Source organism: Nelumbo lutea, chromosome 5 (assembly GCF_056320005.1).
Source record: "Nelumbo lutea isolate HS-2025 chromosome 5, American lotus-T2T, whole genome shotgun sequence".
Lineage (NCBI taxonomy): Eukaryota > Viridiplantae > Streptophyta > Magnoliopsida > Proteales > Nelumbonaceae > Nelumbo > Nelumbo lutea.
Window position 1 is genome coordinate 44,014,299 of NC_142688.1, and position 72,089 is coordinate 44,086,387.

The 72,089-nt window shown below is 38.2% G+C and overlaps 1 protein-coding gene across 2 annotated transcripts; it reads right to left on the minus strand.

Annotated features, from left to right (window-relative positions):
- Positions 1-13,698: 13,698 nt before the first annotated feature.
- EMB3103 (Pentatricopeptide repeat (PPR) superfamily protein) lies at positions 13,699-44,135 on the minus strand. 2 transcript variants are annotated; one of them, XM_088942364.1, is made up of 10 exons: positions 43,582-44,135; positions 42,144-42,228; positions 35,619-35,882; positions 35,154-35,456; positions 32,049-32,153; positions 25,529-25,628; positions 24,442-24,761; positions 15,461-15,637; positions 15,190-15,318; positions 13,699-14,229 (listed from the first exon to the last, which is right to left on the minus strand). In XM_088942364.1, exons 1-10 carry the CDS (start codon positions 43,857-43,859, stop codon positions 14,023-14,025), a joined length of 1,968 nt encoding a protein of 655 aa, XP_088798490.1. In that variant the 5' UTR covers positions 43,860-44,135; the 3' UTR covers positions 13,699-14,022. The 2 variants fall into 2 exon arrangements, with proteins under 2 accessions (XP_088798490.1, XP_088798489.1); XM_088942363.1 differs by having other exon boundaries at positions 13,699-14,241.
- Positions 44,136-72,089: the final 27,954 nt, after the last annotated feature.

The following is a 72,089-nucleotide window of genomic DNA, read 5'->3' on the forward strand; positions in this document are numbered from 1 at the left end:
AAAGGCAAAGCTTTGGTTGCTGGCGGGTGTTTGCTCTGATTCTGGAAAGGGCGGTACTGGTGTATCGCCGCCGTCATCTTCAGTGAACACCTGAAGGGGGGAAAAGGGCTTTTGGTTTTGGGTTTGGCAAAACAAAACCCTAAGACTTTCGAAGGTTAGGATTTAGTAATAGATGTTAGAATATATTTGTCATTTTATTTTTATTTTAAAATAAAAATAAATAAAAAAACAAAACTTATAAAATACCAAACTGCTAACCGTTGCCTGGGTTGAACAGGTCGACTGTTCGGCCATCCAGGTTGACAGTTTTTGACTTTTTCAACATTTTTTACGAAAAGACGGTTCAAGCCTTCAAGAAAAACTCAGAACCGTTTGAATGACCGATTTCTAGTCCAAACGATCCATCCATCCAGATCAACGACAGTTTAAAAACGTTGCATTCAACTTCTTGGATGATAACCACATGTATACAAAGACTCGACATGGTGAACCTACTGTTAAGCCTGATTGATAGGAGGAAGTTGAAATGGCAACGCTGTTTGATAATGGATTCCATTCCTCAATAATGCTGAGGCTATTGGAAGAATGGAAGGGCTTTGCTTGCCTAGGGGTGTCCACTTGAGAGGAATATGTCATGGTTGAGCTGCATTATTTGGATAAGAAAACCATACGCAGGTGGCATTCTATTTCAACTAATCAACTCAACTGAGCTTTAATGGGTTCGCTACATGCACCACGTCCTGCCATTTTGCTCTATCAAGAACCATGTTGATGGCATTCTATTTCTTCAATGCTCCCAAAATTGCAAACTGGGCCTGCCATATTTAAGAGTTAGCAGGCGACATACATATAAATGATTACTGATGGAAATCTTATTTTTTTTTCAATAGAAAATAATTAAAAAAAAACTAGTTCACTCTTTTTTTGGCATATGAAGGTATTAAATTAAACGACAACCAAATGTAAAAAGTTCTTGACATCTGGAACTCCCTCAGGGTAGAGGTTATATATACTAGAGTCCAGATTTAAAGTTTTGGTTTTTTTTTTTTTCTTTGCCATATTTCCATAACAAAAAAGAACAATAGGAGAACTCCTAAGAAAGAGCCTCGGTCAAACTCAAAAGCCATAGGCATGACCAAGGGAGAGACACCCAAGGACTTCAAAACTGAACTGTACAATGAATCAGTCAGGGGTTCAGTTTTCAGGTCGAATGGTTCTATCATTCGAATCAAATGGACAGTTCGTTCTGATAAAAAATTTAAAAAATAAAAAAATGGCCAAACCGTTGGATGGTTCAAACGATTCAACTGTTCAGATCAGTGGCTTACTGACCAAATCAATGATTTTTGTCAAAATAAGGTTTTGGGGTTAAACAGAACCAGTTCCCAGTTTTTCCAGTCTGATCCGATTTTGAAAACCATGGAGACACCTTTGCCTGCAATGCTTGAACCACCTGCAGGGAATTAATGCAAACATGAACATGTGATGCATCCAATTGTTTCACAAACTGGATTCTTTTAAAAGCCGCTTCTAGTAGAAGCCTGGCTCACCATTTTGCCACTAATTACACCTACACGGTCCAAAGTTAATGCACTGGTTGGACATTTCCTAGAACTGATTAAGAACATCCTTCAGATTCTCAATTTCCTCTCAATGAGCTCTCAAAAAAGCATCATATCATCTACAAAGAAGAGATGGGTGATACTGGGAGCTCCTGTAGCCATATGGATTCCTTGGATTCTATTTTCTGTTTTAGCTTTGAGGAATTGCCTTGAAAGGCCTTCCATGGCTAGGATGAAACTGTAAGGAGAGAGGGGGTCTCCTTGCCTTAGACCTCTAGAAGGACTAAAATGCCCTTCCATAGACCCATTTATTAGAACTAAGAAGGAAACTATAGAGATGCACTCTTTTATTAAATGGAAGAAGTCTACAGAGAACCCTAGGCTATGCATAACTTTAAGCAGGTAAGACCACTTCAGCGTATCATAGGCTTTGGACATGTCTAACTTTAAGTCTACGAATTCAGTGCCCCTTTTGTGAGAGTTAAGGAAGTGGAACCTTTCTTGAGAGACCACAATTTTATAAACCATCTGTCTCCTTGGCACAAAGGCTGCCTGAGAAGGAGATATACATTTGTCCAATAGTGGCCTAAGCCTATCGGCAATGACTTAAGCCAATACTTTGTACAAGACGCTGCATAAACTAATTGGATGGTAGCCTTGAACCTTAGAATAGTCCACTTTCTTTGGTATAAGACAAATAAAGGAGTGGTTCACATTTTTTTATTGGTGAAGAATTCTTGGACAAAAGCTACTATCTCAGTTCCCATTAGATCCTACAATTCCTTAAAAACTAAGGTTGGCATACCATCAGGACCTAGGGGTTTGAAGCTACCTACACTAAAAAGGGGTTTCTTAACTTCCCCTTGAGAGGGGATAGCTAGAGCCCTTGATTGTCTCCCTCAGTGATTGGAATCCAGGTGCTAGGAAGATTAGACTGGTCTTGGATATTCTGAGAAGAGAAGAGATTGGAGAAATAGTCAATAAATACTTTGGTTATGTAGTTATGTTCTGACTCCCAAAACTCTCATTCAAATTTTATTTCTTCAATGAAGTTCCTTTTTTGTGTAAAGACTATACTTTTATGGAAGTAAGCAGTATTCTTATCACCCAAATGAAGTCAGAGTTGTGGACATCTGTCTCCAACAGCTTTCATTTTGGGAATTTAGGAAATCTCTTTGGGAATAAAGGTCATTCAACTTTTGCTCATCCTCGAGACTAACTTGCTCAGTACAAAGAATTTGCTCATCCACCTTTCTGAGTTAGGTTTGGGGATCTATGAACACTGTTTTCCTCCATTTGATCAAATATATTTTTATCCTATCCATTTTGAGGGCAAGCTTATAAGCAGCATATCCACTTATTTGCATGTTCCAACCCTCCTCAATGACCTGCTTACATAACTAAGATCGATTCACATTTGGGGAGGCTATTGCTCTATCCAACATCCAGCTTAAGCACCTACCACCATTTTGCTTATTCGACCATGAAAACCCCCCTCCTTTAATTCCTATCTCTAAGAGATTAAGGCTAGTGATGGAGGGCATTTTGGTCCTCCCACACAAGTAGTGACACATGGACGTTATCCACAACATAATGCCAAGTCAGTGGACCAGCTTGACAGGTCAACTAGGAGCACCTCGCACAGACCGACCTTGACCTTGGCAAGGTGAGCTAGTGGTCTACTAAATCCACGACTGACCTGACCAGGGAGACAACCGTGCTAAGGTGAGATCAGGCAACTAGCGAGGCGAGCTCACCTAACTGTTTACAAACTCCGCCCTCAAGGGTGCCAATGTCGTGGCCATTGGAGCAGCTCGCCAAACCATATGCCGCAATCCAAGCAAACGAGCCCCAACCGCCATGGAAATCTCGTAATTGACACCCAACACACCTCATTTTACGGAAACAGTACCACCGAAAGCTCAGGAACATTACCAGAGTCTCCCTGAGCCCCCCAAAAACTATAAAAGGAATAAGAATTCGCCTAGGGAGGTATGTGCACTGATATACTCAGGCTCTCTCACACTCTCAAGATATTTCCACACCGTCTTTCTGACTTAAGCATTGGAGTGTCCTCCCCAGGTAAAAACTACACAAGCACTCTCACCCTTCTTTCCTTGCAGCTTACTTTAGCTCGAACATCCAGACATCAGCTCAACCACACAACTCGGCCCAGCCATATTGACGCATAGACAAAGTCTGAGTCACAGTACACGAGGGAGTGTCCAGATCGTGCATCAACAACTAGTAATAAAATTCCTATACTATCTCGAAGTTCCTCTGTGCTCTCAAATCTAGGACCTCCACTGAAGATCTTTCATTGAAGTCTCCTATTAAGACATAGGGGAGATTAACAATCTCCATCTAGGACCTCAAAATAGACCAAAATCTATTACATTGGGATTTAACATAAGGGCCATACACAAAGCCAATAAGCTAATCTTGCAAGGGAGGAGACGAAAAGACGTTAAGGAAAACATAAATGACACTTGCCAAAAAATATGCTTGGTAGCCACCCCTTCCAAAGAACTTCTAGACCTCCTGCTCACCCTTTAGGAGGGATCAAATATGAGTTAGAGTACTTCAACATGTTACTAATTCTATCAACTTTATCATTACGGATTTTGATCTCGCTCAAGAAAATGAAATTCGGATTGTGGTTCTTAACCAAATCACTAAGAACTTGAACTGCCTTGGAGCAAACTTCTCCATGGCAATTCCAACTTAAAATTAATATTGGTACTGTTGTGGATATTCTGGGCCAGCCACCACCGTCCTTAACATTAAAAAATTAATCGAATAAAGGAGAAAAAAATACTTATAGGAGGGCCCTGATTGGAATTGGAATAAGGGATTATAGAATTTTCCAAAGCCACTAGACTCTCACTTTCCACATACATTGGACCATCAAGATCAATAACTCTATTAAAAGTAATATACGTTGAAGTCTCTAATCTCTCAAAGATAGAGAGGTCTGGTCTCTCATCCTCTATCTATAACGAGGAAACTAGGTCGATCCTTGGCCTTTTCCACAACCTAGCGTTGAAGTACTTGGGAGACTCAAAGAGAGCAAGTTTGAGAGAGAAGTTTGCATGTGTAAAGCTAGGCTGAACTCTTCAGTGGAAACCCTTACAAGAGAGTGATCAGGGGCTCTCTGACCACTCTTGTTGGTTTCTTGGGACGTAGGAACAAAACCATGTCCTCAATCCCCTTAGTAGATTGGTTCTTATTCAGAGGCGCCTCTCTTGTAGCCAGAAAGGATTTTGAGGGTTTTGCTGCGAAGGGTCTTGTTGCACCTACTGATGTGGGGCCTAATCCATTATGTGAACAAAGTCCTAAAATTGGGGCCGCCTCCAATTTCTGTGCATAGCTAGTAGCTCTACATGTAGACAAGGTTCAAGAAGGTTCATTGTTCTCCGGTTGAAGAATTAGTCTAGCGAACAACTATTAGTTCTAGGTAGAGCCTAAGAGCAACGTCTAAACTAATGACCTACTCAACGACACAAAAAATAATCCCAAGGGAGATCTTTGAATATATAGGTTACCTACTAGTTTTAAGAGGGGCTTCCACTGAAACTTTCGCCTTCACTCTTATGTAGTTTTTTTTTATAAGCAAACGATCCATTAGAAACATCAAGGATACAAAAGGAGACCTTTGTTACAAAAGTAAGAGTGGTTTTTTTGAGGCAGAGGTCTAGAAACAAAAAGTTGAGTCCTATTTACATTTGCCCTTGTTGATATAGCATGTGCAGTGTTGACATCCTTCCTATTTACATACATTGAGTTTAAATCATCAAAACAAGTAAGAATATACTTAATGTGGTCAACAAGTGCCTGTTCATTCCACCTAATGCTTCCATTGGTTCCTTTGAGCTTCAACAAAAAGGAGTGGGCAAGGCTGATTCTTTTGACAATAGGTCTTCCCACGTCCTTCAAGAGGATTTCAAATGGAATGCCATGTAACTGGACACAAACTACACTCCTATTGTGGACATCCAGGGACCTAGGGTTTAAGGATTATCCACTGGCCATTCAGCTGCTAGGAGCCACCATCATCGTCTTCAAAGAGAAAGTGCAGGCGAAGTGTTTTCTTTGGAAGGGAGCTATGAATAATCTGTTTAGTCCCAACCTCTAGAGGTTATAAAGCCCTTGTTCCAGTTCATTGAACTAGTCTATAAGTCGAGGGTATAGGCAACAAATAAAGAACTTCCAGAGGTCGTAGATGTAGGGAGAAGTATGAGCATGGATGTTAACAAGATCAACCCCCGACGGATTCTCAGCTTAAAGCATATTCTAGGAAGCTTCACTCAGGGCATTGAGATCCTTCATAACTAAGAAGCATGGAAGCTAGAAGAAAGCGAGCACTCCGAATTCGGTGCATTTAGATTCAAAGGGATTTTCTCTTTTAGTCCACTAAAATTTTGACACGTCAATCCATGCTCAATTGACCATCACCTGATATCAATATATTTTTTAATAAAAAAATTAATTTTATAATAGAAAATTCTAAAACCATCACATTCTTTCTTCTCACACACAAACCTGCTCTCCCAACCCAACCATTAACCTCTTCATCAACACCTCAACGGTGTTCAAACTACAACTGTGAGAGATTCATCCCTTCATATTCAGATTCCTTAATGTCATGCCCCTTAAATCTAAAGACCTACCACCATTTTCTGTGAGGGAAAATGCTCCAAAATTCACCATGGAAAGGGATCTTTTGCAATTGAAGCCTTCTGAACATGATATACTAAGGCCATCCCATCTTTTTGTCCATTCTCATTGACAATGAGGTAAGAAAGCACGGCTGTAATGGGAAATATAATGTGTAAAATTCAACCAAGACATCTCCATTTGGAAAGAAGACAAAAACTCTGCCCCGTTCATCTCCAACAGCAACATATTTGTAATAACCTTCATAATCCTCAAATAGCAATACGACTGTAGATTTCTATTCAAGCTTCATTGTTGACAAAGATTGAAACCTCTCTGACCAAGATGGGTTGTACTTTGTCATAGAAACCCCTTTACCTCTATTTCTCTCCCAAGTTTTAGCTTCAAATCCCCCCATCTTCGACCTCTTTCAACACCCTACCATCTCCGTTTCCACCATGAGTCTTACCTTCAAAAGCCTTGCCTCACTAAAGACCTACCATTGAAGAACCTCTAGTACTAATTCTATTTTTTTTTATTACAAAACTCCGCCAGGCAGCTATTCCATAACATCACTGCTTTCCATCTTCCTCAGCGAACATTCCTGATATACCCTTTAATATGCTTGATATATTTCTGTTCAGTTGCAGCAGTTTAAACATCGTTGAAGAAGAGGGTAATGGTTGGGTTGGGAGAGCAGAGTTTGTATGCGGGAATAGAGAATGTGAGGGGTTTAAACTTTTTATTAAAAATATTGTTATCAGTCATAAAGTTTCAACCGGTTGCAAGTGATGGCTAGTTAAGTATAGATTAACGTGTCAATATTTCATTGGACTCGAAGAGAAAACCCCTTCGGGTCTAAACGCACTGGATGCAGTGTGAGCAAGAAGAGAAGAAGGATTGGAAGGAAGCATTAACAAGATGGTAGAGAAGCACCTTGAAATTGAAAGTCCAAATTTTACTGACAGTTTGACATAAGGCCAAAAATGGCCACCTCTTTCTCACCAAGTGGCTAAAAGCACCGTAGTCCACTTGCGAGAGGGTCGAGGTGAAGGATTATAGTGCTGAAAGACAACACCCCGACAAGACTTCTATCTAAGCCCCACTCCCTAACACACGAAAACAACCTACTCGTCCAGAAGCTACATAACCCGAAACAGAAGATAGAGAGAGATTAACCAGAGATGTACTGAGAAACTAACAAGAACAAACTAACTAAACTAAACTAGTTAAGATTAGTGGACTTTCCTTTCCAATCCGATTGAGCTTCCTGTCCCTTTGCAAACTACGAACCAGCTACTCAGATTCATGCATCTCATTAGGATTTCACACCATCAAAGATCTTTGCATCCTCCTCTTGGAGTTTGAGGCCTCGATCTCTACGGACGAAAATAAACCACTGATTTACCAATCAGTAAACACTTGTGTTAGTTCATGCTGAAGTTAAAAAATCTGAACTTGGTAGTGTTTAATGGAATAAAGGACACTCAACATCATCAAAAAGATGTGGAATTGGATTCACCAATCTTCACTTAAGTGCTCTTTCTACTAGTTCACTTGAGTTGCTGATATAATTCATGTTGATGCTCAGATTGGACGAGGACAACAAAGAAAATTTGTTCTACTTACTGGACGAATTGGCTAGTGGATGGATTTGAGGACGTGTTGAGGCCGAGGGGTAGAGGAGCCCGAGGTGCATTATGATTGACGACTTGCCTGTTTTCGAGGTTGGGTGAGGCCGAAGTTGGTCTTGCAATAAAGGGGAACATCAGAGGATCTGAGTGCTAACCCAAGGTGGGGACTCCGAAGGTCAAGTTAGTAGGGCATAGCAAAGAGGACGGACGGGGTCACCAGAAAGCTAGAGAGCAAGGGAGTTTGGAGAGATGAGAGTCTGGGGGCCTTTACCTTGGGAGAGTCATGCCCTATTTATACTTGAGGTTGCCTGAAGGCAAATAGATGTGGATGGTCAAGATGCGATCTGGCCCTGGGCAGGTGGTCATCCGGGCCCGCCACGTGTGGTTGCACCATTGGTCCCGTGTTGGGTGCCGACCTCTGCACTGCTAGATGCACTGATTGGCTCTACCCTTGGCCACACGTTGACGTGTCGGAGGCTTGCCTAAAGTGCCTACATCATTTTCCCCCCACTCCCCCACTCCCGAGGCCGTGGTGGAGGTCTTAGCTGAGGACCTCAACTTCAACCGAAGAGAGTGTCATTCTCGCTAGGAGGCGTTGAGTGGCCTTCTATGGAAAGGACCTCAACTATAGCTAGGCTGGAGAGAGCGATCTTTGGGTGTGGAGGTGCAGGTCCTGATTTCGGAGTTGCTGATGATAGCTCGGCATGGGAGCATGGAGATGTCGGCTATGGCTGAGGCCTCGTTGGAGGTAGTCTGGCCTATGGGCGTGTGGATGCCATCCTCGACTTCGAGGGGCTTCTGATAGCTGTCATGCTGATTCTGTTCCTTGGGGAGGTTGCGGAGGGCCAAAGAGCACGGAGGTGTTGATTTTGACTTCAGAGAGCTTGGTATCGTGTTTTCTATAGGTACAAGGTGTGCATGCCCCCAAGTCGTGTGCTTAAGATGAGCTGATGTGTCTGTATGTGGGCCAAGCATCGGCTTTTGGCCAGTCACCACTATGTCAACTGCAGACAATGAGTGGGTGTGCCGTTGCCATGCATGAGATGAATTCCAACATCATGTGTTGTCCGCATGTGTGACGGGTCTCGACGTTGAAGGTCTAGACTGTGCCCGAGGTGGGCATTGGGTCGTGACCGTACGCGAGATGGTAGTGATGTTCCCTTGTATCTAGTGCAGAGGGTTGGTCGTTCAGGTCAACTTGGTGGGGAGTCGAGCTGAGCCCTTAGTGGCGGAGGAAGCTTTGACACGGGCTGACCTCGACTTTGCTTGCCTAGGTAGGAGCATTCTTGTTGTTGGCCCGACACGTCGGCTCATTTTCACGTCGATAAGCATCAGTTAGCTCGTGCTTGCATAAGGGTGTCGCAGAACGCCAGGGACATGTTGCTTGAGTAGGCCAAGTTACTGGAGAGGGTGCTAAGCAAGGGCTAGTTCGGCGAACAGGTGTCAAGAGGGTGCCTCAGCTAGGAGGGGGCCTCAACCAGGTCAGTTGTAGGGTGGCCGAGGTGAATATTTGCTCTGTTGCATAGAGGATTCTTTTGTTGACAATTGCGCTTCCGCTACGGGTTACTTGTCATGCCGACAGCTTGCTGCTTTTGCGTGAGGAGGGTGACAAACGTAAAGCTATCAGCATCTAAGGTGACGCTACCCCGAGATGAGGAAAAGTGTGTGTCCGTCGAGAGGTAGGCAAAGGGGGCTTCTGAGGTGGGGTTGTCGCCCGAGGTGATGAAGTGTTTGTGCCTGCCGAGGAGGTGTGACCGTCTGAGGGTCTGTTTGCCAAGGAGGAGTCTACAGCAGCTGAGGTGTTCGTGTGTATCATGTGCCTTTGTTGCAGTTGCATTTCTTCTATGTAGGGGTCGGTGCCCCCTTCCAAGAGGTTGCAAGTTCCAAAGATTCATCGCTCAATAACCCATCTACTCAAGCACCCAGGTGGGCAAGGCTGAGGTTGAGCTTTGCCGCCGAAAACACGGGGCCCCTATCCTTAGCGAGAAGGAAAGGGAGGCACATGCCACAGCTCTCCTAGCTGCCCTTCCCATGGGGGATAGGGTGTGTAAACCCATGCGCAACCGAGGTTGCGTGGAGCTCGGTCGGTGTTGTGGACCACCTTGGTCTAAGCGAGGTGGTATTGTTCCCTTCAACATGTCTATTCTTCCATAAATTGTGCTAAGCAAAGGGCTAATGCCAGCTCTCGAGCATGGATGATAACTCACTCGCTTGGAGGGTCTCTTTGAAGTCGAGGCTAAGATCAAGGGCTACCTCGTCAGTTGCAACTGAGGTCCGTTAGACTCCCTGTCAAAAGGGGTGAGTAGGCATGTGACCTCCAGAAGGTCGTATGTCTTGGGCCAACATCCGGTTTGGGCATGTAACCAGCCAGTCAATCGTCTGAGGGCATGTGGTCTCCAGAGGATCATATGCCTTGGGTCAATGTTTGATCCGAACGTGTAACCTTGGTGAAGATTGTATACCGTGGCTAGTCGGTCGATTGAGGTGAGGGACCTGGAAACTTGGCATATGACCTCCAAGGATCGTGTGCCTTGGACCGAGGTCTAGTTCGAGCATGTAACCTCGGCGAAGGTTGTATGCTGCAAAAGGTCGCTCAGTCAAGACGAGAACATATACGCTACGGGTTTGAGGCGAGGTAAGAGAAACTTGTTTTATTACAAAATGTTTACATGGTCGGCCAAGGCCGAGCTCTTGTGATTACATGGTCCAGCTGGTGAGCATTCTCGAGGCCGAGGTGTCGATGATGAGCAACTAATTACAACCATTGCTACTAGGGCGAGGTGATGAGGTCAGTGTCAATGTACTGCTTTAGATATCCGCGGCGGATGAGAGACTTGATCTTGTCCTGGAGGTCAAAACAGTCCTCGGTGTCATGGTCGGTGCCGCTACGCAGTTTTTTCTAGGTCAGCCCTCTTTGGGTTCCTCTTTCTCTTCCTAGGCCACTTCATATACTCCTCCCCTCCTACTTGCATGAGTATGTGTGCTCGAGTGGAGTTGAGTGGTGTGTACTAGTCATAGGATGAGGCTGGTGGCTTCTTGTTGTTGTCGTCACCGCAGTTGTTTTCATGTCAGTGGTCACCATGGTCGCGGTCAGTCTCTCAACCTTGGTGATCGCCAACCGAAGCTTCCTCGGCAACAATGTACTTTTGTGCCTTTTTCAAAAATTCCACCTTGGTTCTGGGCGGCGTCTTGACAACAGAACACTTAAGGGCCAAACCAGGGAGGAGGCCTTATTGCTACATGCATGGAGACCAAGGGGTTGATGTCGTGGACTTTGAGTTCTTATTTCTTGAAGAGGTCAATGTAGGACCGTAGGCTCTCACCATGTCACTATCAAACGACAATGAGTGAGACGACGCTCTTCTATCATCGTCGACTACTGATGAAGTGGGTGAGGAAAAGGTTGGCGAATTGGTTCCATGAGCTAATGGAGCAAGGCAGGGGCCCGGAGAACCAGCACTGAGCTTCCCCCTTGAAGGTCACCTAGAAAGCTCGGCACATCAATGCATCGGAATACCCGTATAGGAGCATGAGTGCCCGAAAGTGCTCAAGGTGTTCGTTTGGGTTCGAGGTGCCATCATAAGTCTCCAGTGTAGGAGATTTGAAATGTTGCGGAAGAGGTTTCGAGGTGATGGTGGCGGTGAAGGTGTCCTCCTGGTGGAGGGGTACTGACTTGCCTAGGTGGCATCTCGGCTCTCCTTGACTTACCGAATTTCAACCTTTACCACGCCAAGTTGTGCTTGCAAGTTGGTGATCTACTGGCCGACGGCTACCTCAGCTTCATCTTGGCCTCCTTAGCAGTGGGACAGGCCAGCTACGTCTCGGTTCCTTTTGGTCCGTCGGTTGTCAAGGTAGTCTTGGAGGTCCAAGGTGCGAGGTGGAAGTGGCATTTCTTGTCAACGGTAGTGTCCTTGGCTTCGGTGTCAGTTGCAAGACCGTACTGATTCATTCTCCCGTCAACAAGGAGGTTGGAGGGTTCTTAGTGGCTGACTTACACTTTGAGCACTTCTGTCGGACGTTGAGAGATCAGCCCAGTAAGGTCCGACAAGGTGCTTGGTTGGTGGAGCCTGCAAAGGCTGTATGCGGTGATGCCCTAGGTTTCAGGCGGGGCGGTCGCCCTACAGGCGGCCTCCTGCCAGTCGCCCCATCTCATCCAACCTCTGCGCGAGGTGGTCAAGTCGGTCGAGGACTGTTTGGATTTGGCCCCTGGTGACCAGGTTCTACGCAGTTTTCTTGTTTCTTGCCATTCCTTTGGAACCTAAGTTGTAGTATTGGGGGAAAGGCTTAGTAGTCATTCCAACAAACAGTACCAATTGTTGATGCTCGGATTGGACGAGGATAACACAATAAATTTGATCAGCTTCCTAGACGAACTAGCTAGTGGATGGATCCCAGGGCATGCTAAGGCCAAGGATTAGAGGAGCCCGAGGTGCACTGTAACTGTGAGCCTGCCTGTTTCTGAGGTCGAGAGAGGCTGAAGCCGGTCCTGCAATAAAGGGGAACGTCAAAGGCCCCGGGTGCTAACCCAAGGCAGGGACTCCAACAGTCAAGTTAGTAAGGCATAGAAAAGAGGGTGGATGGGGTCCGAAGAGCTCAAACAGGGTCGCGAGAAAGCTAGAGAGCAAGGGAGTTTGGAGAGATAAGAGTCCGGGGGCCTTTACCTTGGGGGAGTCATGCCTTATTTATACTTGAGGTTCCTGAAGGTGAACGGATGTGAAGGGTCAGGATGCGATCCGGCCTTGGGCAGGCGATCATCCAAGCCTGCTGCGTTTGGCCACGCCATTGGTCCTGCGCTAGGCGCGACCTCTACCCTGCCAAATGCGCTGATTGGCTCCGACCTTGGCCATGCATCCACGTGCTCAGATTCATGCATCTTTTTAGGCTTTCACATCATCAAAGATCATTGCTTCCTCCTCTTGGAGTTTGAGGCCTCGATCTCCACTGAAGTTAAAAAATCTGAACTTGATAGTGTTTAATGGAACAAAGTACACTCAACATCATCAAAAGAGATGTGGAACTGGATTCACTGAACTGAAAACTTGAGTTCAGTGTTCTTTCTACTAGTTCACTTGAGCTGCTGATATAATTCAAAACTCCAAATAATATAATTTTAGGTGCGTTAGGCATGTACAGGTATCATATCATAATCACCCCTATGTGCAACTCTTTTTTTCCCACGTCGTTCTGAATAAAATTCTTTCGCAAGACCGTAGGAAACAGCCAACCAGGTTGGATATCATATCACCCCACATGGACAGCCTATAAACTATGTTTGGTGAAAAATCTGAATACCCAAAATTGGCTGTCAGTTAGTCATTTGAAAGGGTTATTTGCTTCAACCTCATTGAATAGCTCATCGGGACACTTTCTAACCAGTTGAATCAGCTTAGCTAAATCTTCATATCAGCCCTTCCAAACGGATCCTAATTTTCTTTTGTTTTTTTTATTCCTTTCTTCCGGATCATCTATGTCTCACCCCCAAATTTAGTGCTCTGGCTTGATTTTAAGTAGTTTAGTTTGATCAAGCAGAAAAACCCTATATATAAAGGCAAAAAGGAAACCCTTTTCAAAAAACAAAGAAAAAAATAGCCATTGTAAAATCCCAGTAGGCTAAATTGGATTGGTGGACATCTTCCCTGGCCCTGCAAAACTGATTTAACAATTAGTCCAAGGCCATCAGTCCGTGGTCCGTGCCTATGGCGTGTTATTGTTAGCTATAAAATTTATTAAAGAGATAAAGCACATCACAAGAAAGGTGATTAAGATATCATCGACAAGAAAAAAAAAAGCCCTTAAAACACCCCAAAATCATAACCAAAAATAGTTAAATTTATTTGAACAGGGAATTTGAGAATTGAAACAGAATTTTCATTTAGTAAATGCTGAAACTTTCTGAACCACGATCATTTTACATGTACTACACAATTCGATCACTCTGAACCACGTTTAGATGGTAGAACTTGAGACTCAAATGATCACATTATCAAGCACTCTGTACATTGAATCGTCTGTTCAAGTTATAGCAGATCAAGAATGATAGAATCATAAATGCTGAATGCTTAGTTGATTAGATGTGGAACTTAGAAGAAACTATGTCATTATCAAACCCTCCATAATCTACCAAAGCTGGGCACAATTTCTATTCTTTCACTACCAAATTCACTAATTCTTCATGCCTTAGTTCTTGATAATTTTGCCACCTTGTGCTGTTTAGATAGTATCTCCGCAATAAGTTGACGCCCAAATAGATGCGAGTTTTTCAGGATTAGGTTTCTTGAAGATGAATCCGCAACATATCCTTGACCTGGCATCCATTGCAGCAACCTTAAGAGCAGCTCCTTCTTTTCAGGTTGCCCTATATAGCGCAATATAGCTTTCTGGAAGACCTCCTGCGACAATACAGATGACTGAAGTCTAACTTTGAAATGGTAAATGTACACATTTATGTATGCATGTATTATGTAATTGTATGTATATATATATCCTGGAGTGTGCGTTATCTGGAGATTCAGAAAAAAAATAGTTCATGGAAGGCTAAAGAGTGACATGTTTCAATTACAGATTTGCTAATATAACTGTGACTCCTTAACTGAGTAATTGAATCAAACCTCTCTTTGTTCACAGGAAAGAGAGAGAAAACCAATTAACAAGTTTATTCACTGGGGTAAGAAGTTCCAAAATGATGAGGAAACAATGGTTGATGTGGAGAAGATGAGAAACAAACCCAAGAAATTAACTAGTTTGAACAAAACAATTAACAGCTCTCTGTTTGAAGCACTTAGACCACATGAATGGACTTATCAAGCAATGCGCACATCTTAAATCTGGATGTAGAATAGTTTATTTCATTCACTTCCCAATACACACTGCGTTTTCTCTCCCTTATTCTATTATTTTCCCCTTTTTTGGTTGGGTGGGGAAGGTGTAGAGTGGGGTGCAGGATGTACATTAAGCCTTTGCTTCAGTGGAATTCAGAATTCTGCAGTGGGCTGCAGTGTACTTTTCCTTATTTGGGAGAATGACTGTTCGGCCCACTGTCAGAATCCTTAGTCCCACTGTACAGTTGGGGTAGGTGCCAGCTCAGAATTGATGATAATACATGGGCGGGTATTGGTGTTTAGGGTGGGGGTGCTTGACATTTTGAATTGTTGTAGGTCCGCAGTGGAATTCAGAATTCTGCAGAGGGCTGCATTGTACTTTTCCATATTTTTTATTCAAAGCCCTAACTTCTTTGTACTTCTTTGATAATGTTAGATGTAAAGCCACAAGGAAAAAAAAAAAAAAAAAAGAATGTTTCAGTTAAAACTTTGTTACCAAAAAGAAGACCTAAACCATACCTGGTCAATTTTGTGCCCAGAACTGTGCACAGCTTTCACAACATCATTTATCAAGTTAATATTACCCGATTTCATAAATGCCACAGCAAACTTCTTTAAAGTTGCCTGAGGGATGAACCTTGAATTGTCCTGGCAAGGAAACATATGTGAGAAGTGATAATCTATCACTGGCAGGATAATAGCCAAAAGATGACACTAATGTCAAAACAAAATAGAAAAGAAAGACTATGTAACCTAGAGGAGAATTCTCTGCAAAACATGACTTGTGTACCTTTGCTACAACATAGGCATCTTTAAGAAGCCCTCCTGCTACTAAGATGTCCAAAACCTTCCCATGAAGAGCTTTACACATTGTTCTCTTGCTATACCTCAACATGTTGTAAACAGAAAACGCTTCTGATGCAGCACCAACTTTTCCCAAATGTAAAATTAAGGATGAACACAATTCCTGAAAAAGGTAAAAAATGTCAGATTTTCGTAGTTGTTTCTTCTTTTTGATTCTTCTTAGTTGGCAACGAAAACTTTAATATAAAGACAAGAGAAGGAAGATGAGAGGAAAATGTGAAGAAAACCACCACACTACATAAGGATTATAGCACCAAAAGAATCCTACAAATGGGATCCTCAGATAACTCATCTCCCATGTTTTCTAAACCTTGGCACATAAGAAAATGGAATGCTTACAGAATATTCAATGGCTTAGACCTCCAAAATGATGTAAAATTGTCTCCAAGTCCCCATCTTGGAAACTTTTGGATTAGGTATTTCCAATTAAACTCTAGTAAGATAAATTTTATAATTAGAAGAGAAAAAACATATAGAGGAATCCTATTAATCAATCAAAGGGGCCAGACTGAATAAGAATTGCAACGTTGCAAGCAACCCTTGCATTTGTTTATGTATTATAATCTCCAAGGGCATTATCGCAATTCCATTTTTTTACAAGAAATGGTAACTTTCATTGATTAGATTAAAAAAAAAAAAAAAGAGTATAACTGTGACCACCCAAAGAATGGATGGAGAAGCCTCAAAAATAAGCAGTCTTACAAACAAGCACAAAACATGGTCTCCCTTTTGACTCCTTGCTTAGCCAAAGCATCAGTCCATTTGCTGACCTTCTAGTCCATCTAAACTGCACTCCAAGCTCCCTTCTAAGCACATAAGTTCTCTTAGAGGTTGTCTGAAGGACCACGTTCCCAAGATTCCTATTTGCATCTAACCTATGACCAGCTTGGAGTCTCCTTCCACTTCTAACTGTTGCAAACCCCATTGTTTTGCCACTCTGAGACCTTGAAGTAAGGCCTTTATTTCTGCCCGTTAAAAACCTCCCACCCCAATTGGGCCCGAGTAAAGGACCAGCACTCTTCCTCATCTGAAGACACCTCCGATTCCTGAATGACTTGGCTTCCCTATGAAGAGGAAACAACTACAACACTCCAACCTCTAATAAAATCAACATAAGAGAAGTCATTGAAAAGACCCAATGCCTTCAGCCAATGAATGATCTTGATGGCAATGCCCTCAACAAGTGCTTATTGGATTTTTCTTGCCCTTAGAAGATCCTGTTATTTCTTTCTTCACAAACCGATCATAGGACAGCAGCTCTTGTTGTTATCCACATCACCCTACCCCTCTTCTTTGGTTGTTAAAAGGTCGAAAAGGTTCACCACACATGATGGAAGATTCAACATGCAACCAAAGAGAGAGGAGAACCATTCCCAAACAAAAGAAACAAAAGGATAGGAAATTAAGTGATGAGTCACTACCTCACCACTCCTCAAGAAAAGGCTACAAACATGTGAGAAAAGGCACAAATTGACCTTTTTCCTTGAAGCATGTCCATAGTATTGATCTTTTTGAGAATCATTTCCGAGTAGAAAGCCCTAACCTTTGGTGGAACAAGAGTACACCACACTTCATTAGCAAGAAAATAAACTAGCACATTAGCAAATTGGAGTAAAGCATTGAATAACAAAGAGCAACAGAAGAAACCTGAGGACTCTTGCCAAATTCTATTATTCAAGCAAGACTGATCTAAGATAACTGAACTTAAAAGAGAGAACAACCTGTCTCACTTTTGAGTCCCTCAACCCTCTCCTCAGGCACAAATCCCAAGAACCCTCAGAAACACGAAAGGAGGAGATGACCTTGAATTTATTTAAAGAAAGGGAATACATAACTAGGAACCTATCCTTAGGGAGAAAATTCCCAATCCAAATATCCTCCCAAAACAGAATTTTGTTACCCAAGCAAGCATCATACCTGATGAAAGGTCGAAAGGCAGGTAGGACTCCAACAATGGCTTTCCAAGGGGAGAAGTGAGAAGCCCTAGGGTTCATACCAGCATCCCATCCATTTGCTACCATTCCGTGAATACTTACTACTACCATGTGCCACAAACTTCCCTACTCCAAGGGAAATCTCCATAACTACTTCCCTAACAAGGTTAAGTTTATTAACCTAATATTACCAATGCTTAAGCCCACATGTTGCCTTTTCCTAGAAACTACTTCCCACTTCACTAGATGGTCCTTTTCTTGAGTCTCCTAGTTCCCAAAGAAAATCTCCCATAAGCTTTAAAATCTCATTTGCAACCTTAACATGTAGTTTGAAGGTGGACAAGAAACACACTGATAGGTTGGCCAAAGTATACTTGATTAAAGTAATTCTACCCCCTAGTCAGATGTAATTTCTATTCTACCCAACTAACATCTTTGCGAATCTTTCCAAAACTGGGTACCAAAAGCTTCTTGACCTAGGATTTCCCCCAAAGGCAAGCACAAGTAAACCATAGGCCAACCGCTTAGCTCACAACCTAAAGATCTAGCCACAAAGAAACACCTCTTCTTCCTACCTATTTACTCCTGCCACACAACTCTTACTCCAATTGATTTTCAAATTCGAGACCCTCTCAAAATGTATCACTAACAATCTCAAATTATCCATCTCCTCTGGATCCCCTTCATAAAGAAGTATTATGTCATCTGCAAATTGTAAGTGAGTGACAATTACTTCTTGCCTCCTAGCACTCCAACCTCTGATTAAATTCCTTGAGGCAGCCTTGGAAATCAAGACACTTAAAACATCATCTACTACCAAGGTGAAGAGGAAAGGGGATATAGGGTCTCCTTGTATAAGGTCCCTCTTAGACATATCTGAGAACAAATGACTCAAAGCAGAAAAAGACAAATGACCAAACCAAAAGTGACATAACATGACTTTGTCAACAGACCTTGGCAAAACTGACTCCAAGGCAACTCCATGAGGTGGTCTAAGAACTCTATTAGGTGTGTCCAACAAGTATATTCCATTCACCTCATGGCCACTCCCAATCATCCTCTGAGATTGCAGGTCCTGAAAAACACAATGAGTGTGAAAGAAGGTTATGCTACAGTTCATGGATTTAGTTTAACTACTAACAGATAAAAGATTTATATTAAGTTTAAGGACATTAAGGACAGAGGATAAATAAAGGGTGTTAGAGGTCTTGATATCCCCCTTGCTAGAAATGGGAGCAGGAGACCCATCAACAAAGGAGATTTTCTTTCTACCAGAGAGAAGGTGGTATGAACAAAAAAGATTAGACAAGCTGGTCATATGGTCTGATGCACCAGAATCAATGATCCAAGGGATTTTATGATTACCTGAAACTGAAGCATGTTTTGTAGAAGCACAAATACCTAAGTGAGAAAATGTTGATGATGATGATGTGTCGTCTGAAGAGTGAGATGTAGAAACAATAGCTTTCAAGTGATTTTACAACCTTCCATATTTTTCAAAATCTGCCTTCATTGCTGCCAATTGTTCCATGGTTGACTTTTCTTCACTCTCCTTACTTCCTCCCTTAGGTACTGTGGCAACATTAGCTGACTTGAGCTTTCTTGTTTGACTGGTCTTCTTAAAATTGTTGTTATTCTTAAACCGTTCAGGTAGAAGATCAGGATGAAGCTTCCAGCAAGTGTCCTTAGTATGCCTCGGTTTCTTGCAATATTCACATACCTGATCCTTCTTAGTTGGACACATCGGCTTTATTCCATCATGTGCAAAGTGTTCCGTAGGTGGACTCTGTAATTGAACCTGCCACCTACCCTCCTCATTGCTTACCATAGCATATGCCTGGGCAAGAGTAACCTCATCTTTGGCCAAAATATTCTGCCTAATGATATCAAACTCAGGGTTAAGTACTGTAAGAAACTCAAAGACTCTGTTTCTTCCACCAACTTCCTAAAAGTTTCTACATCCTTCGTACTCTACCATACAACTGTCTCCATAACATCAATTTCTTGCCATAGGGATTTCAACATAGAATAGTAGATTGCCACACTCTTCCCCCCCTGTCTTAAGTTCTTCACATCACTTTTCAGCTTGTAGACTCTAGCCATATTCAACTTCTGTGAATAGGTTTCAGTAACACTGTCCCAGATCTCCTTGGACGAGGACATCTAGAGATAGTGTTGACTGATATGAGGCTGCATAGAGTTGACCAACCATCCTATGATCGTATAGTTCTCTTGCATCCATTTCTCAAATTCAAAGCCTGTCTCTTCGGGTTTCACCTTACTACTTGTGAGATACCCTAATTTTCCTCTACTACAGACATAAATCCTTATAGACTGTACCCAAGCAAGATAATTGGTTCCATCTAGTTTAATTCTGGTCACACCAGTCAAAACGGAATCTACCGAGCCAAGCATAAAAATAGGCACCTGCTTAAACTCACTTCCGTATTGCTCCATTAATAAAAAATAAAAAAAAAACCAGAAATTTGATCTTTATAAACTTACTTGAAGTCAAATCAGTACCTAGATGCTTGAAAACTAGGGTTTCACTACGCTCGACTGTCGGGGAGAAAGAGAGAAGATGCAGCCACTCCTACCAGAGCTTCCCAATCTCTTCCAAAACTGAACTGTCCTCTTTTAGAAGTCAAAAGGCACCTCCCAAGCATAGAGCACCACACCCAATGCTTCACTTTTATCTGTAACTTCGAAAATCTCTAATCGGCTAGGGTTTTGGGCAGAAACAATACAGCATTACTTCGTGGCAGTTTCCGGCCAGAATAGAACTCTCCAAACCCTCTACCAACTAGGCAAAAGGTCCTCTGAACTATAGAGAACTTATCCCTCCATACATTCTCTTAATCGAAGGGTGTATGGGAAAAAGAGAAAAAGAAAAAGGAAGAAGAAACCTGCTCTGATACCAAGATGTAAATCAGTCCTGTAAAAGTGATATAAACTTGGTAAAATTTAGAGAGAAGGATGAAAGAAAAATAGAGAACAGCAGCACAAAGGAAGAAGATGGAGAAAAGAAGAGGAAGAAGAGGAAAAGTTTGAATATCTCTTCCCTCCCTTCTCTAATCCTTTTGTTTAACTTCAATCTTATGTTAATTACAAGTATACCCTTAAGTGGGGAGCCAGTTAGGCAGTAACATAAAGAGAACTAACAAAAAAGAAATAACAAGCCCATAAAGATAGGCTCTTTAGCTAACAAATAAATAAATAACATACTACAAGAAAAGATACTAGGGACTGGAAAGTTGAAATTCAAAGGCTAAAGGTGAAGGGATGAGATCTCCATCGTATGGACGCCCAAATCATGCGGAATAGAATGGGCAAATTTCAAAAAATTTCTCTCCATCCTCCTAGGAATCGTATTCCCTATTTTAGAAAAATCATATTTTTCAATGATCAATCTTAAACCAGGAATCGAACCAGATCTGAAAAAGCAGTAGGAGAGGTATATACCTAATATGGAGAAATAGTATCTCCCAATGGAGGCGTTCACGCTCAAGGAAGGAACCAAAGACTGCTCCCACTGAAGATGGCGCAATGCAGGATGGAGCAGAATCAACAGTGTTCTTCCCAAGAACCAGATCCTTCGCAAGAATTAGCAGGACGGCACGTGAGCACAGCTTCCTATCAGTCCCTTCACAGGAAACTGATATCAAGATCTGATCTTGATCACTCCCACTGAGAACAAGAGATCGAACTGGCAGATATGGTGGCAGCAGGAAGGAGGAGACAAGAGAGATTTAGCACAGTAAAGCTGAATTCTCTCTTCTATAATTTCAGCTCTGAAGACAGGATGTAAAGTGTGTCAAAAAGTTGTCGACCCCCCTCCTCCTTTTATAACCTTAAAGGGACCTGCTCCTAATCCCATTAGGAGTTGCTGTTCCAAATCATATTTGGATCAGAATTCCCTTTAAGTGATAAGGGTTAACCCTTATCTTATCTGCAGATTGGATCAGCCTTCTACTAATCTCATTAGGAGGTTTCCAGATCTGAATCACATTTAGATCTAGACTCTCTGAGTGGATAGGGTTAAGCCCAATCCTATCTGCTAATCCAATCTCAGCATTCGCCCCTTATTTAACTGATCAAATCAGCCTAGTTCGAAATGGGCTTTAGGCCCAATAAGGTTATGTGCTCACTTAGCCTTCTAAACTGTTGCCCAGTTGGGCTTCCTTGTATGGCGTGGGACCCAAACATTGATCTACACATCAGCCACAAAGGTTCAGCCCAGCCTTTGTTACAAGGCTTGGCCGAATACACTGTTATGGACAGTGCACCCCCTAATACCCATCACATGGGCTCTATGGGCCCAACACTTATCCTAAGTGGTCCCTGGGCCAAGCCACCTTGTAACACCCAGGAACTGTGGGTAGATGCAAGATTAGCCCATCAAGTATTACCCTCAATGGTCTTACACTTAACCTCTCAGCCCATAATGATCATACACTGCCCGACAAGAGAGGACCTCTCCCTCGGCTGCAAGGAAAGGTGCTGCACTCTCTACTCACACGGATCCCAGGAATTAAAACCTTTTTGCAAATGGTTGGAAACCATATTATATATATACTTTTATATCTCATATAAAATACATTTTGCAAAACAAATCTCAACGATTGAAATCAGTTGCCGACAGTCTTGGTTTCCATCAAAGAGAATGCATCCCCGATCATTACCTTTGTCCGACAAAGGGGCTGATCCTGTCACTATGATCACCCACTTAGATGAATTCTCAGACTGTCCCAACATACCCAGGTTTTGACCCCGCTAAGGATCTCACTGATTGGCATATCAAAGACAGCCCAATCCGACACCTAGTGCAGTATCATAATCGAGTCTAGGGGCCAGGTGTAACTTTCCAGTTTTGCCCATCAATTTCCAAGGTCTAGGGCAATACTGGAAATCTAGTCTGGTTCAAAGATTCAATTAATCCTATACTGCATGTACCTCGGGTCTCACCCTGGTGGCAGAGACAGGTCACCCCAACCGACTTGGCGACACATCAGTGTCAGCCTTGTCAGGATAGGTCTCCCCAGACTGACCCACCGGTTGTGAACGTTCTAAACCAACACAAGTCTCGTAAGTGTCCGGTTTAAGGGTATTACACAGAAACATACAACAGGAACATGAATCAAATATGTACTTTATTCATTTACAATAAATTCATAATGTACATCATTCTGATTGGAGCCAAGGGCATACAACTGTCTAACAAAAGGACCTCTTAGCCCCTCAATTTGAGGTGAAGGATCTAGGTCCCTTATGGTATTTTCTTGGAATTGAGGTGGCCCGCTCATAAAAGGGGATCTTTATTTCTCAAAGGAAATACATCCCATATTTGTTACATGATTCAAGAAAACTAGGGGTTAAGCCAGTTGACTCTCCCATAGATCCAAATCATAGACTAGGTGACTATTGTGGTGAGATTACCAAGGATGTAAAGCAATTCCAAAAATTTATGGGAAGGCTCTTGTATTTTTCCATGACCTGGACAAACATTGCTTATGTCGTGAGTGTTCTTATAGTTCATGCATGCTTCTAAGGCCACACACTTAGAGGTAATTGAGAGAATCATCAAGTATCTAAAGAAGTTTCCAGGAGTTGGTTTACTATTCTAGACGAATGGGCATTTGAAGGTTAAAGTATATACAGATGTTGACTGGGTCGGATCAGTTGATGACAGAAAGTCCACTAGTGGGTATTGTACTTTGGTGGGAGGAAACCTAACCATATGGAGAAGCAAGAAACAAAGTGTTGTGGACCTTGTGGTTAGGTCTAGTGCTGAAGCTGAGTATAGAGAAATGTGTCATTGAGTGGCTGAAGCTATGTGAATAAAGAATCTATTAAGCGAGTTGGGTTTTCCAATTGATAGCTCCATGTTCTTGTATTGTGATAACATGGCTGGCATCAACATTGTACTCCATATGTTAGTTCTAAGGAGCAACTTGCAAACATATTTACAAAGGGCTTACATCACTTGCGGCACAATGACCTATGTGACAAGTTGGGCATGATTGATATTTGTCTCCCAACTTGAGGGGGAGTGCTGAATCTATTAGTTTTCTTTATGTTAGTGTCATAGGGGCATATATGTAATTTTCTCCTCTTTTATTATTAGAGTGGGTTGCCCTAATATAAATACCAAAAAGCTGGCACCGCCAGCTATAGATTTTGATTCCAAAACTTTCTTCTCTTCTCTCTTCTTCCTTCTCCCTTCTCTTCTCTCACTATTCTGATATTTTACTGTGTTTTTACCAAGAAAACACAGCCCATAAATATATGGCAGCTTGAGGCTGCCTGAGGTTAGAAAGATGCCAATGCAACAGATAAAAAAAGATCATTACTCAATATTGATCCCAGATAATATGGGGTCTTGGAAGGGGTGGACTGGGTATGGTCCTAATGTTTGGCCACACTTATTTATTTATTTTGCAAGTGGCTGCTCTCGGACTTGAGCTTGCGCTCTCTCAGCTTCTGGCCTGAGATTTTACAGTTAAACTAAGCAATAACCCCATAAGTTTTAATTTAACAAGTTATCATTGTTAAATTATCTACTTAAGTTTTGAGCATTTCTAGATACAGGAGATAAAATATAGTTCATATGCATAATCCAGAAATGTCTCTATGATAAAATAATGTATTGATTTGATATATCACAACTTATTTAATGTGTTTTTTATTAAATAACACAGGCATAAACTATTTAAGAATATTCATGATGTCTCCACATTTTGTTAATTTACTTTATCCAGACTTTAATAATTTATTGATAATATATTTAATATATCCATCTATCTTTTATTCTTTGAATATTATTAATACGAAAGAATATTCGTCTAGTTTGTGCCTTAAAAATTGCACATCCACCACCGATTTGAAAATAATGTTGTCCAAGGCATTGATTTTGAATTATTAAGATAAAATAGTGTTTAACATTTTATATATGGAGATAAAACAGGACAAATACCTCATCTGGTTGATGACCTTTACTGTACATATCCTCCATTGTCCGATACGCAAGGTGGTAGAGCTTCTCCTTACAGAAATACTTGATTAGGATGTGAAAAGTATTCCAATCAGGAGATATTCTCAATTCATCCATTTTTCGCAATATCTGCATTACACTCTCCATCTCACCTGCTCTGCAGAATGCACGTAGCAAGGTATTTGACATAACCAAGTCATATTTATCATATCTGGCTTCATAGTCCCTTGCAAGCTGTTTGGCTTCCTTAAGTTGTCCAACTCGACAAAATGCTGAAATCATGATGCTATGGGAATAGCCCTCTGCACGCAAAATGATAAAAAATAATTATAGTAACTAGGTAGTCAATAGTCATCACACTCCTAATGTGCATAATCAACACACATCAAGCAGCAAGTGTTGCAATACAAGAAGATGCACTTTATATCAGAAAAAGGAGCATAGTAACTGAAATCATGTTATGCTTATATAGTCTCGCAAACTTAGCAGTTTGACCTGAATTGAATAATTAAAAGCAGTGATAAAAGGCAAATATATAGTGTAAAAGGTAACAAATTATTATTATACAGGAATGCTGCTTAGGCAAAACAGTCAGCTTTCTAGTAGCAGAGGGATTATTCTCTCCCAGAAGTCAGATGAGGAGGGTGTAGCCATATCCAAGGCCACAAGTGAGAGTAGCTGTAAATAAGTCCTTTTGAAATCTAATTTTCAAAACAATCCCTTTTCATATCATGAGAATGTGGATTCGAGCCTGACAGCAACTACTTTGTGCAAAACATGGCATAGGTTGGGTCTGTATCCAGTCCACACGACCAAGACTGGATAGTGGCCTTTTGTTCTCTAGTCTCTACTATATGGATGAAAGAGTGATAAAACATGGCCAGTAAAGGGTTATCATCTTAATCACAAATAACATATTTATTCTAGCCCAGTAGCCCATTGCTGCTGTTAGTAGTTGAGAAGTTTGGAAGTCAAAAAATCCATCAAAGTTTGAAAGTCCAAAATTTAGTAAAAAGTAAAAGGAGGTTATTGATATTTGTCCAGAAAAGCACAAGACAACATATGTTACCTGATTTCACTTCTTTTTTCCTCATTTCGTCAAAAACTAATATAGCTTCATCTATATGTCCAGCCTTTGCAAGGCCATCCATTAATAAACAGTAAGGCATCTACATGTTAATTCATATTTGGTTAGATAAGAACAGATATTACAGGAAAGATACAGTAGAAGAAAAAGGAGGTTTCCCTTAATCAATCTTACAGAAAACAGATATTAGTAATATAAGCTAAGTGTATTATTAGCTTTGGCCATAGACCATTATATTTAAAATGATTCTTATGTGTGACTAACACATCAGAACAAGAAACTCAGTAGGTTGTTCAGCCACCAGGCACCTCAGTCAATATAAAACAATATTACCTAAGAAAACCACTGGTTCAGGATGCATGTGATATAATTTGTGAGTACCATTATAAGAAAAAAGAAACAATTTGGAATACAACATGCATATTCCTCTTTTGTCTATACCAATACTTGTATTAGTGACCAAGAGAGATTTTATAAAGGGAAAATAAGGACCCCTAAAGATAAGGACCCAACCAAGAGAAAACAACACCTGAAAAGAAACAAAGCAAACTAGTATGGACTTGGAAACCAATGATATAGGCATTCCTTTTGAGAAAATATGAGCTAAGCATTTCACTACAATGATTCAATCATTGTAGTAGCAAAAGAATACATGGAGTAAAAATCAGTTTTCTCTCAAATTCTTATCCAGTGACAATTTCATGACTATTTATTGGGTTTTTTCTAATTTAAGTCATTTTTAGATGTTTAGGAGTTTTCCTATCTTATGGGTACAGTAGGAATAAGTGTAAAGGATCAAATAGTTCGTAGAGTTTTTATAAGAAAGTTATTAAACTTCTAAAAAAGTTAAAGTTACAGGTTCATAATTTTTTTACAGCCTAAATTTGAGAGGTGGAAACTAACCAGCAAAAAGGGTGCAATACACAAGATCACTGCATCATCATCATCCAAACCTTAACCCAACTATATAGGGCCGGCATACAAGATTGCAGCATAAAATTCTTTTTTAACTTATTGATAAATTCCGTTGTTCACAGTTAAAAAAAAAAAAAGAAGTTGAAATTGGTTTGATTTTGATTTTACTAGATAGGTTTTCCAGTTACCTATCTAAAGAGATGAAGATCTTGTGAATCCAATTATAGCCATTGTCATGGGATTTGGGTACTTGTATTTTTTTGTATATCTTGGAATTGTTTTTTTTTATTTAGTTGTAGTTGGATTAGTAGTGGTTATTTCAATCATTTTTCAAGTCTAAGGCAATATTTAAGCATCTTTATCGGCTTGTCTTTGTAACAGAATTTATAATTGTTTCTGGTCCATTTTGACACCAAAAAAAGAGTCTATAAAGGGAAGGTGGACAAGATGGTGGACTCAAATGACATAGGGAAGACTGCTGAGCTTAGCAAGAATAACAAGATTTTTTTTAATTGGTCAAGAAAAATAGGATTTTCTTAATAGGAGAAGATGAACAAACTTGTATTTTTTAGAAGGCTTGACAAAGGGACAAGACTAAGAGGGAGGAGAGGTTGGATACATTAGTTTCAAGCAGAGAGTATGAGGTGGAAGATGTGTTTTTTATTTATTTATTTTTTTTATATCTTCTGAAAGGGCTACACAATGGGGGATAACCCATCCCCCAACCCAGGTGCAAGCGGGATTCGATCCCAAGTCTCCGCTACGACCACTAGGAGACTTTACCAACCAGCTGGTTGGCACCTTGCGAGGTGGAAGATGTGCTTCACTATTTGTTATATTGAGAAGGGATGAAAAAAGTTGTAAATCACACCTGCAATAATCTGAATTGAAAGAAAAAGAAATAGGAGAAAAGAAGGAGATTGAAGAGAGAAAGAGAAAGAGAGAAAGAAGTGATGGAGGAAGAAGATGGAAGAGAAGGAAGAAGAGAGAGTAGTTCAAAACCTCTCTTCAGCCCCCAATGATCATGTTTATTCTTTTGTTGTAAAAAAATAAGGAAAGCTGGAAACAAAAGACCCGGTGATCACAACTTAGTTTTCGAAACAAAACTGGAAACAAAAGACTTAATGAAGAAAAAGAAATATGACCCAAACGATAATGACATAATATAATACAACTGACTCTAACACATTTGAACCAAAAGATGCTCTCAGAGGTGATACTTGACTTTGTCCAGGCATGTCTAGCAAGTATATCCCACTCACCTCATGACCACTCTCACTCACTTTCTGAGAGTCCATGTCTAGAAAAACACAATAAAAAGGGGAAAAGGTCACACTACAATTCAAAGATTTTGTCAAATTACTAACTGAAAGCAAATTAGTATCTAATTTTGGAACATGAAGGACTGAGGATAAGGTGAGGGTGTCTGAAGCTCTAATGTTTCCCTTGCTAGAGGTAGGAACAAGAGAGCCATCAACAAGGGTGATCTTATCTCGGCCAGATAAAAGTTGGTAAGAAGAAAATAAATGGGACGAACTAGCTATATGGTCAAAGGCACAGAATCAATTATCCAAGGGATCCTACGATTACTTGAGATAGAAGCATGATTCATAGTAGCACGAATACCCGAATGGGCATATGCAGATGAAGAGGGAGTTGTCTCTAATGAAGTAGGTGCTGCAACAGTAGACTCTAGGTGACTAATTATTCGGTCATACTTCTCACATTCAGCCCCGGCGGCTGCTAGTTACTCTCCCACTGACTTCTCACCACTATGCCCTTGTTCGCTCTGTGGGGAGGTGGTTACATTTGCATTTCCACCCTTCCTGTTCCCATTCCTTTTCCATTGTTTGCATTCTTGAGTCTGGCAGGTATAAGCTTTGGATGCAACTTCCAATAGGTGCTTTAGTATGTTTAGGCTTCTTGTAGTATTCACAAACAACATCTTTCTTCCTAGTGCTGACCTTCGGCTTCATCCCAACATTAGCATAGTGATCCATTTGTGGCTCTACAAACTGAACCTATCTCCTGCTCTCTTCACTACTGACCATAGAATAAGCCTGAGATAAAGTCACCTCATCCTTTGCCAAAACATTATGTCTCGCAATATCATACTTTGGGTTGAGTCCGATAAGAGACTCAAAAACCCAATTTCTTTCCACCAGCTTCCTATGTGTTTCAACATCTTTTATACACCCCCAAACCATAGTCTCCATCAAATTAATCTCCTACCAAAGAGATTTTAGCATGGAGAAGTAAACAGATAAGGGTTTCTCATTCACATCATTCTTCAATTTGTAAGCCCGGGCAACATTCAATTTTTGGGAATAAGCCTCCATGACACTATCCCACACCTCTTTTGTAGTTTCCATCCAAAAGTAGTGTTGGGTAATATGTGGCCGCATAGAATTCACTAACGAACCCACTACAGTGTAATTCTCCTATATCCACCACTCATAGGTAAGGTCATCCTTGCCTGGTTTCTTCTTGCTCCAGGTGATGTAACCCCATTCCCCTCTACTACACACATATATCTTAATAGACTGAGACTAGACTAAATAATTGGTCCCATATAGCTTCATAGTGGTCATTGCTCCAAAAAGATTCTCCATTGACGCCTTATGTCCAAACCCAGAATCTATGGGCATTGAATGAAACAAAGATCAAAATAAGTCTCAACTAAGCTAGAATTGCTATCCCAAGCAAAAAAAAAAAAAAAAAAAAAAAACTCTTCTAACAACCAAATCTAGATTTTCACAAGACCTGCTCGAATGAGAAAATAGGAGAAAGTTTCAATTGCTCCTACCAAAGGTTCCAAAACCCTATACAATTCAAATCGCCCATAATGAAATCAAAAGGCCACCCTTTGATCCCCAAGCGCCAGCTCCAAAGTGTCTCTAGGACCTATAACTAGTTTTCTCCAGTTGTCTAGGGTTTTCAAAAAAAAAAAAAAACTCTAAAAACTTACCTTGGGCTTGGGGATGAAAACTTCACAAAACCTCTCCAATAACCCTCCCAACTAGGCTACATAAGCTACTCTCTAATCAGCCAATCACTTCTCCATACACACCGTGTATAGGCAAAGAGAGAAGAAAGAAAAGAAGGTGAAAACATGCTCTGATACCAAGTTGTAAATCACACCTGCAATAATCTGAATTCAAAGAAAAAAAAAACAAGCGAAAAGAAGGAGATTGATGAGAGAGAGAGAGAGAGAGAAGTGATGGGGGAAGAAGATGGAAGAAAAGGAAGAAGAAGAAAGAGTAGTTGAAAACCTCCCTTCAGCCCCCCAATGATCTCTTTTATTCTTTTGTTGTAAAACATAAGGACAATTACATGAGTGCCCTTAGTAGGGCGTCCATCACAAAAGACAGCAATAAAAAACAATAAAAACAAGAGAAAACAGGCCCATAACTAAGGCCCACTACCTACTAACACAAGTCATAAACATAACTTAAGAAAAACAAAGAAACTAAGGCCCATTTGGCCCATTATCTCAAAAAAAAACAAAAAAAACTCCATTTCCAAGATGAAAGAAAAAAGGAGATTCTGACATGGAGGAAATGCCATCTTCAAACGGAAAAGACAAGAGGCAATTGCTTGACCATAAAATGCATTGGTGGATTTGGGGATGTAGAAGGTTAGAAAGAATGATCGAAACATCCAGACCAGGAAAACAACAACAACAAACATAATAACTAGGGATATGGATGTTAAAATACAATGGGTGCAAAGAATGGCACACAGCATGTCTGATTCTTTGGCAAAACAAGGGGTTAGGAGAGATCATCTATCTGGGCTCAGTTGTAAACTCATAGGTTTTGGAGATAAGCTCTTTTATTTCCAAGTACTTTTGTACTCTTTGTATTTACTGTTATTTTACTTTTAATGAATGTTACAGTTATTGATGAAAAACAGCATAATAACACCAAAAAGAGATGAACCAACATTGATCTTAGATCTGGTGACTTCAGTGTAGACAATATTAAAATAATTTTTTTGATAGATAAAATATCATATTTGCATTAAATCAGAAAGAAATTACATAATCAGTCCCTTGGGAAGGCGCAAGATGTCGCCTCTCCAAACATGAAGCACATAAAATCTTAAAACACAGAATCTAAAGCAAAATGTACATGTGTACTAAAACACAATTACAGCTCAGCCCAAAATAGTGTTTCCTGAGTTGTGCCCTGTTTTGCCAAGCTATCAGCTAAGGCATTAGCTGATCTCCTCACCCACTGTACTGTAACAGTCATATTCCTTGTCAACCATTTGTATTTCTTTAGCTCATTCTTGTAACCCCACACAACATTCTCCGGATTATTTAACCACTCCACCACTACCTTAGAGTCCCCTTCAATCAGCAACTACTCCACACCCAATTCTTTTGCAAGGAGGACCCCTTGCATAGCAGCTAGCAATTCTGGCAAGACAGCTCCCATCCCAGAGGGCCCCGGGTTGCCCTGGCTACTCCCATCAAAATTCAGCTTCATAAAACCTTGAGGAGGGGGGGGGGGGGGGGGGGGGGGAAGCAGTTTGTAGAGACCCTTTCCTTTGAGAATGAATAACTTGCTACCGCAAAATTGATGAAACAGTTCCATAGTCTTTAACCACTGTATTGCCCTATTCAAAATGCAGTCTTTTAAGGCTTGGCTGCTGCTCCCCTTCTCTTGGAAGATTCTTGTGTTCCTTTCTTCCCAAACTGTCCATATCAAAGCAGCTCTCACACACCTCTACATTCTTCTTCCTCTTTTATGGGGCCAAGAGAGAGTAAACGGGTTAAACAACATGCTTACTTCTGCTGGCATCTCCCACCAGCACCCAAACAAGGAGAAAAGCCAAACCCAAAGCTCTGCAGTGACACTACAAGATAAAAATAAATGGTAACAGTCCTCACCATGTGATCTGCAAAGAGTACACCAGTTAGGTGAGATACAAAGAAAGGGTCTTCTCTTTTGTAGGTTATCCATAGTGTTAACTTTTCCATGGTACACTTCCCAACATAAAGCCATAACCTTAGGGAGAACTGGCCCACACAAAAACTTCTTTGAAAGGGAAAACCTGTTGAGAGGGCGAGTTGCAAAGTGACTTATGAAAGGAACCACAGGAAAAAAACTCTTTTGGATGAGGGGCCCAAATCCTCTTATCTGGCTTTGAGGGGTCCAACCAAATCTTTTCAAGGAGACAAAGAAAATTAGACAAACACTGGATTTCCTCATCCCTTAACTTTCGCGTCTATTTAAATGAGATATTAAGCCATGAAAACAAGGCACTAATTGATAATAGAATATCTGAGAATGAACCATTCATATCATCTTCTTCTTTTTTTCTGTTTTTTTTTTTTTTCATTTACGGAGGACCAGGAGATTTTTCCTTTTTTTTCATTAGTTTCAACAGAAAAGACTTGTAAACCCTACAAAGTACAATCTTATGACCTGAATCCAGAAATTTCAGTTTGTTTTGATTTTGACAAAAACATTTCACAAACACTTGGCTCATAAATATAACTCCATAGAAAAGGGAACTACAATAAGAGTGAAAAGCCCAGATTTTTTTTTCTATACTCAAAGAAAGAATTTAAATATACCTCATCCCCAGCATATCCAAGAGCATCCAGTTTAACCAGTAATTCTCTTGATTTTTCAAACAAACCACCTCTTACATAGACCTTTAGTAAGGTAGTCAGAATAACCTGCAGGAACTTGCAGTAATTTGGAGATCAGAGGTGCTATAACCACAAAGCTTGACAAGTGAAAAAACAGCTAATAGTAAAGCATCAAGGACATATAACAAGTAAAAGAAACGGGATCATACAAGGATCCTAGTCCTTCAGTTCAAACATCTGGAAGGCCATCATAAAAAATAGATATATGTTATCACAGTTTACTTCAAACCTAGAAATGGTGAACAGATCTACTTCTGAAAGGATATTCGATATGGGAGAAGGTTATCTGTGTCCCTTATCTCAACATGTTTTCATTCACACAGGATAAGGATGCAACAATAAAAGATTCTTATGATATTGTCAGGAACCAAATTGTCTAGTCTCCAAGATTAAGGAGGAATCTGGCTCATTGGGATGCCAATGATTTACTATCTATGTTGGAGGATATCAATCAAATTACTTCTCCAGCTATCTCTTCTAGATCACAGATGGTGGACTGGTGATAAATCAAGTCTCTTTTAGTTAGATCATTTTATGAGAAGCTGATGGTTTTGAGTAGCAAATATATCCTAGGGGTTTTCAGATTTGGTTATCAAACCGAAAACCGAACCGAAACAGAATAAGCTAATTTGGTTTGGTTACTTCAGTTTTTGGTTTGATTCGGTTTGATGATTTTAGAAATATTGGTTTTTGGTTCAGTTTGAGAAAAAATTAAACCGAATCGAACCAAAAACCAAATTAACCAAAATAAATACATATATTTATATTTTAAGTATAAATATTAATATTAATATTAACATTAATATCACTATTTATATTAATAACAATACATAATATGTATTTTAATTATAAACATTGATATATTTTAATAATAATTATTAATAAAAACATAGCATACATATATATTTTATATAACCAAGTTAACCAATTTAAAACCGAACCGAACTGATATATATTCGGTTCGGTTTGGTTCATGAAAGTGGCCTAACCAAAATGTCAGTTAGGTTCTATTTCCAAACCAAACCAAGCCAACCAAATGAACACCCCTAATATATCCCATGGAAATGGATTTGGAAAGTTAAAAATACCTTCTAAAGTGTCATTGTGGACTGCAATCAAGGATAAATTTCTTACTATTGACAATACGTTGTCTAAACTCTAAAAGAATGGTGATCAATAATAAATGTTGCTTGTGTGGTAACAAAGAGAAGTCAGTTTGACACCTACTGATCCACTATAGGTTTTCTTATAGCATCTGGTTACATCTGTTGCAGTTATTTGGAATGGGTGGCCCCAGGAGATTAATCAATCCTAATATCCACCTGGCCCACAAAAGGCATTAGTAAGCATCACAATATCCTATGGAACCTTGTACCACTTGCATTAAGCTAGCCAGTTTGGTGCAAACACAACAACAGAATATTTGAAGGTAAGTCTGACACCAAAGAATCTGTGAATGATAAAGTGGAAGATATCTAACTCGGTGGGCTAGCATCCTCAAGATGTTTGTGGGAATCAAAAATCATTACTATAGTAATCAATGTGATAAACTAATCAGGATAGACAACTTTGATACTTGAATGGTCTTGTGAACAGAATTGAGCATAGCTGCAATTTTTTTGTTTTCAACATTCGTTTTTTATACTCAGAAGCCATTTTGAGAAGATCTTTTATACTCAGAATCAAATATCATTACTATAGTAATCAATGTGATAATCTAATCAGGATAGACAACTTTTCTCTCTTTGAGGGAACCTCTCCCTCCTATTAATATAAATGCTTCTCAAAAATATCAGGGGAGCTTAACAACCTTCATGATAACGATGCAATGATCCAAACAATTAAGATTTTTTTTTTGGTAAACAACAATTAAGCTATTAAGATTTTGAAATATTTTATTTCTTTCAGAATTTAGACTTGGATTTTCTTATATATTAATACTTTCTTATTTTTTGCAAAAGTGGCACCTCGCTTTGTTCAGGAATGCACTTCACCTTGTACCTCTGGCCTCAGGCTCAAGGAAACCTTGACACTCTTTGATTTTAAAACACCAAATGTAAGCACAACCTCAGCCCACCTGAAGCCTTACACAAGGGGGGAGTCCAAACTGATGTCATGGAAGCTTTAAGGATTTTCACAAAATAAACTCAGCTAGTCAATGTAAAATAGAAAAAAAAAAGTAAATAAATAAGAAACTTAATGGATTTACAGAAATTAATGATCTTTTAATACCCCCTTTTTACCATGGGATTGAAACAGAACCATTATTTTAGTAGAGAGATTGGGCCAATGGGCCTTAGTTTTGTTTATTTATTTTCTCTCTTTATTTCTGCTGTTGTGGGCTGCCTATATGGACCTTAATACCTTTGTGTGTGTATGTATGTGAGTGTGTGTGCCTTGGGTCAGCCGCCTAACTAGGGGCACCCATGTAATGTTCCCTCCTTTTTATTTCAGCATATATAAAGTAATTAAGGGATAGAGAGAGAGAGAGGTTCAATTCAGCTCTCCTCTCCTCCCTTTTCTTCCTCCTTTCTCCTGAACAGCTTCTTCTTCCTTCTTTCTTTCTTTATTTTTCTGTTTTTATAATCAAGATATTGTTGGACTGTATTTCTTCTATCACACACGCACACACACACATATATATGTATGTATATGAATATATACTTGTGCCAGAAGAAACTGGAGAACAATAATAGATAAACAGTTAATGACAATCTATAACTCTTTTTCAAGAATATTCAAGAACAAAAGTAGCTCTACTGATTCAGTTTTTAAGAAAATTGTGGGCAAAATGTGTTCTTGGCTCTCTGTAAACAAGTTGGTTAAGGACAGAAATTATATCTCTTTTTTGTACATGATAACTTTTTTGTAAAACAGGATTGGAGGGTATAATACTGCATGGGCAGTGTTTGTAAATCCCTGTGTACAGAAGCTCATTGTATATGTTTATCTTCTTTTCTCATTAATGACATTAAACTTTACCTGTTCTAAAAAAAAAAAAAAAGACAGTTGAACATGAAAACAAACCTTGTTTGGTACTAACCCTTCAGATCTCATATCTTTGACCAACTCATCAGCCTTCATATAGTTTCCATCCGCTGAATATGCATTAAGCAAAGAGCTATAATGGAAAACATTAGGAGAAAAACCTTCATATTTCATCTGCTCAAAATAGGCCTCTGCTTCTTTGATTCGATTGTTTGTAGCACAAATGGCTATAAGTGTTCCATATATTACATCATCGATGTGCAAACCATTATATTTGATTTCCTGAACTAGCTGCATCGCTTTTGAGAAGCCATGTTTAACTTTAATGCAACCTGCAAGCAGCTAAAGTGACGATAGACAATAGTGATGAAGGTGGACCCAAAAGGAAAAGTATGAGAATAAATCAAAACAGAATTTTCAATTTAGTCCTATAATAATTTTTTCTATTGTAGGTAAAGAGTCATCATACAAAACAAACTGATCAGATTAGTTACTGTAGCTTACAGAACTATATGTTACGGCATCTGGCTGTAGACCACTTTGCTTCATCTGATCGAACAACTTGATGCTACTCTCAAATTTCCCATTCTTGATCAGACAGCCAAGAATTGAATTGCAGACAGAGACATTTATTTTGGTCGATTCATCTTCAATGCTATTGTAGACTTCTAGAGCTTTTACTGGATTATGGCTCTTCCCCATGAACTTGATATAACTGCTGTATGATGCAACATTTACTTTTCCATGCTTCTGCATCCAATCAAAAAGCTGCAGCAACTCCACCCATATATGTCATGACAGTCATTATCAGCAACTACAGAAACTGGAAATAAGGAAATTATACAAAACAAAGAGACAAAAGGCTGGTAAAGAAGCAGTAGTACTGATGCATCAAAAAAGAAAAGAAAATGAAATTTAGAAACGTGAAAAGCTAAGAACATATAGAAATTTTTGGCCCAGAGTGTATCAAAGAAACACGCAAAGGAAAAAAAAAAGGCTGATAAATAAATCCGAATTCTTAAATTATGTGCTCCACTGGAAAGGTTTCAAGTAATATTCTATCTTGATGGGATATATAGGGGCATCACTATAGAAATTTATTCTTCTTTTCAACTTCTTTATCAGTAAGTAGGTATTCTACCAAATTTTAGTTCAGTAGTTAAGTGTTCAAAGTATCTGTTAAAATAATGTTAAAATAATTTGGTTGCTGATGTTAGGGCCTGTTTGGCTAGTTAAAGTATTTTTTATTTCGTTTTTTCTTTCTGTTATGTCTGTTATTGTACTCAGGGGCATAAGGGTCTTTTCCCTTGTTATTTCTGCCGCCCTATATATATTAAAATAAAGGCTGGCACCGCCAGCACTGTTACATTGCAAAATCCTTCTTTCTTTCCTCCTCTCTTCTCTTCTCTTCTTCTCCTCTTCTCCTCTCTTCTCTTCCTCTTATTTCTGGCAGGCCATACTGTCAAGATGGTATCAGAGCAAGAATACTGATTAAAGAGAACAGATCGAACAACCCTACTGAGAAGAACAGATCGAACAGACTAGCAGAACCTGGGCGGAACAGAAATCTGATTCGGGACTGAAAAAGAACAGCTACAACTGGTACAGTTCTCCCTGTTTCTCTCTTCATTACCCTCCTTGGTCATGTGCTGAGTGAAAACCCTATGAGTCTGGGCGGCTGAATGCTGTCGAATCTGTCTACCACCCTTTTTTTTGGATCGTGTGATCCTGTACATGTGTTAAGACAACTGTAGGTCAAGGATGACCTGTCTTCTCAATGGTATGAGTTGACTATAAGTAAGAAGGATCTCTCCTGCTGATCAGTGGCTGTTGGACATTCTGGAATTCTGGTAGGTTGGGACTGTTAAAACTATACAGGTCTAAAATCTGCCAAATATTACCTCTGTTTTGTCCGGAATTTGGTACTGTTTGTACTCAACCTGGTTGTTAAACCCAGTGTGGGTGTGAACTGAGTGGAGCATTGTTTTGTGGAGTAAGGAGGGGTCCTAATTCCGATGTTTGGGACTGATTTACTGTGTGACCATGTCGACTGAGAATTCTGCTACTTCAGAGATTTCAAGGAGCCACAATTGTGAGTGGGGGAATGGATATGAGCTTTCCAATGGCTGTTATTCTCTTTGATGGTCTGAATTACCTCGAGTGGTCTAGGGGAATAAAACTCTACATCACTGCTAGGGAGAAAATAGGATACATCAATGGGAGAGTGAAGGAACCGAAGTATGGAAGTGCTGAGCATGATAGGTGGAACCAAGAGAACAGTATGGTGATGTCTTGGCTCTTGGTTTCAATGCTGCCACAAGTAAGGAAGACTTTTATGTGGGCTGAAACCGCTTGTGAGATATGGGAACAAGCGAAGTCCACCTATTTAGAGCAGAGACACTATGCCAAGATATATCAACTACAAACTGAATCCTCTACTTGCAAGCAGGGGGAGAGAAGTCTCTCAATGTACTATTCTGATTTGACATCAATATGGAAAGAACTTGATCACTATCAGAATGTGAATTTGAAGTGTGATGAAGATGCAAAGGCCTATAAGTCACTTGTATCTCAGCAACGAGTGTTTGCCTTCCTCCTAGGGCTGAATCCGTCATATGAGTCCATCAGGGTGCAGATCTTGGGTAGTAAAGACTTGTCATCAGTTCAGGAGGTGTATGCCTTGGTGCAATCAGAAGAAAGCAGAAGAAGTGTGATGAATGGTGTAGAAGGGGAGTCAGTTGCCCTAACTGTCCGGGGAAATTCAGATACAAATGTCGGAGGTGGTTTTAAAAAGGGTGACACTCAAAAAAAATCAGATGATAAGAGCAAGCTTTGGTGCACTCACTGCCAGAAGACACGACACACGAAAGATACATGTTGGGATCTCCATGGAAAACATAAATGGGCACAGGATTTGGGTAAGAAGTCAGCACCTGATCAGGGCAAGAAACCAGGCCAGCAGAATCAAAAAAGGTATAACTCAGCTAATATGGCATCGACAGAGACTAGTCCTTCAGTAACTCAGGAGAGACATCCCAGTTCTGACCCTAAGGAAGATATTATCAACCCCTTCCGTGAACATTTGGAATTGTATGGTAGGACTCTCCGCCAGATGGATTTTGGGCCTACTCCTTCTACCTCGTTTGCGTCTACATCAGGTAATGCCACAACCTTCCATGTGTCGTCTCATACCACTGACTCTCCTTGGGTTATTGACTCCGGAGCCTCAAATCACAAGACCGGTAAGTCAATTTTGTTTCAGACATATAACCTTCTCTCTGGGAGAGATAAAGTAAGACTGGCTGATAGTTCTTTTTCTACCATAGCTGGCCGAGGCACCATACCTCTCCCACTTGGCCTTACTATTCCTAATGTACTATACGTTGCAAAATTACCTATTAATTTGTTGTCCATTAGTAGTCTGACTCACTCCTTGAACTGCTCAGTCACTTTTTTTCCGTCTTCATGTGTGTTTCAGGATTTGACCTCGGGGTACGTTGCGAAATTACCTATTAATTTGTTGTCCATTAATAATCTGACTCACTCCTTGAACTACTTAGTCACTTTTTTTCCGTCTTCATGTGTGTTTCAGGATTTGACCTCGGGGAAGACGATTGGTAGAGGAAGCATGGTGGATGGTCTCTACGTGTTGGAGAATAATGCTAGTCTGGTGGCGACAGAGTCCACGAGTTCGTCAAGTGAGAGTCAAGCCTATTTATGGCATAGTCGTTTAGGTCATCTTTCTTTTGAGTCGTTAAAAGTTATGTTTTCAAAGTTGTTTGAGTCCTTGTCAGTGAGTCAGTTACAGTGTCAAACTTGTCAGTTGAGTAAGCATTGTAGAAGTTCTTTACCTTTACGAAATAAAAGATCTGAATTTCCATTTCATATTGTTTATCCTGATGTTTGGGGCCCTGTTACTCTATCTACTGTGGCTGGCTATAAGTACTTCGTTACTTTGATTGATGATTATTCTAGATACACTTGGGTTTACCCTATGCGATCACGAGATGAAGTGCCACAAATTGTGAAAGATTTTCAACGCATGGTGTTCACTTAGTTCCAAACGGAAATCCATATCTTTCAGTCGGACAATGTGAAGGAATATTTCTATAGTGATCTCACGAAGTTTTTTGCTTCAAGTGGGTCACTTCAGCGAAGCTCTTGTGCCAGGACACCCCAACAAAATGGTGTGGCTGAACGGAAGAACCGTCACTTTCTCGAAGTCGCTCGTGGTTTGTTGATTCATATAAATGTGCCAAAACAGTTCTTGATGGATGCAGTCTTGTGTACGACATATATCATCAATCACATGCCCTCTCAGCTACTAGAGTATAAGGCCCCACATCAGCTCTTGTTCCCTACAGCCATGTTGTCCACCATTCCGATGCGTGTTTTTGGGTGTCATTGTTTTGTCCATAACATGTCCCCTACTCGTGGTAAGCTTGATCACCGGGCTATTCCTTGTGTTTTTCTTGGTTATCCTTTATCTCAAAAGGGGTATCGTTGCTATGACCCCATTGCTCGCAAGTACTATGTTTCCATTGATGTCTCATTCTTTGAGAATCAACATTTTTTCTCGGTTTCTCCTCAGGGGGAAAGTAGGGTTGAGGAGAAATAGGCGACAACTCAAATTCAACTACCTCCTTTACCCAATCCTCCTCCATTCCGGGTTTTTCATCATCGCCATAAGAGCCAGCAGAGTTCAAGAGCCGTGGAGCCGGACACTATGCAACCAACATCATCGGATTCACCCGAGGCAAATCCGTCTCATCAGCCAGGTACACTTGCTCCCATTGATATATCTGCTCCTTTAAATGTTGATTCACCTGTCCCCAATGATCTTAATATTCCTATTGCTAAGAGGAAGGGTGTTAGGTCTTGTACCACTAATCATCATATCTCTAATTTTGTATCCTATGAGCATGTTTCACCTTTGTACCGTTCCTTTCTCTCTTCCGTGGATAGTGTCCCCGTTCCTAAGACTGTGGCAGAAATTGTCAAAACCTAAATGGACAAATGCAATGCAGGAAGAAATTGATGCTTTACACAAAAATGGCACATGGGAGTTGGTAGACCTTCCTAAAGGGAAGGAACCAGTGGGGTGCAAGTGGGTGTTCATAGTGAAATACAAAGCTGATGGAACTGTTGAAAGGTACAAGGCTAGACTGGTAGCAAAAGGCTTCACACAGGTATATGGAGTGAACTATGCAGAGGCTTTTGCTCCGGTAGCCAAGATGAACTCTATCAGGATTCTTCTTTCCTTGGCAGCAAATCTTGACTGGGATCTTCACCAATTAGACATCAAAAATGCTTTCTTGAATGGTGACCTGGAAGAAGAAGTATACATGACCCAACCCACAGGGTTCTGTGCCAAAGGCAGTGAATAAAAGGTGTGCAGGTTAAAAAAATCTCTATATGGGTTGAAACAATCACCTCGGACTTGGTTTAGTAAGTTTCATTTAGCAGTTCAACAGATGGGGTTCAAACAATGTCAGTCGGATCATACTCTATTTGTGAAAAGAGGTGAAGGCAAAATTGCAGCTCTTATTGTGTATGTGGATGACATAGTGATCACAGGAGATTGGGAGGCTGAAATCCGGAGACTGAAAAAATTCTTAGCCACTAAATTTGAGGTGAAGGATCTAGGCCCCTTACAATACTTTCTTGGAATTCAAGTTGCCCGCTCTCACAAGGGCATCTTTATTTCCCAACAGAAGTATGTACTAGATCTACTAGAGGATACAGGCAAGTTGGGGGTAAAGCCATTTGATTCACCTATTGAACCTAATCACCATCTGGGAGACAGTTAGGGAGAGTTTTTGAAAGATGTAAAGATGTTCCAGAGACTCGTGAGGAGACTTTTGTATTTGTCTATGACCAGGCCTGATATTGCCTATGCAGTGGGTGTCCTTAGTCAATTCATGCACAGCCCTTGGACAACTCACTTTGAGGCTGCAGAGAGGATCTTGAGATATCTCAAGAAGTTTTCTGGAGCTGGTTTGTTGTTCCAAAAACACAGTCACTTAAAAGTGGAAGTATATACTGATGTAAATTGGGCAAGAGCAGTCAATGACCGAAAATCTACCAGTGGGTATTGTGCCTTTGTAGGAGGAAACCTTGTCACATGGAGAAGAAAAAAACAAAGTGTGGTGGCTAGATCCAGTGCTGAAGCGATAGCTCATGGGGTTGCGGAAATCATGTGGATAAGAATTCTGTTAGGTGAACTGGGTTTCGCAGTAAGCAATCCTATGTCACTCTACTGTGACAATAAAGCTGCCATCAATATTGCTACTAATCCAGTTCTGCATGATAGGATGAAACACATTGAAGTGGACAAGCATTTTATTAGAGAGAAACTTGAAAGTGGAGAAGTGTGTACACCATATGTCAGCTCAGAAGAACAACTTGCAGATATCTTCACCAAAGGTCTCCATCATGTGCGGCACAAAGATTTGTGTGACAAGTTGGGCATGATTGACATCTATGCTCCAACTTGAGGGGGAGTGTTAAAATAATGTTAAAATAATTTAGTTGCTGATGTTAGGGCCTGTTTGGCTAAATAAAGTGTTTTTTATTTCGTTTTTTCTTTCTGCCATGTCTGTTATTGTACTCAGGGGCACAAGGGCCTTTTCCCTTGTTATTTCTGCCGCCCTATATATATTAAAATAAAGGTTGGCGCCGCCAGCACTATTACATTGCAAAACCCTTCTTTCTTCCCTCCTCTCTTCTCTTCTCTTCTTCTCCTCTTCTCTTTTCTTCTCTTCCTCTTATTTCTGGCCGGCCATACTGTCAAGAGTATCCAATCCAAATTGTCAACAATGACTTCGTCCACGAAAAACTATAGTTCCATATAAGAGATTTTAGTTTTCAACATTGCAACGAGATAGGTAACTTTCTAAAAATTTCTCCAAACAATAAAATACCAATATACCAAATTGACAAATGAAGCATGGATTCAATAATTAGAAGCATCAATATTTAGTATGCTGGTCTATCAACAAAAGTAAGGCAGCTTTGAAGAACAGGCACCTGAGAGACATACTGCCATCTGTCTAGATTTCCAAAATAACGCAAAATAACATTCAAATCCTGCACTTGCAATATCTCTCCTGACCTGTAGTCCAATGAAGTGTCTCAATTCTCTGATGCTTAAAACAGTTAGAGACTATCATATATAAAGAATAATCACAAGTAAAACAGAAGATAGGAAATTAATTTTCAAATATTCAAATAAGTTGAATAAGAATTACTATATATCAAGAAACTGATTATAAGGTACACAAATAGAAAATGCAGTTAAACATATTGAGACATCTAATAACTTCTAACATGTGGTCCAAATAAAATTTACAGTCAAAAGCACAACAAGTTGCTTGGAACCTGCATCAATTATACTGAAACATGTCTGTAGGTGCCAGATTACTTAAGAGTTTTTTTCTTCCCCATGGTTCTCAATGTTTGCTTTCTTTATTGATCAATTCCTTGGAAACTTGCTGATATTTCTCACGAGGTATCACACTTAAAGGCAGTCACGAAACTTGCTGAATTCCTAGGATTACATAATTTCAACAGAATATTGCCAATGTCTCTGCTAAAATAAGTCAATATTTTTGCAAAATATTTCAAGAAACTAGGAAATTACATGGTAAACTAGTTTACTTTTGGTGGAAACAGGATATATGTTAACCTAAATCACAATAATAAGGATATTATTTTGAATGCCGATGGGATACAGCTATAAACCTGGTTCCTTGTCACGCTCCATTTGTATTGTCATTTTGTACTATTTTGGCTGTTAGACGTAAGCAAATTAACAATTTTTTAAGTTATACAAAAGAAGAATCTACTTCCCTAAACCCTAGAACTGGAAAACTATATGCCATCTCAAAATTCACCACTGCACTTCCCATTTTCAAAATATTGAAATTCCCACTTCAATCAAGGTTGAGAAACTATTTCAAAACAAAATTAAAAAAAAAAAGGTATTTGGAACACAAACTTACCTTCCTAACCTAAATATAAAAAATTACTCATGCAACCAAAATGTATATTTCCCTCTTCCTATATAAAGAAAAAGAAGAGGAAAAGGTAAAAGAAACAAAGACAAAATGGATGTCACCGGGTATAATGATTAAGAACGCAGGGTATAAAAAGATTAAGAAACCATCGAGTAACCATCTTCTCAAGCATCTCTATCTTATCCACCGGATATAAAGATTAAGAACGCAGGTGATGAAGCAAGTTATGAAAGCATAAATTAGCAAGTGAAATTGAAATCCTTGTCGTGCACACGAAATGTTTGTAAAATTTACCAATCCGTTCAGTCTATGTAGATTAGTCGACGAAGAAACAATTAGTGAAATAACTAAATAGAACTGTAATGTTGAGTTTGGCAAAACTATGTTCCGAAAATTATAAAAAACCCAAAATATAATAGATATGTTGGTTCAAATTAAATGGAGAGAACCTTGCTAGTGCAGAATCCAAATCGGTGCAGTTCTGTACATCAACTACCGCAGCTCGTCTATCCGAGTAGAGTGTCGAGTTGGTCTTTCTGACTGTTGTGGAAGCAGGGGAGACGTGAGCAGGTTGCATATCCAACTCACTGAGAGTAGCGCTAGCACAGACGAGTTGACGATTTTTCTTGGCATTGTCATAGTTGCTGGTGGTGGCATGAGAGTTGATTATGGGCGACAGGCGAATGTGGTAATGCTGAAACCCAACGCCCACTGCAGAAATCTCCATACCTCTCTCTCTCTCTCTCTGTGTTATCGATTACCCGCCAATATCTACTGTTTGGGTGAGCGAGGATGGTGAATTATGATGGCAGGACTTGGGATATTTGTGGAGGAACGACAGACCGACAGTAAAAAGTCTCGAAGACGAGGAAAACTTTATCAGATTGAAGTGGATAGAAGGAAAAGGCCAAAAGCCCAAAAGGGATGAAACAAACGGAGCCGGTGAAGATAAAAATCGGTTACTCTTCCGGTTTCATGTCAAAACCGGAAGAATGGTGAAACCGGTGACCCAATAATCTTATCAAGCCTGTTATTTGACGGACTTTATGGGTTTTAACAACTAAATAGTCTAAATTGCTAAACCAGTGAATCGGTGGGCCTACTTTTCCGTTTTATGCCAAACCCCGGGTCTGACAAATTGGTATGAACCGGCGATCTGGCAAACAGGGATTACTGTTCAAATGGTCAGCATCGGTTTAATATAAATCCCGTGAAACTCCAATACATTAGGGCCGGCAATTTTGATCCAACCCATTTTACCCACCCTATCTACCCACTTGAAAACTCACCAATACCACCGAGTGGTGGCCAGTTGGTACATCAACAGGATAGTCTCAGCGGATATGTGGATTTGAATCATGTTATTATCATCTAGTTATTAATATATCCGAGAAGTACGGATACATACGATGCAGAATTCTGAAATCTAACCCCTCCCCCTACAGTCCTCTCTCCCCCTATAAATCATATCCTATTTATAAATTTGGCATCAATTCACATTCAAGATGCATTTCCCCTATTTTTTGAGACTATAAAATTCTGGTCTGGGCTGATTGGTCATTCTAAAAAAGAAAAAAAAAAATCCATCGATACCCACCCATTTGAATTTTGGAATGGGTAAGTACCCGTAAGGGTCAGGGTGAGGGTATCATTGGATCGTGACCTTTTTTTTCTATAAAAGGTTGTGAGGACTTAAATTGAGTTAGCTTTAAACTTTAACCATATGCTTTGGATAAGAAGATCAATATGGGCAGATAAAAGTGAGTGAGAGTTGGTGTGGGTTGGGTTATAATACTAACAAGTATAAATGTCTATGGGTGGTTGTTACTCAACCTGCCACGGATTCCATACATGTATAAGCTAAGCTGATTGAAAATTATATTGTATCTACATTGAATTTGGTCCAAATACAATATAAATCTGATGGGTAATATTTGATTTGAATCCATATACACGATTCAAATTTGGATATTGGTATATCGACCGGATCCAATCCGCTGCAGCCCTGTTACCCAGATGATCAGATCTTATTGGGCCAGACCCGATATTAATAATGGGGATAGTTTAGTGTGTATTGGTTATAATGCTCTCTATGGTTTAGGTCAGTGAATCCCTACTAGTACCAACCTCATATCCAATCCCTAACCCATTGACACTCCTTATTAGTGTGGATTCGAGTCAAGTCAAGCTGAAGATTTGGCTATTTGAAGTCGGATTACAAAAATGGTGTTAAGTTTGAGCTCAATTAGAGCTAGAGACTTGATTTCGAGTTCGGCTTGGTTCAAAAGCTTGCAAGTTCGAGCTCGGCTCGGTTCAAGCTCAACTGCAAGCCAAGCTTTTCTAAAAAAAGATTATAGATATAAAAATATTGTTTTTATTTTACATAAAAAATTAAGAATTATAAAATTTATTTACTATTATACATAAAAAACAAAATTATTATATATAATAAAAATTATTTATTATATGTATGTGCGCATGTATGTATGTATGTATGTATGTATGCATGCATGCATGTATAATAAAAATTATTTATTTATTATACTAGGCTCACGATCCTCATGAACCAAGCTTCACTAGGCTCGATTAACAAACGATAATATATATCGGGCTTGAACTTAGCTCGAATCTTAATTTAAACTGGATCGAGCCAAATTTTTCACGAGCCAAGCTCAAATAGCTCATGAAAAACTCCGCCTTAGCCACTTTATGGGCATCCATTCTTTAGGAGATAAGAAAATTTTCCTTTTTTTCAATTTTTTACTCAATTGTAATGAGATAATTGGTCCATTTCTAGATGATCTATAAAATTGAATATGCTGTACACAGGACTTATACTTAGGAGTTGGTAATGTTGACCCCAACCTACTACACCCACCCAACCTACCCGCTTACAAATCCATATCCACCCATTCTTGAATAGGGTCAGTATAGATTGAAAGGGTCAAGGTCGATTGGGTTGAGGGTCAAAACAATCAAATGATTGTTTCAAACAAATATGTATAAGAATGACAGAAATAGAGACCGAGTAGTTGGCACTTGGCAGTCTTTCCCTGTTTCCTGCATCAGTCGTCTCTCTTTCCTTCTCATCATTTTTGTCTTTTATAGTTCAATGCAATGGCGGCCAAGAATTGATGCAACAATGTTCGTCGCCACCAAAAGAGCTTGTCGATCTTGTCTTCTTATCTTCTTATTCCATTCTCTCTGTTGTTTGTTGTAGCTTGGATCTGAACAAGATAGTCCACATCGATCGAGTGTTCTGTTTTCATGGGGCATTTGCTGTTTCAAGGGTTTTGTTGTCGATGAAGAACTTTGGTAAGGCAATTCTTGGATCGATTGAGTTTAGCCATTATCAGTGGCATATGCAATACCTGTTCAATTTTCTGCAATTGAACAAGTATGAAAATATTTAATGTTAAATTTTCTTTTTAATTTGTTCTGATTGTTCGAGTGTAGGCTTTTTTGTTTATCAATTTCTTGCACTCTTTAGATTTTTTGAATTTTTCCTGTAAACACTTTTTATATTTTTTGAAAATTTCCTGTAATTGTTTTATGCATTTTCATGTTTTTCTATAATTTCTAGTGTTTTAATAATTTTTATTGTTTTTTGCAATTCATACATTTTCTTGTATTTTTTGTTACTTATTTACAACTTTTTTGCGTTTTTCTATAATTTTTGTTGTTTTTTACAATTTCTTCATTTTTTTAATTTCTATTTTTCAATTTTTATATTTTTCTGAAATTAAACATTTTTTGAAGTGTTTGTATTTTTTTCTACAATTTTCTGTCACTACAAGAAAAGTGATTTTTAGCAGCATAAAGATAGGTAAAAACGCCACTAAAGGCTATTGTGGCGTTTACAAATTATGCCACCGATAGCTGAGTGGGTAAAAGTTTTAGTGGCGTTTATCCGATTTTTAGTGGCACTTAAATAAATGCCAATAAAGCTTAATTTCAGTGGTGTTTCTCCAAAATTTGCTGGCACTTATATAAGCGCCCATAAAAACTATTTTTAGTGACATTTTATTCATACTTTAGTGACAGTTTCAAATGTCATTTTTATATTTAATAATGGCATTTATTGGCAATTCGTAGTGCCACTAAATAGCTTCTGGTACATGGCATTTATAATTGCCGCTAAAAGCCTTTCATTCTATTTATTTAGGATTTAGTGGCATTTACAAGCGCCACTAAATGTCATACATGCATTCTGTTCATACATGCATGCTAAAAATTAATAAAACGAAGCAACAAAAAAGATTATGCTTATTTTATAATGGTAAATGAACCTGTATCAATAAATATCAATTTCATCATGCGTGCCCTTTAAATCAAATGCATATTATATATTTAATTAAAAAAATCAAATAATTATGAAATTTAACCAAATAAACCATTTTCATATAAAACAAATTTATCATAAAATGTTTATATATACATCTGTCACTTTCAAATCATAGATCCATAATGGATAGTCCAAAAACCAACAAAAAATATAACAAAAAAATCATTTCGCTCTATGATCTCCAAAAGTCTGTATCAAAATCCAAAGTATACATCTTCAATACCCTCCATGTTAACAATTTCCCGAAAAAACAAATACATCTTGCTAATAAAAACTAGATATAATATTATATCTTTGGATCTAATAATAGATGGCTGAGAGATAAATAAATAGAGAAAGATCTTACATAACAGACATTATATCTTTGTTACAATTAGACTATTTTGTGTGATTTCACTATTTGTTTTTTCTAGGACAGCATACAAGTTTATGGTTGTATCTTTAACAGTTCTCACCTGATTTAGAGAGTAGGGGTGTCAATTGGACTGGATTTGGTCCAATCTGATCTAGTCCATCATTGGTCCATTTAAAAATAGACTGGACCAAATCCTGTCCAAACCCCATACAAACTGGATCCAATCCAGTCCAACTGAAATGCAAATGGACCGGATTGGACCCAATTCGGTCCAAAACTAAATGAAACTTTAAAATTTACACAAAAGTCCAAAAAATATATAAATTTCAGAAATATATTATACTCAGAATCACTACAAACAGCTACGAATTGGAAAAAAAATCACTGTTCCAATCTGGTTTAGCTAGCTAGATAGGTCTTTCTTTTCTTCCAAGTTCCAATCTATTTCTGCTCTACCAATTTTCTTTTCAAAAATGTATTTCCATTTTTTTATCAGAAACGAAAAAAAACCCATTTCCATTTAACAAATAACTTTAGCGTAAACAAGATGATTTGTAGTTTGCAACTTTGCATTGCTTGGGCAGCTCTCACTCTAGCAGTAGGTAGCCCTTTTTGTGAAAGCTTTCACTCCTCTCTAAGGAGCCCTTCTCCCAGGTAGCCCTCACTATGGTTCGAACTTGGTAGGCTTTGATATCATTTCTTATGTGCTTGACCAACATGCTAGGCGAGGCTGTTTAGAAGTTTCTAGATAGTTTACTCATATGGTGCCAAATAGAAGTTGTCAAATAGGTAGTAAACAGCCATTCCCATTGTTGATTTTGTGTAACATGATTTCTGTATACTGATGATTTGGAGATTTTTAATTACTTCACTATGTTGGTCTATACCTCCAGCTTTTGTCCAAACAAAGTACAATGCCAAATTGCCAATATAACCACTCTTCCAAAACAATTACATGAGTAGGAAAAGGACTCCAAGCATATAACTGCACCCACTTTTCTTTAAATGTTGCTTTTTTTTTTTTTTTATAATTATGTTTGAATGTTGCTATTAGAGGACAAGGAATAGATTTGACAGCTTTGGCAGTAACTGTTTATGGATGGTTAATGAGCCCATATTACTGTTTTGAAGACTGAACCTAACCTGACAGTTGAACTCTCAAGACTGTGAACCAATACCCAGAAGGGCTTCATTTTAACTTGGTTCATAATTTCTAGTCCAGCCTTGAGAAGATGTTGACAGTAAATACTCATTCAAATTAAAGGTTCAAAATGTAAACCCTGGAGTTACTAGTTCATAATTTCACTTTTCTTTCTAAATGATACTTCTCTGTCACTCATGTGAAAGTAGCATAAGTTGCTACCAATTTATTATTTCCGGATTAACATGGAAAATGGACCAATGGCAGTCACTCCCTACTTCCCTTTAATCAGTAGTCATATGACTATTCAATAGAAGAGAAAACCAGTAATAGGTGGAATCATAGAGAGATCCCAGTTGCTACAATCAGTTGACACGCAAAAATAGAAGGAATGGGAATGACATTAATTTTGTTGTGTGGATTTTGCTTAGCTATGAGCCTACGACGCAGTTTCGCAGTTTGTAAAGCCAAACTGAACCTAACAAGCATTCTTTTGTTTTGTTTTTTGAGATTTACTCAAGTTCACAAATAAAGTTAAATGATGCCTTCTTGCATGTTCAAGAAAACATTCTCATCGAGTAACGCTGAAGTCTTCTCCATTGGCATCCAACTAATGTCGACCAGAAAAAAGAAAAAAAATGTAACAAGCAAAGCATGACAGAAGAAATTTCACAAATGCGTTGAAGAAATGAATCAAGTAATTTCCAAAGAAGAGCAGTTGGATGTTTTTATGCATTTGAAATAGAGAAAAATTAAAAAGAAAAAAGTTGGTACGAGTCAAGGCAGGTTAGGGTTGGTACGAGTCAAGGCAGGTTAGGGTGGGTTATGATCCACTAAATTATATTATATTTAAAAATGGAGATTTAAAGTGGAAGTTATTTTGGATTAAAATTACACTTTATTTCTTTTTTTGAGAAAGTGTGTATAAAAGTTATTTCATTATAACTTTAATACCAAATATAATGACTATTAAAATGTTCATATTGGTGTATTTAGTCAATCTCTAATTTTAAGGGTTAAAAATATAAATTTAATTAGGAAAAATTTCCAATAGGTACTCTGTACTTTAAGCCGAGTGCCAATTTAATACCCAAACTTTAAAACGTGGCAATTTAGTACCTAGACTTTTGAAATGTGACAATCTAGTACCTACCATTAATGGACTGTCAGTTATGTATATCACGTGACCTCATGTGTGATTTAAAACTTTTGAAATATCAAAATTATCCTTGAAAATAAAACACTGTTTATCATCTTCTTTCTCAAGAAAAAGAAATAGAGCCCAAGCCAAGCTCTCAACAGTCCAAACCGATGAAAACACAAGAGCCAGGATTCGCTGCTGGCTGCCACCATGGCCAGCGGGAGAGGTGATATTCTCAGTTCACCACCGTAGCTGCCACCATGGCCCACGCTTGACGCTCCTAATCAAGAGAGAGAAAGAGATCTACAATGAAGGCGGAACAGGAACTGTGGAAAAGGAGAGAGAAAAAGGGCGTTCATTGACCATGGAATGGAACAAAGGAACACTTGGGCAAAGTCTTGAATCCTGAGAATATAGAAGTAGCAGTGAGGCAGAAGAGAACGTAGACGAAGAAGAAGATGGAGGTCCGGTAGAGCCACGAACACAACTCCAAGGAAGTAGGACATCAAGGCGTTCAGTTGTCCTACACTTGTATCGGTTGCGTTCAGTTGTCCTGCACTTGATGCATGATGTCAAGGAAGCAGGACATCAAGGCAGCAGAAAAAGGCTTGTAGTTGATGAAGAAGAAATCTCTCTATAATGACCCACCCCTCAGGACATCATTAGAACTGCCCCTCAGTTGACATAGTTGACGCAATTAGTCAAACCCAAGCCATTAGAAATACAAACTACAATTTTCTTCTTGACGCAGTTAGTAAAACGCCCCAGTTGATGTCCTGAGTTTTCTTCTTCGTCAGAACTTGAGTTTTCTATTTGTATTTCTAATGGCTTGCAGTTTGACTATTTATATTTCTAATGAACCGCCCCTCAAAACCACCCGCATAGCCCATAGCCCACAAAGAAAGAAAACTCAGGACATCAAGGCAACATTTCTCAATTTGATTATTTGTATTTCTAATAAGCCCATAGCCCACGCGGAAAACTCTATTTCCATTTCTCTATAACTCAGAGGAGGGAGGAGGGAGGAGGGGAGGAACAAAGGAGAGGGAAGAAGAAATGGAACATCAACGTGTTCCAATCTCATTAGAAGTGCACATCGGCACATATCAAACGAGTGCAGGAAATCCAATCTTGGTTTGGTTAATGGGAAGTTGGGATCGTTTTTGCTTTATTAATAAAAGGTTGTGTTAAAGAAAATTAGATGACACTTGAAGGGTATTTATGTCTTTCCCCATGACACTTAACGGCTAGTTAACAACAGGTATTAGATTGTCACATTTCTAAAGTTTGGGTACTAGATTGTCACGTTTTAAAGTTCAGGTACTAAATTGGCACTCAACCTAAAGTATAGGGTACCTATTGGGAATTTCCCTTTCAATTATTATTTTCCACCTCATTTAATCCCCTCTCATTAAGTCTTACACTTAAAGGGATTAACTCCCATTTTCTCTTATTAAATCCTATATTTAAGTTATTTTTTACTAATATCATACATTTATCATATTAACCAAAAAGTAAGTTGACATATCAAAATTATTTTTACACAGAAATACAAAATAAATAGAGAAAAAAAAAGAACACTTCTATAATTCTATATTTACACTATTATTAAAAATTTGACTAAAGTATTTATTTTTAATTTATTTCCTATTTAATTGTGAAGTTTAAATTGTAAATCAAACTACTATTTTTTCACCTCATTCAATTTCCTCCATTTAAATCTTACATTTTTTGATAATGAATAAAAAAAATATAAAATATTATATATAAAAAGAAGAATCTAACCAAGCAGGTAGGCCTATTAATGATATTTGAAACTTCACAACTCCATCAAATTATCACATATTTGGATGAGGTGTTTATATAATCATATTTGAATTTAACAATCTACATCTAATAATAATAAAAAACAAAAAATATAAAATATAAAAACTTTATAGAAAAATTTGGATACATCATCTAGAATTGCCGCATGCTTTGGTACTCAATCCACACCCAACCCAAACCAATCCATCCATTTGCCACCCCTGCTTATACTTGGGGCCATGCCGCCTTTTGTATTTAGGCGAAGCTGCTCTTCTTTCTTGATGCTTTTATAATATGATTTATAATACTAATACTTAAACATAACTAATAAAAAACAAGTACATTGGCAAAATTCTTTTCTGACATCCAATTTTTCTCAAATTATTGATAGACTTCCATTTCAAAGCTTAACTCTGCCCCAATACAGTCTGCAATCCAGCATTTTTTTTCTTTGACATGTAATGCTTTTCAAATTGTTGATAAACCTCCACAGAAAGTAAGGCAAATGGAAATTTTCCACGCTTAGTGTTGGACCTTCTAGCTTACTAGTCTCTACAAGTTTTCTATGACATGCATTCTCAAATTATTGATAGACTTCCGCAGGAAATAGCAAGGTAAATGGAAATTTCCAAAATGAATCCTGCCTTAGTAGCCTTCTAGCCTTCTAAATGCACTAACACTTTTCTCTTACATTCAATGGAATGTAATGCTTTTCAAATTGTTGATGCAAAGAACACAGAACGCAAATGGCAGGTTTCCAAACTTAACTCTGCCCTACCGGCCTCTAGAATCAAGGACTAATTCTGCATAAGGTCATTCTGTTGGAGGATGTTCAAATGCACATTGGAATAGTCTTCTGCTACATCTTCCATCAATTTACTTCCTTGATGCAGTAGGATGAACCTTTCTCCAGACTCCAATACAGACTCCAGAGATAGATCAGCATCTTAATTTCTTTTCAATCTTGTGTTCCTTTGGAAACACTGTTCCATTAGATGACCACAGTCTGATGCAGTTCTGGGTATATATCATCAAGCACAAGTAAGAATCTGTTCCAATTTAGTATTTCTCGAAGGCAGATGCATACCCATATTCTGAATCAGAATGCTTTTTGATCAACTTGCCTTTGTGGGCAAATTGAACAGTTTCCCAAGGCCGTCCATGCAGCCATGCCAACAATTGCAATGCCCAAAACATCTTCATGATAACCATGACTAATCAACTCCTCAACTCCCAACACTTGGTGAATGAATCACAAAAGTTAGAGTTAGAACTTTGACATTTAATTTTAGTGCCCGTTTGGGAGGGGTAGAAATGCAGCCGCTTCTGGCTTTTTGAGGTGAATCTTGCACAAAGAGAGTATAAGTTACATTTGGTGAAAAATTTAAAGAGCCTAAATTGACTATCAGTCATTTGTAGGGCTGTAGGCTTCAACCTCTTTAAATAGCATATCCGGAATGCTTCAAAGCAGCTGAATAAGCTTAGCCGAATCTTCAGTTAAACCTTTGGAGGGCTGAAACACAGCGGTTTTTAGCTTTGCGAGATAGCCCCATATGGATAGCCAAGTTATATTTGGTGAAAAATCCAGAGATAGGGTGGTGCAACTTGAGGCAGGCTTAGATTGGTCTTTTGTCAAAATTTCAGTGCCCCAGACCAAAGGCCCAAGTCCAAATCAGTGTATACTGCTAATTCGGACCAACCTGAGTTGCATGCCTATTTAGGCTGTATTTAGCATTCATTATTTTAAGGACTTATCACCTTTTTTGTTTTTAATTGCAAAAGGGAGATATATACTTAAAATAAGGAATGCCAAATGCAACTTTAGAGAGCCCAAATACAAGAAAAGCCTAGAAACCATGTGAAACGTCTTGCTAGCTACTGGGAAGCTGCAGGCCAATGGGCTTCAGATGGTGCAATACATAGGCTTGTTTGCATATTCTTTGATGGATACCTTATTACCTTACATACTCCAACGTCAAATAAAGCCATAAAGAATGCAACCTCGACAAGGCAAAGAATCTACCTTGCTCTATTCCAGACTAAAAGGTAAAAGCATAGAAATACCGAGACAAGTAGTAACCAGTGACCAATCTTAAACTGAAAGTGAGACCCAATATATATATATATATATATATATATTATACATGCATAAATTAAAAATAAATAATTTTTTGAAACATTTTTTTAGTTTTTTTTGTTATTCTAGACATAATAAGATGAATGTGAATCAAATCTGAAATCGAATATAATGCATTTGAATTAAAGGTTTGATAATCAGATGTGGATGTAACTGGATCGGTGTCAAACCGATCCAATTTCAGACCTACACCAGTTGATCAGGTAATCGTGTAATAAAGGATCATGTTCCCATGAAAGAATTCGCCTAGTACTTAAAAACGAAGAGAGACTGTTATAGGCCTGTCACTGATTCCTGAATTATGCAATCAATTTTGTAATCTACATCCGATCAAATAATTCAATCCAATTTGGATTTGACTCCACCTGAATTTGACTATATTATAATATTTATTGACTTTAATAATATAAAATTTATATAATTATATTTAAAATTGTAATAATATATATATAGTAAACTCAGAATATTATATTTAAATTAATTAATTAAATATAAAATTTGAAAAGTAATCAACTTTTATTTTTTTGTACTTTAAAAATTAAAGTAAAGTTGGATTAAATCTAAACCCGATCCAATTTTATTAGGATTCGAATTCAAAACCAAAGTCTTCAAATATAATTGGATTTTGGATCAAATTTGGATGTAAATTTTCAATAATTAGATCGGATTTAAAATTTGCTAGAATTTGCATTTAGAGTCCATTTGATTCCCTATAATAGAATAGATGCCTGGAATCAGAATCGGAAGCTGTTGGTTGAAATAGGATTCCAATTCCCAATTTCCCATTTTTGGTAGAATGGGTTCCTCCATATGGGGGAATGGCCATTCCAGCCTCCCCCTTGGGAATGGGATTCCCATTCTAGAGTCTGTTAATAATAATAATAATAATAATAATAATAATAATTAAATAAGAATATAAGAATACATTAATAAGTAGATAATAAAAAAGTAATAGTAAACTAGTAATAAAATAGTAAGTGTGTCAATTGGACCAGATTTGGTCCAGTTCAATACAAGTCCATTACTGATGGACCAGGTCCAATCCAATCTAATGAATACTTTGGAGTTTGGACCATTTTGGACCAATCCAATTCAGTGTCTGGACCATTCAATCTGTGAAAATTGGTTTCAACCCAAACCTGGTCCATTGACACCTATGTTCTTCTTTCAATGGACCCGATATTAGTTCAATCCGACCCAATCTAATATAAACCCATTATGGATGGACTAGGTCCAATTCAATCCAATAAATACTTTATACCATTAAGATTGGACTGGTCCTAGTCAATACGCCTTATTGGTTCATCCAAACCATCCAAATTGATTTTAATTTGGACGGGGTTCAACCCAAAATCGGTCCATTGACACCCCTACTACATGGGAAGGGTTCTGGTAAAGGTATGACAGCCATTAGCCTATAGGAATGAACACCCAGGCCCAGATGGTTTAGGCATCCATGAGGTTTAAGGCCCTCAAAACTTGCCATTTGTTGAATATTGAGATGATTAATACTGATCATTGGATGGGTATGGCTTGACTATGTCTTAGACCAAAAATCTGCAATTCTGCATGGCCATATGACTTTGGAGTCTGGCCATCTAGCTACTGAATTCTGAGTAATATTCTACAAAAAAACAATTTGAATTATTTTCTGAATTTCTGAAGAACTTAAGAATAGTTTTTAAACCATTGAAGGGGTGTCGATGATTGATTTTGTTTTGGAAAACAAAAATAACTGTCGCATCAGTAAAATTATAAAGGGGGTGCTTGGTTTGTGGTGAAGTGTGGTTAAAAAGATACCACATTCAAGTTTAGTGTGTCTAATTTGTCCTAAACCACGTTTGGTTCATATGTTATTCACGTATTTTGTTGGTTTGCTTGGTTTGAAGTTGGGTTTGTATTGTAGTTTGCCTTTCATAAATGAACTTGGTTTGTTAGGGGCAGTTTTCTATTGAACTGGGTTTTGTCTGATTTTTTTTTCTGTTAAAGAAGTTACTTTCAGACCATGTTCTTTTAATTTACTGAATTAGTGTTCTCTATTTGATCTAGTACACTCACATAGTTGAATCTGGAGAGATGGTTTGTTGGGATTCATCCTTTTGACAATGGACTTGTGAATTGGTTCAAAATGAACTAATGCTGTAAGGGTGTCAATTGGTCTGGATTTGGGTCAATCCAATCGAGTCCAGTATTACTCCATTACAAATGGACCGGATTGGCAATGAATATTCTGCACCATTTTGTACCAGTCAATTTCAATGTCTGGATCATTCAATCTGTTTAAATTAGTTGTAATTTAGATTGGTTCCGATCCAAACCTTGTCCATTGACACCTGTATTCTTATCTATTATCAATGGATTGGATATTAGTTCAATCCAACCCAATACAAATTCATTACAGACGGACCAGGTCCAATACAATCCAATAAATGCTTTGGGTTGGACTGGTCCAATTTAATATATCTTATTGATCCATCTAATATGTATAAATTGATTTTGATTTAGGTAACTATAGGTGGGTATTGATCAGTACTAATCAAATTTAAAATTTCAACTCATGAAGGCTTTAGAATATGGATGGACAACTGTTATAGACAAATGCTTATCATCATCATCATCTATCTAAGTCTTATCCCAACTATATGAGGGCAGCTACATGAATCCTGTCTCGCTATTCCATTGTTTAATGCCATATCTATTATTAAATTATGGGCCATTTATATGAAAAAAGTAAACATAAATGGTAAGAGAGATTTCAGGCAGCCATGCCTCAGCCTCTGACAAGATCCCTGTTCAACTTACAATTTGTGATTCAAAGGTTGTCTACTAAGTTATATTACCCCCATTCTTTTCTATACATTATTTGATTTAATTTGCAGTATTGATTAAATAAGATAGAATTCACTAATATGCTATTATTATGAATTTGAGATGAATAATCCCTAAATCTAACTTATTTAATTATAATTGTTTTATGTTAAGGCCAGGGATATAAGTTAGTGTTCTATCAACCATATATTGATCTACCCCTATATTGTTTATTTGCATCATCTGGGCATCATCACTTTTTGTGCGGATGCTCAAGTTTATCGAAACCGTGCTCTTCAAAAGCCATTCAAAAAGGCTGAAGTGGACAGTTCTTCAAAATGACTGGTTAAGAGCCAATTTGGGCTCTCTAAATTTTTTATCAAATATAGCTTATAGACTGTCCATGTGATATAGGGGTGCAATTTGGGTGGGTCAGCCTGAAATTTTACACGGGCTGGTTTCAGACCCAGGCCTAACCCTTAGATAGTCCGAATCTGGCCCCAGCCTGATCCAACTATACAAATTCATACATACATATGTATATATATATATAAATTTTGCATATATATTTATGTATATATGCATTTACATGTTCTATAAAAAATATACATTTATATACATATTTATCTATATACATACATATTTACCAATATACATATATACATAAAAATATGTATAATTTTAAGGTAGGTTCATTGACCAACCCGAGCCTGACCAGAGCCCGAACCCAATCTGAATGTATCAAATTAGAGTGTAGGCCGGGTTCGGTTGAAAAGATCAAACTTAACCTTGGTCTCGATCCGGGCTTGGGCCATAAGCCCAAGTTTTAAGGTCAGGCCCGAATTGACCATAAACCTAACCCAACCCGACCCGACCCACTTGTACGCCTATTTGAGGCCCACCTCGGGAAAACAGAAGCTGCCGTGCTTTGACCCGCTTAAACGGGCACTTCATTTCTACACTAACCTTAGGACTTGATGAAGATTTTAATTTCCTGGAACGGTTCTGTTAGTCCAGTGAGAACCTCAAGTTTCTGTCTCTAGAAATCCCCGAAGCCTATTACCCTTTATTCCTTTTATATTTTCATGATTCTTTCGCCTTTCTTGTCAGAGCTCAGGAATTTTTATGATAATTTCTGGTTTGAATGAAGTTTCCTGCGTCTGCCTATATCCATTTTGCACTTGGTGATTCTGTGCACCGTTATTTACTTCCACTCTCTGTATCTCAAGCTTCGTCTTAAGGATCCTCCAGTGCTTGCGTGCTACCCCTCCAGAAAATTTTTTGGCAAATTTTCAGAAGATTTGGCATTTACCTCCATTCTAACTAGACTAGCGTAAGAAACAGAATTCAGTCTTACGAAGATAACTCATAACTTCAGAGATTTTTCTCTTTGAGCCAAAACTTAATTCTTCTATTTTTGTGTAGCACTGATTCATATTATCAAACCAAACACAGCCGTGAGAGAAAACGAATCCCGGGATCAGAAATTCAGAATACACCTATTAGAGGTCCCACCATGGAGATGGAGAAATCTACTGGACTGAAAACCGCTTGAAACATGATTGCAGCTGTGAGTTTCTCTGCACAAATTTGAATTAGCAACTCGATTCAATTAAGCAGACATATTCGACCATATGGTGCTGGCTAGGGGATATTTGGTATATGGAGGCGATGTGGTTCTGTTAGGGTCCACATCAGAACCACGTTTTTTTGTTTCAAGTAAAACACAAATAAAACATGTTTAGTTAGACCATTTGAGGTTACAACAGCCACACCTCACAACACAACACAGCACGACCAATTGAAACATCAAATAGATGTTTCCTTCGATGGCTATTGGAGCTGTTGCACTTCAAGTAAAAATGTTCATACAATGCTTGTTTAGCAGTCATCCTTGTAATGTAGCAGAGGATAAACTCCTTACATTTTGATTCATTTGATTGCCCCAATTGATTTTCCTTCCTCCACCAAACAGTAAAATACCAATTCAGCTAAGAAACAAGCTGCTAAGAAGCTTGCTTTCCATCAGACATAAGGAATTCACACAAAAGGAGAAACAAAAAAATACAGAATGTGCAAAAGCATTATACATGCTCATACAAGACAAGCTAGATACAAGATTGATGAATTCATTTCAGAAGAAGTATCCATGAACTAAAGCGCAAAATTAGCAGCAGGGAACATATATTCTAAATTCAGAAGCAATGTCTTGAGGTGCTGCTACAAAAATAAGCAAATATGTACAGATTGATCTTGGCTGTAGACATTCAATCAATTTCTGAGCTCATCAAAGAGAACACCAATTGTGTGGCCTTTACCAATGGCTTCTTAAGGGCAACTGAAAGAACTTTGACAATTCGTTGTGTCCTAAACTCGAAGCACTTGATGTACAATTGATATAGGGGTTTCAGCATCTATATCTCTGTAAAATGCTCCTTAATGTCTCAAGTACCTTCAATGCCTCTTAATGTACACACATTTCCAAACTCAGTTCTACCTTCTTAGGCTCAAGATCATCCGCCATGAAAAATATATCATCTCACAAAAATATACTACTTTATTTGTTTCAAGAATCGAGCATTCAATTATAAAATACATATTGTGCATCAGGTCATGCATCTAAAAAGATATATTATCTGATATCATGCATCAGATCATGCATCTTGAAATATATATTACTTGACATCATGCATCAAGCCGTGCATCTTGAAATATATAATACCTGATGATAATATGTTGCCTTACTAGCCTCAAGAATCGAGCATTCAGTTATTGTAATGCATCATGCAAAATCATGTACAAGGTCATGCATTTTGAACTATATCATGCATTTTGAATGATACATTACCACTCTTACATTTTTTTAGATATTGGAAAAAGAATCATATGATAAGTTCTTGAAATAGTCGTTTCCAATATCTTGCATCGATTCAATTCTCTGTTGATATGATGTGATAGAATGAAGCCTACTCCATTAATCCATATACAATTTCTCATTTATGATGGATATTCATTCCACACATCATCTAGTAGAATAATAAAGCTCTTCCTGTCAAATAAGTCTCTAAGATTATAATGCTAAATTTGATTGCTCTCACATCTAAAACTTAGAGACATATACCCAAAATTCACAAATGGAAGTGCTCATTCTCCTATTTATCACTTAGGCTAGTTAGGCCAAATTAATTTTTCCCAAGACCACCCATGCTGAAAACTGAAATCACCAAGTGAATCTCCGTGATTTCCATGGCTAATTAACTTCACAATCATATCTACTTAATCACTTACTCCAACAACTTCTAAATAAATGAGAAAAGAGAGAGTCTCTTTGTGCTCCTTAGGCAAACGGAGTTGCATAGCTTTATCTCTTATATCTGACTCTGAGGGCGAGGCCTAAGCATCGCAGACCTTATCTCTTATCTCAGAACCCCTTTGTATCTCTACTTGGCGCCTGAGATCTGCACTTGAACAAGCCTTCCACACAACAAGCTGCACTCACTGTCTCAGCTAACCACTCCCCACTTCTCCCATTTATCCGCTGCTATTGTCTGCACTGAAGTATGGCCTATCTTCTTCAAGGTTTCCACAGCACCGGTAGAAAGAAAGTATTCAAACGCTCAGATCTTCCAACACTCGCAAGAAGAAAGAAAGTAAAAGAAACCCTAACAGGCCATGTGAAACGACTGACAAGTCGGAAGGGATGGGGTGAAGCCTGTGGATAGTCCAATATATGGCCTCAGGCTGCATGTGCTTTTCTTGATACTTTCACCCAACCCAATAAAATAAAGCCGAACAAATGCTAGCCACACATGCCCAAACCCAAAGAATCTCATCTCTTTACTGTGTTATATTTCAGGCAAAGCATATGCTCTGCTCAAAGTAAAATCGGATGCTCTTTGCTGATTATTATTCTGCAATCTGCATACATCAACGTGAATGTGCAGTGGGTCAGTGGCGGTGTCATTAACCAGAGTATCGAAAGGCTCAAGTGGTAAGGATTTGCTTGGAAAAAAAAAGGCAGAGGAAATCCACTGAACACAGAGTAAATGTTGCTTTGGACGGTGGAGAATAAAGCCACGTCACCCATTTATCTTTGAAAGGTTTAATATTCGGTACAACTGGGCAAAAAAGTCAAAAGTGAAAGGACCGAAAGTAAGCAGCAAGACACCACTAGCTTCATAAAAGGGTATTCCCCGATTGAATTGCCTTCATAAAAAGCCTAAAAGGGTATTCAGCAACCGTTTAGACCGGAAGTAGCGGCCAAAATGGTTGGACCATTAAACCTATGACCAAGTTACTGAAATGCTTCTTATGCAGTCCTTTTAACCATGGTTTTAAAAACGACCCAGAAACGAAATTGTTATGGCCATTGGTTTTTGGGTCGATGGTCCGATTGTTTGGTTCGAATGGATGATTCATTCTGACAATAAAAATAAAATAATAATAATAATAATAATAAATAAAAATGGCCAAAACCGTTGAATGGGTTGATAGATCGATGGTTCGACCACCCGGGTCAATGGCGAAATTGTTATGGCCATTGGTTTTTGGGTCGATGGTCCGATTGTTTGGTTCGAATGGATGATTCATTCTGACAATAAAAATAAAATAATAATAATAATAATAATAAATAAAAATGGCCAAAACCGTTGAATGGGTTGATAGATCGATGGTTCGACCACCCGGGTCAATGGGTTATTGACCAATTCAACGTTTTTTGGCCAAGGACTAGGTTTAGGATAAAACGGAACCAGTTGCTTAAACGATTCCCGGGCTGAATGGTCCAACCATCCAAATCAATGGCGATTTAAAAACCATGCTTTTAACCCATCATGAGTCATGACTCAGCCAGTTGGACCAGTGGCTCGTTCACTATTTAGGATAAAACGGAACCAGTTGCTTAAACGATTCCCGGGCTAAATGGTCCAACCATCCAAATCAATGGCGATTTAAAAACCATGCTTTTAACCCATCATGAGTCATGACTCAGCCAGTCGGACCAGTGGCTCGTTCACTACTGATTTGGGCCAACCTCCAACTTTCTATTTTACAAAAAAAAAAAAGAACGTTGGTTTGGTCAATGACCCATCAACCCAGGAGATTGAACTATTATTGTATTAACCCATTCAGTAGGGTATTGAGTTCTTGCATTATTTTACTTTATGATTTTTTATATTGATAAAATCGAATGTTGACCCATTGACCCAAACAGTATGGGGACTGACCATTGAGCCACAATCAAATGTACCCGGCCGACCCGGACAATTAAACAATTACTTTTATATTTTATGGGTATGGTTTCGACTTTCGAGCGACCCAGATCTGGGACCAAATCTGAAACTATTGCAATACCAAAAAAAGTCTGGTACCATGGACCAGTTACCCGGTATTTAGCTGATAATTTCGAAAGAAATAATTAATTAGATTAAACTAAAATTGGAGTAATTCCAGTAGGGACGGATGAGTTGAGCCCGGATCTAGATGTGCTGCTCACTAGAGTTAAAGGGCCGTTTGAATGTTTCTAAGCTTCTAGGGTAGCCTAAAATTGAATGTTTCTAAGCTGTGTAGATCACTATTCACTATATTCTTCAATATCTTATTATTTAATTATATCATCCACTAAAACACAAAATAATAAGTCGTTCAGTTAAGAAATTTCAGCCGCTATCAAAGAGCTACCCTCGTTTCCTATCTGTCTAACCATTTGAAATAGAATTGTTTTTGTCATTTCACTAAATTATGCCACCTTCACTAACTCCCCAAAACAATATGCTATCATTTGGACAAATTATGACGAGATTTCTGGTAGCGCAATACATGTGATACTAAGATGATGTTTGGCATCGATGATGATTTTTCACACTTGATTTTGTAAAAGTCAGTGATTACTGAAACCAGTGATTTTGTTATTTAGTATCATTTTCTACATGCCAATCAACTTTTTAGAAATCACTTTTAAGATTATTTGGTACTGATTTTCAACTATGATTATTTTTTATTGAAGCATTGAAACACCTTCTTGTCCCTGCCATGTAGGGTGCCACCTCACCCAATAAAAATCGAAATCACCTAATTTGGTGATCCCTCACCCAAACTGATTTCAGGGATAGTTTTTGCTGATTTCCCAGAAATCAACAAATCAGCCAACTAAACAAGAAAAAAAATCACCAATTCTTCAATTCCTAATGTGGGCCCAACGTGGCATCGAATTTTGGGAAATCAGCACTGATGCCAAACATCACCTAAGAAAATACAATTCAAATATTGGGAGAAAATTAAGGCTATATTTAGGTAGACTTCTACTTTTGTACTTTTAATAGTATGAAAGTACAAAGTACAAATACAGCTTTTACTTTGATATTTTTGCTCTAAAAAGCGTTTTGGGTAAAAAATTTTGAAAAGCATGATTTCCAAACCAAAAGTACCATTTTCTATTTGCCAAAAGCACCCTATCAATCATGTGATTCATCCCGTCTTATATGTGACAAAGGTCACATTATCCATGATTAACCACTTGTATACATTGAAAATACACACACTTGCCACATATACACATCATGTACAGTAAATTTACACATGGAAACCACTTAGAATTGACACTTGGCATACATTTTCTAACTAACTACTTGTGGCATTCACTACATTAACCATCTGTAATTAATGAAAACATTAATAGCCATATCAAGCTACAATAATAACTAGTAATTAATACTATCATGGGATATTTGTCTCCAATATTATAAGAAACAGTAGTTCAGGAGCTAACCACATACCACTCACCAATTGGTTGTCTCTCTATCACTATTCCGATAGTCAATCCAATCCTCACCCCACACTACTTCTAGCCGGTATGTATTTCATCCTTCTCTTTCTCCTTCTCCCACTCCTAAATTTCCCTCTTAATAGCATCCCTGATGGACATTTTTTTAATTGCATTTTTCAATCCTTCAAATGTGGTTTCTTTTTCTAATGCCATATCAATATAGCATTTCAGTTCACCCACCTCTAATCTAAGAAGGTGTAGTTCAATTTTCATTTCATTATTGTTGTCCATAGCCTGTATAAAAAAAAGTTACTATATATAATTTGAACGGAAAAAAAAAATCAACCATCTACATATTAATATTTAACCCAAATAGTACTTAGTCCAAATGAAACAAAAAGTTGATAAGTCCTGATCTATATAAGTCCAAATAAAACATATCATCTAGTAACCAAACCAAATAGGAACAAAAAAAGAACTCATTCAACTCCATCATTTGATTGTCTAGTGATTGGGAGATTGTATTTCACAGCCATCTGTCTCATAATGCCATCCCTAACCCTCTCCATGTGTCGACGACCTTGTACCCCAGTATCAATATGCACAACTCCTAGGGGTGGCACACTACCAATTTCCTCATTCACAATCACATTTGGGTTTGTGAAGTACTTCACTTCAAGCAAGTCAATGACCCCATGCATTCGAATATAATTGCGCAGTGCACAACATGCAAATACAATTTGGACTTGGTTTTTCATCTTGTAAGGAGGCATTAGTTTTAGAATCAGGAATCGAGCCTTGAGCATGCCAAAACATCGCTCTATAACATTTCGTAGTTGAAAGTGTATTCCGTTGAAATATTCTCTAGCAGTTCTAGGGGTACCTTGGCCTCTAAAGTTAGATAGATGGTATTGTTCTCCTCGTTAAACACATAAGAATCCATCCATGTTTGTGTAACCAGAATCAACCATGTAGTATTTGCCTACATTATTGACAATTTCATGAATCTATAAGATCACATGCACCATTTCTCATGGGAAAAAAAACAAAAACATAAAAGGTTTCCATATGGAGGGGAAAGAATGATCCTATACCGGTTGATGGGTGAGGAAAATTTTGTAACGTATCTTGAACTGCTTCTAGGAAAACCCAAGAATCATAAGCACTCCCTTCTCATCCAGCATAGACAAATGTGGACAACATATTGAATGTACAGGCACACATGACATTTTGAGTGGTAGTGAAGCTTCTACCATGGAATGGAATTTTCTTGTCTATTGGGAGATGTGCATGGATATGAGTGCCATCTATTGCACTGGTACAGTCCTACATACGTATAAGTAATAACTAAGCATATTGAGGTTGTATGTGGTTCATAAAATGACTGAGAAAGATATCATGGGTACCTTATAAAATGGATAAAACTTTGGATTAGATTGGATTTCCCTTGGGATGATGCTCATGTTAGGACTCCTTATGTAATGTTTTGATAATTCAACCATAGCTTTCAACATAGAAATGAAGTGGCGGGAGATTGTTTCCCCTAAATATTGAAACTTATCAAGAACTAAACTGTTCGAGTTGTAGTGTCCAATAGTTGACATAAATATAACAAGTTGCTCCTTCATACTTACAAACCGTGTGTCTCTAAGGAATCCCCTCCCTCTTAGCTCATTGCCCAGTCTCATAAATAAATTTATATCCATCCTAAATAGGTCTAGACATCTGTCTGGATTACCATGTAAGACATTTTTAAATCTATTCTGCCCATGTCAAACTATCATCTTTATAGGGTATCTTGTGTAGATTTCTCTTCACATAATACTCAACACCAACCATAACTGCAAATAGGATGGCATCATCTTGCAAAATTTCATCATCATTGTTGTTGGTATCACTAACATCATTATCTTCTAATATACTATCAATTCCTCTTTCACTACTTGAACTTACATGTGAGTCAAGTTCAGATATTTCAGGCATGTTTAAGCTATAACATAATTAAAAGTTAGAATATGTTCATCATGTATAAAGCCATGACAGTCATAATAGTGAAAGGATTCAATATATTCCCATATAAGTGGTAAGACAAACACACACACACATACAAGTTCTATCACCAACACAAAAGTCATAAGCATAAGATTTCAAATCCTTCAAAAAAAACCAAAATGAAAGGACCTAACATGTTCCCATCATAAAACAAACAAAAAAACATAAGTCTATCAACATAAGTCAGTGTTTATCCGGTTAATTTCCCCAGCTATCTACTCCCACTCTCCCCTCTTAACCATCCATGTCAACCATTCCTTCCTACGTGCTTATGGAAGATTAATAAATGCCTCTCTAAATGCCAAACAACCTAGTTGCTTTGACAATCTCATCCATGTTCAAATCCTGCATCTCATTCAAAATCTAGATGCATTTCCCCATATTCTACTCAGCACGATTATTGCCACGTGCAACTAGACAAACAGTCCTCCTATTATTTGCACTAGCAATGCCTTTCATTGCATTAGAGACTTCGGGTTTACCGATTCTTCTCCTTTATGGTAGCTCGGGTGGTAGATGAGTGTAAGAGTGGGTCCCCATCCCCATTAGTAAAATTTCCAACCGGGGTGTTATTATTTTGGTGAGGAGTTTGCGGGGTAGACTGTTCCTCTACCTCATCAGTTGACACCACACCTTGTGCCTGTGAAGTTGCAGCTGATCCAAAAGCTACGTTATCACCAAAAATCAAGTCAAGAGTGGTGAATTCTAGGCACCCATGTTTCTTGAACCTCTTTTGCATCGGGATTCACCTAAATAGTGGCAAAGCGTACTCTTAATAGTTGAAGAAGATTGTCCTATTGAAACCAAAAAAGTATAGAGTTTTCACAGAGGGTAGGGTTTACACCTTAACATATTCATCCCACACACAGTCAACACAAGTGATTAACTTTGTCCTATGATCCCAACCCAATCCAGTATACTCCTTCAACTTCTTGAATGCTCAATACCTTATTCTTAGTGCACTGAGTTTATTCCTAAATTGCTTAATTTTGTACTTCAGCCCAGTTGCCAGGAAGTACTCTCGCATCATGGTCTTCCATGCATTCCTATTAAAAGTCATTGTATTCTGACCACCGCCCTTCACTTGGTCCACCATTATGTCAATGAAAATGTTTTCAAGCTCTGCAGTCCAGTTGATCTTCAAATGATGGGAGTGATGCCTGACTAGTGCTCGTGTTTTTATTTCTAATATACATACATACATACATATATATATATATTGTGAATATGTGTATGTGTGTATATATATATATATATATATATATATATATAGAGAGAGAGAGAGAGAGAGAGAGAGAGAGAGAGAGAGAAACAAACACACACACATTATATTGTAAACGAAAAATGGAAACATAGAAAAAAAGGTAAATGACAAACAATGGTTTTGTACCTAACAAATTGGTTTCGGATTTCCAATTGATAGCTACAAATAAAGAGAAAAAATGGGATCAACCATTTTTGTTGAGTATGGATTCCCATGGATCTTGTGTTCCCTCACAATAAGAACTCATACAGATCAACCAAAAACAAGCATTCATAACATAAATGCATCTGCAATAAAAGCTCCAGCATTGAGAGATGTATACATTAACAACCATCAAGACAGGTATTAACAATGGGTTAATGAGGGCATTCAATGGTAGACAAATAGATCAATGGCAATCATCAACATATGGTAATTCAAATGCATACAAACATATCAATGGCCGCAACAAGTAGTATACATGCCTACAATGAAGAAATATAGGCATCCATAAATTTATACAAGCAATAATAGTGGAATAATATGGGTATTCAGTAGCAATTATCAACATATAGGTATTTAGATGCAAACAAAATTATCAATGGCCACAACAAGTATAAGTCAAGAGTAATATCAGGTTTGTTATGTAAACAAATGCACAAGTAGAATTGTATAGAAAAGGGAATGCCATAGGAAACCACTATAACATTAGACAACAAGCTCCCTACCACATTGGCTCATGTTTAATGTTTTGGAAACCAGAAAGAACTTGCTCCATAGTATACATGTCAAGAAAACCATGATCATCTTCATTGCATAGGAAAGGAAATGCCATATGAAAAACATAAATAGTACCCTCCACAACAATCAATAATGGAAATGCCAAAAATAGGGGAATCGCATATCATTGTCAGAGACGGTTGATGAACAAGTAATAAACATTACATTATACTTGTATTATAGCTATAACACTCCAATTTGTTACTGGATTTGTACAGACAGTAAACAAGCTATAAAACATTCCATTAAACTTCAAAAATAATTTAGGAAACAAAGAATTCAACAACAATTATTCTAGTAGTTGTAAACATGCAATAAGCATACCATTAAGCTTGGAGATATTACATGAAATGGAGAAAAATGTTAAAAGAAAGTGGGAAATATGAAATCGAAATCCATACTTGTGATTTTGATGAGGACTATGCTTCTGGCAGTGATTTCCAATGGCAATGGTGGTAGGAGCTAGGCAATGGCAGAGCAAGAACCTATAGCAACAAAGAGGCTAGGGCTTGAAGATGAAGGGTGAATGGGGGAGTCTCAATCGAGGGGTTTTATCTGAATGGTGTTCACATGTGACCACCCTTCACATGAGATGGAAGCAGACCTTCCCAAAAGCACAAGCAATAAAAGTCAATTATGTCCTTTTAGGGGGTTTTGTGCTTTTAAAAAGTATAAAATCCAAAGTAGAAAGTATGCCATCCAAACATGTTGTGGTGCTTTCGTACTTTCGTATTTTTTAAAGTATGAAAAGTTTATCCAAACCGGGCCTAATTTGTACATACAAAAATATTGGTGGTTTAGGTTTTATTCCAGCAGCCCATATCGGAAATTAAGCCCTACTTGCTAAATTATTGTGGACATTTCTCACTTCCCGACATGCCTTTTGGGCCAAAATTATAGATGTAAATTACTTGAAAGGTCAATCATTTTGGTGTTCAAAGACACACAGTCAAGTTTCCCAAATATGTTTAGGCCTTCTTAAATCCAAGTAATTGGTTCTAAAAAGGATCTATGTGGAGTTTGGGAGATGGTTGGAATGTTGAATTTATGAATGATTCATGGTGTGGCAAAGGATTAATTCTTGGAGGTGATAAAGATTCATCAATTTTAATTAGTTGAATTGCTTATTACATTGACAATTCTTGTATGAGTTGATTGTTTAATCTCCCTCCTTAATTTACAATAGTATGACAATTACAATTAGTTACTCAAGTTTCATTGCCACGTCCATCTACAGGAATTTCTAATAAACTAGTTTGGACATATACCTATCATGGTAATTTTACAATATCTTCATGTATCAAATTACTTCAATCTAACAACCTAGTGGGTCCACATCCAATTCATTACATGGAGATATGCAATGGCACCATCCATGGAAATTGAAATTGATCCCCTCATCTATCAAATGTTTCTTTTGGAAAATGTGTGCATAGTACTTTACCTACTGGATCCAAACTATAGTCTTTCATCGAAATCAAATCTACTAATTGCTCGATCTATAGAAATGTTTATGAGAATCTTCTACATCTTTTCTTATGTCCAAGTGTACAAACAGTCTAGTATGGCTCTTGTCTATAGTTTCGTCTTGTACATTAGGTTTAGTTTGGAAGGAATACAAATAAAAATATATAGTGCAAAATCTTATATTTTGTACTATTTCTTATGTATTTATACTGTATACATTTGTATTTGTACTCATTCCAAGTTGAGCCTTATGGTTTTTTAGACGTGACAAACTTTATTACCTTATGGTGGAGTATAGATCAGGAAAATTATAACAAGGATGATTGTTGGTTGTTACAAGGGAGCCTTCTCATGCAAACCATTTGGTTTACACGAAATGATTGCATTTTCAAAAAAGAAATCAACTTTTGATCCAATAAAAGTAATCATGCAATCATATACACAATTAGATCATATTTTAAAGGCTTGAAAAACTGAGAATATATCAATTCATTCTACTATTGAGAATATATCAATTTGGTTGATGTGTATTGTATTGGAGGCTTTTCAATACGCCTCTATAGTGGGTTTTTTCGGGTCAGACCATGGTTCAGGGGGTAGACGGGCCTTAAACCAACCCCTCTAAACCAAAATGAAAAAAAAAATAAAAAACAATTAAAAAACAAACCTCAATACAGGCCAATACGCCCCTACCAACATATCAGTTGTATCAATATTTTGAACCTTGCTAGAAATAAACCATACGAGACATGAGAGTCCTTGGCTTAGTTATTGGATAGTCTAGCTAAACTCATTGCACTCAAATTTTGGTGTATCTACTACAATCACTCTTGTATCTATCATATCAACTATTGACATTATAGCCAACAACAAGTGTTTATTTTAAAGCTAATTTAATCTCGTAGTCTAAAACATTCCAAGCTTCAACCCTGTAATCTTTATTATTAACATGACTTATCACCACCTAAGTAATATCTCTTTACCCAAATCCTTACAATATATAATGATAAAAAAAGGGAATGCCTTTTGTCATCTGATGTTGGGAACTCGGAATGGAGAAGTTTCCTTATTTCCAATCAACTAATGGCCAACAAGAGAAGATTAAGATTTTCCACCCCTTTTACAAATGAAGCAAACAAAATTCTGTTATTGTAGAAACCAGAAGGCAAAAGCTACTTGAGACTCAGTTTTATCACCAATAACAAAATAAATAAATGAATAAATAAATAAAACCCATCCACTTTACAATGGTTCTTTTCAGATAGGTTTACTTTACATGGAGTGGACCTAATGGTTCTTTACATTCATTGTTGTTGACTTGAAATTCATGATTATTTACAAAAATGAAAACACTATCACATTCCTAACAATGTTGGATTGTAAAATACTCAAAAAAAAAAAAAAAAAAACAGAGGGAAACAATAATAAATACATGAACTTGACTTTTGTTATGAAACATTTTGCATGAGACACAAGCATTTGGACATTATATAATTAAACTGAAATGGCAAGGGCAAGCATTAGTTATCAACCAAGTTGATAGATGGAATATCTTAATGTTCCATTTCTTCACACCTTTCATCAGATTATTTAAGACAAGATTCCTCACTTGATTCTTCTCCTCCTAGTGTTTATCCCTATTGTCACAATCAATGATTTCAACTCTGGCTTATTCTCAATGATGACCTCTTTATCATATTAACCAAACCATCAGTCTTCATTTTGTCTTTTGAGTGCTTTAAAAAACCAAGGCCTAAAGCTAAATGTTCTCATTCTAGCACCCTTCTCTATATTGGATTATTGACTAAATAGTATTAAAAGAGTCATGTTTTGGCTTTGTCTATTTTAAGTAGTCTAATGTTTTGGGTTGTTTGTATTTGAGGGCTGACTTACACAATGTATAGCTCATTGCAAGCTTCTTTGTTTTTATCGTGTTTGTGCATTTTTTCTTGTGACTAGTAAATGTGCACGTGTGTTGTACATAATAGTTTCAAATGACAACAATAATAAAAAAACAATAGCAATAATTTTGTGTTCTTACTAAAATAAGAAAGATAAGTAATCAAAGCATAGTGTGTATATCAAGAAACCAATGATCTATTTGACCAAGTCAATAGACTATAGATGATGCATTTATTTTCTTTTATCACAAATATTTTTACATTCTATTTTCATCACTAATAAAAATATTCTTATTTATCAATATTTTTTAATAATCTATTGTATTTTTACTTATTTTTTATTTTTATTATAACATTATAACATCATGGAATGATTCATATGACCTAGGTGGTTGAACATTGTCCTATATTACATGCATAGATGTGAAAACAAGTTTACTTTTGGGACAATTTTAACTATCATTATTAGTAAAAATAAATCTTATTTTTCACAAATACTTTTGTTTCCAATTGAGCAAGATAGTCTATGTACTAAGGTTACATACCAATGGGTGGGATAGTAGGCTCCGTGCCAGTAGAGTCTGAGCTTATTCAACCTAGAAAGGTTTAACTAACCTCTATCCGTTGTTTTTTAACCACATCAAATACTTAATAGGTAATGGATTCCAAGTTGAATTGTTGAAAATTTTATGGTGGGTAATAGTCCTTTAGCCTTGCAATTCCCTTGACTTTTTCTTCTTTCCCTTAACCTTGAAAGAACAATTTCAAGCTTTATGCTAAATTCTAACTCAAATGACTCTTGGACCTTCAGTTGGTGTTGAACCCTTGGAGATCATGAAAATTTGAACGTTTATAACTTAAGTCCTTGCTATTTTATGTTTGCATCTCACCCAAGCAGTTAAATCACAGAATTTGGAGTGCACACACTTTGACAAATCATTTGTTAGTGTATTACAATGAAAGAAAAAAGGGTTGACTTTTATTTATTCTTTTTAATTTGAATTTAGTGAGTCTGAAT

Excerpts from the sequence above, each read along its gene's own strand:
- EMB3103 (XM_088942363.1), bottom strand. The coding sequence starts at position 43,859 with ATGGAGATTTCTGCAGTGGGCGTTGGGTTTCAGCATTACCACATTCGC. Across the intron at positions 35,883-42,143 it reads GATGGCAGTATGTCTCTCAG|CTTTTTGATTGGATGCAGAA; the intron begins GTGCCTGTTCTT and ends GAGTTGCTGCAG. Across the intron at positions 25,629-32,048 it reads TTGGATATGCTGGGGATGAG|ATGCCTTACTGTTTATTAAT; the intron begins GTATATTTAAAT and ends ATTAACATGTAG.